This window comes from Protomyctophum parallelum (genome assembly GCF_964188405.1).
Source record: "Protomyctophum parallelum genome assembly, chromosome: 8".
Taxonomy (NCBI): domain Eukaryota; kingdom Metazoa; phylum Chordata; class Actinopteri; order Myctophiformes; family Myctophidae; genus Protomyctophum; species Protomyctophum parallelum.
The window spans coordinates 32773971-32846059 of NC_139703.1; the positions used below are offsets into that span (position 1 = coordinate 32773971).

The following is a 72089-nucleotide window of genomic DNA, read 5'->3' on the forward strand; positions in this document are numbered from 1 at the left end:
GGCTGCACAGTAAGGCTGCAGTAACCTAGTCTGGGCTTGTTGCTGCACTGGCTTGCTCAGCTCGCATTCTGAGCTGGCTGGCTTGCCAGAAAGGCTGGTTCTGTTGCTGCAAGGCAGGGCGGGGCAGACCGGGCCAGGCAGACAGAGAGCCAGGCCTCGAGAGAGGCCTGGCTGAGCTGACTGAGCAAGGCTGGCATGGCTGCAGTGGCTGACTGCAAGGGCTGATATGCTCTGGCTTGGCAGCCTGACTTTCTACACTGGCTGACTGGCGGAGCTGACTGGCTGCGTTCGCTGACTGGGCAGGCTTGCTGGCTAGCTGGCTTGCTGGGCTCCCTGAGGGAAGCTTTGGGATGGATCTCTAGGGGCATCGGCTTGTGTTGAGCCTTCCAACGGCGTCTACCTTGATCTCCGTCCTAAGAAAGAAAGACAGAAAAAGAAAGACACACACAAACCCAACTATGCAGCTTCCACCTGAGGAACCGAGACGCGAAAAAAGAACTGAGCGTCACTTGGGATGGTCACAAACTCTCCAACCATACCCACCCCATGTATCTTGGAGTTACACTGGACAGGACACTCTTCTTCAAAAAACACCTGGAGAACACAAAAGCCACGGTCAACACCCACAATAACATCCTGTGAAAACTAGTGAACTCCAAGAGGGGCGCAGACCCACAAACAATCTGTGCAACTGCCATGGCCCTGTCTTTCTCTACAGCAGAGTATGCCTGCTCAAGCTGGAGCCGATCACGTCACACCAAATTGGTCGACACAGCCCTAAATGACACCTGTCGCATCAACACGGGATGCGTCAAGACAACACCTGTCCCGTGCCTTTATGCGCTAGCCGGCACCTCCCCCCGCACATCAGACGACTGTGTATCGCTCAAGATGAATGGAGAACACAGGAGATAGACAGTGAAGTTGGGAATGAACGAAGGAAAGTCTGGAATGAAATGATAGAGAACACCTCACACACACATAGTTTCCTTTTGTGGCTGTTTACATTCGAGGGTCGCCGGTCCTCTCGAACGGAACAGTTTAACGTCATGCCCAGGACGAAAAGATATAGAGAACACCAACATGACAAATAACAGCAGGAAGGCATGGGCCACAATCCACCGTCTTGGCAAAGACCACACCACCCATAATTCACAACGGTCACAGCAAACTCTATTGCGTCACAACTGGTGTAGTTATTGGATGGAGATGAAGAATCGCGCACTATAGCGCGCCGCTCAATGACCTGAGACCATGGACCAATGAATGAAATACAACACATTGAGCAGGGCACTGCAGGGAGTTGAACCCCGTTCCGGTAAACCAGAAGTCCGACACCAGCGCCTTAGTTTTTGTGTTGTTGTTCATTTAAAGGTCCATGTGTGCATGTGTGTGTGCACGCTTCAATGGCCACTGTTGGACCCCATGGGGATCAAGGACCTCAGGGAGCCACCCATAATTCACAACGGTCACAGCGAACTCTGTTGCATCACAACTGGTGGCCACCAGTTGTGACCAAGACCGCCAACGATCAACAGGAGAATACCATCACACAGTGGTATCAGACCAACCTCAATCAGCCAGCCCTCAAACCAAACCCTTCGACCTAGAAGAACTCGAAACTGCAATGGGAAAGTTGAAACCCGGAAAAGCAGCAGGGATTGATGACATACTGGCAGAAATGATACAGCACCTGGGACCTAGCACAAAGACCTGGCTCGTGGGGATACTGAATAAATGCATGGCACAGAAAACCATCCCTTCTGTCTGGAGAAAGGCCAAAGTGGTTGCAATCCCCAAACCTGGCAAAGACCCATCATCCTCAAAGAGCTACCGACACATTTCCCTCCTCTGCATCACCTACAAGAGAGGCTGCTACTCCAACGCCTCATACCACTCATAGACACCAAGCTGACTAAAGACCAAGCTGGTTTCCGTCCAGGCCGCTCCTGTGCTGGACAGAGCTCAACCTCACCCAACACATTGAGGATGGGTTTGAGGGAAAACAAATAACTGGAGCAGCATTCAGAGATCTCTCTGCTGCCTACGACACTGTCCAACACCGCACAATGGTCAGGAAAAGCCTCCTCAACAACAGGCGCTTCTATGTCCAGTTAAATGACCAGAGGAGTAAATGGAAAGCCCAAAAGAACGGCCTACCACAAGGTAGCCTGCTCGCCCCCTCCTTTTCAATATCTACACAAATGTCCAGCCACTACCCAAAGTAGTAGTACTGGAATGAAATGATAGAGAACACCTCACACACACACATAGTTTCCTTTCGTGGCTGTTTACATTCGAGGGTCGCCGGTCCTCTCGAACGGAACAGTTTAACGTCATGCCCAGGACGAAAAGATATAGAGAACACCAACATGACAAATAACAGCAGGAAGGCATGAGCCACAATCCACCGTCTTGGCAAAGACCACACCACCCATAATTCACAACAGTCACAGCAAACTCTGTTGCATCACAACTGGTGTAGGTATTGGATGGAGCCCGCACATCACAGGTATAAAAAAAAACGTTCTGTATTGAAATACTGACAACGTTTCGATCTATTTGATCTTCATCATGTCATGTGTACACAAAACATACACTTTTATACTAAGGGAGTGCCCCCATCAACCAATCAAAACACCACATTTTGGTGCCCCTCCCATCACTGCAGGTGTGACACGTCAACCCTGAGTGAGTAGGTGGGGACCCAGACATATTGATGTAAATATAGTCTGTTCAGAAATGTTAGTGCCTCTCATAGAGCTTGTAGGTGATGCAGGAGGGAAATGGGTCGGTAGCTCTTCGGGGATAATGGGTCTTTGCCAGGTTTAGGGATTGCAACCACTTCGGCCTTTTTCCAAACAGAAGGGATGGTTTTCTGTGCTATGCATGTGTTCAGCATCCCCACAAGCCAGGTCCTTGCGTTAGGTCCCAGGTGCTGTATCATTTCTGCCAGTATGCCATCAATCCCTGCTGCTTTTCCGGGTTTCAACTTTCCCATTGCAGTTTCATGTTCTTCTAAGTCGAAGGGTTTGGTTTGAGGGCTGGCTGATTGTGGTTGGTCTGATACCACTGTGCGATGGTATTCTATGTGAGTCGGTGGCGGTGTTGGTTACAACTGTTGGCCACCAGTTGTGACCAAGACCGCCACCGACCCACAGGAGAATACCATCGCACAGTGGTATCAGACCAACCACAATCAGCCAGCCCTCAAACCAAACCCTTCGACCTAGAAGAACTTGAAACTGCAATGGGAAAGTTGAAACCCGGAAAAGCAGCAGGGATTGATGACCTACTGGCAGAAATGTTACAGCACCTGGGACCCAACGCAAAGACCTGGCTTGTGGGGATGCTGAACACATGCATAGCACAGAAAACCATCCCTTCTGTCTGGGAAAAGGCCAAAGTGGTTGCAATCCTTAAACCTGGCAAAGACCCATTATCCACAAAGAGCTACCAACCCATTTCCCTCTGCATCACCTACAAGGCTATATGAGAAGCTGCTACTCCAACGCCTCGTTGCCACTCATAGACACCAAGCTGACTAAAGACCAAGCTGGTTTCCGTCCTGGCCGCTCCTGTGCTGGACAGAGCTCAACCTCACCCAACACATTGAGGATGGGTTTGAGGGAAAACAAATAACTGGAGCAGCATTCAGAGATCTCTCTGCTGCCTACGACACTGTCCAACACCGCACAATGGTCAGGAAAAGCCTCCTCAACAACAGGCGCTTCTATGTCCAGTTAAATGACCAGAGGAGTAAATGGAAAGCCCAAAAGAACGGCCTACCACAAGGTAGCCTGCTCGCCCCCTCCTTTTCAATATCTACACAAACGACCAGCCACTACCCAATGCCTAATGCCAGCATTTCATCTACGCCGACAACCTCTGCATTACGACCCAACAAGCAGACTTCCAGAAGATTGAGTCTGTCCTTGAAAGTGCCCTCCAAGAAATGTCAAGCTACTACAATACAACCACCTGAAACCCAACCCATAGAGAACACCTCACACACACATAATTTCCTTTCGTGGCTGTTTACATTCGAGGGTCGCTGGTACTCTCGAACGGAACAGTTTAACGTCATGCCCAGGACGAAAAGATATAGAGAACACCAACATGACAAATAACAGCAGGAAGGCATGAGCCCCAATCCACCGTCTTGGCAAAAACCACACCACCCATAATTCACAACGGTCACAGCAAACTCTGTTGCATCACAACTGGTGTAGGTATTGGATGGAGCCCGCACTTCACAGGTATAAAAAAAACGTTCTGTATTGAAATACTGACAACGTTTCGATCTATTTGATCTTCATCAGGTCATGTGTACACAAAACATACACTTTTATACTAAGGGAGTGCCCCCATCAACCAATCAAAACACCACATTTTGGTGCCCCTCCCATCACTGCAGGTGTGACACGTCAACCCTGAGTGAGTAGGTGGGGACCCAGACATATTGATGTAAATATAGTCTGTTCAGAAATGTTAGTGCCTCTCATAGAGCTTGTAGGTGATGCAGGAGGGAAATGGGTCGGTAGCTCTTCGGGGATAATGGGTCTTTGCCAGGTTTAGGGATTGCAACCACTTCGGCCTTTTTCCAAACAGAAGGGATGGTTTTCTGTGCTATGCATGTGTTCAGCATCCCCACAAGCCAGGTCCTTGCGTTAGGTCCCAGGTGCTGTATCATTTCTGCCAGTATGCCATCAATCCCTGCTGCTTTTCCGGGTTTCAACTTTCCCATTGCAGTTTCACGTTCTTCTAAGTCGAAGGGTTTGGTTTGAGGGCTGGCTGATTGTGGTTGGTCTGATACCACTGTGCGATGGTATTCTATGTGAGTCGGTGGCGGTGTTGGTTACAACTGTTGGCCACCAGTTGTGACCAAGACCGCCACCGACCCACAGGAGAATACCATTGCACAGTGGTATCAGACCAAGCACAATCAGCCAGCCCTCAAACCAAACCCTTCGACCTAGAAGAACTTGAAACTGCAATGGGAAAGTTGAAACCCGGAAAAGCAGCAGAGATTGATGACCTACTGGCAGAAATGTTACAGCACCTGGGACCCAACACAAAGACCTGGCTTGTGGGGATGCTGAACACATGCATAGCACAGAAAGCCATCCCTTCTGTCTGGGAAAAGGCCAAAGTGGTTGCAATCCTTAAACCTGGCAAAGACCCATTATCCACAAAGAGCTACCGACCCATTTCCCTCTGCATCACCTACAAGGCTATATGAGAAGCTGCTACTCCAACGCCTCGTTGCCACTCATAGATACCAAGCTGACTAAAGACCAAGCTGGTTTCCGTCCCAGCCGCTCCTGTGCTGGACAGAGCTCAACCTCACCCAACACATTGAGGATGGGTTTGAGGGGAAACAAATAACTGGAGCAGCATTCAGAGATCTCTCTGCTGCCTACGACACTGTCCAACACCGCACAATGGTCAGGAAAAGCCTCCTCAACAACAGGCGCTTCTATGTCCAGTTAAATGACCAGAGGAGTAAATGGAAAGCCCAAAAGAACGGCCTCCCACAAGGTAGTGTGCTCGCCCCCCTCCTTTTCAATATCTACACAAACGACCAGCCACTACCCAATGCCTAATGCCAGCATTTCATCTACGCCGACAACCTCTGCATTACGACCCAACAAGCAGACTTCCAGAAGATTGAGTCTGTCCTTGAAAGTGCCCTCCAAGAAATGTCAAGCTACTACAATACAACCACCTGAAACCCAACCCATAGAGAACACCTCACACACACATAATTTCCTTTCGTGGCCGTTTACATTCGAGGGTCGCTGGTACTCTCGAACGGAACAGTTTAACGTCATGCCCAGGACGAAAAGATATAGAGAACACCAACATGACAAATAACAGCAGGAAGGCATGAGCCACAATCCACCGTCTTGGCAAAAACCACACCACCCATAATTCACAACGGTCACAGCAAACTCTGTTGCATCACAACTGGTGTAGGTATTGGATGGAGCCCGCACTTCACAGGTATAAAAAAAACGTTCTGTATTGAAATACTGACAACGTTTCGATCTATTTGATCTTCATCAGGTCATGTGTACACAAAACATACACTTTTATACTAAGGGAGTGCCCCCATCAACCAATCAAAACACCACATTTTGGTACCCCTCCCATCACTGCAGGTGTGACACGTCAACCCTGAGTGAGTAGGTGGGGACCCAGACATATTGATGTAAATATAGTCTGTTCAGAAATGTTAGTGCCTCTCATAGAGCTTGTAGGTGATGCAGGAGGGAAATGGGTCGGTAGCTCTTCGGGGATAATGGGTCTTTGCCAGGTTTAGGGATTGCAACCACTTCGGCCTTTTTCCAAACAGAAGGGATGGTTTTCTGTGCTATGCATGTGTTCAGCATCCCCACAAGCCAGGTCCTTGCGTTAGGTCCCAGGTGCTGTATCATTTCTGCCAGTATGCCATCAATCCCTGCTGCTTTTCCGGGTTTCAACTTTCCCATTGCAGTTTCACGTTCTTCTAAGTCGAAGGGTTTGGTTTGAGGGCTGGCTGATTGTGGTTGGTCTGATACCACTGTGCGATGGTATTCTATGTGAGTCGGTGGCGGTGTTGGTTACAACTGTTGGCCACCAGTTGTGACCAAGACCGCCACCGACCCACAGGAGAATACCATTGCACAGTGGTATCAGACCAAGCACAATCAGCCAGCCCTCAAACCAAACCCTTCGACCTAGAAGAACTTGAAACTGCAATGGGAAAGTTGAAACCCGGAAAAGCAGCAGAGATTGATGACCTACTGGCAGAAATGTTACAGCACCTGGGACCCAACACAAAGACCTGGCTTGTGGGGATGCTGAACACATGCATAGCACAGAAAGCCATCCCTTCTGTCTGGGAAAAGGCCAAAGTGGTTGCAATCCTTAAACCTGGCAAAGACCCATTATCCACAAAGAGCTACCGACCCATTTCCCTCTGCATCACCTACAAGGCTATATGAGAAGCTGCTACTCCAACGCCTCGTTGCCACTCATAGATACCAAGCTGACTAAAGACCAAGCTGGTTTCCGTCCCAGCCGCTCCTGTGCTGGACAGAGCTCAACCTCACCCAACACATTGAGGATGGGTTTGAGGGGAAACAAATAACTGGAGCAGCATTCAGAGATCTCTCTGCTGCCTACGACACTGTCCAACACCGCACAATGGTCAGGAAAAGCCTCCTCAACAACAGGCGCTTCTATGTCCAGTTAAATGACCAGAGGAGTAAATGGAAAGCCCAAAAGAACGGCCTCCCACAAGGTAGTGTGCTCGCCCCCCTCCTTTTCAATATCTACACAAACGACCAGCCACTACCCAATGCCTAATGCCAGCATTTCATCTACGCCGACAACCTCTGCATTACGACCCAACAAGCAGACTTCCAGAAGATTGAGTCTGTCCTTGAAAGTGCCCTCCAAGAAATGTCAAGCTACTACAATACAACCACCTGAAACCCAACCCATAGAGAACACCTCACACACACATAATTTCCTTTCGTGGCCGTTTACATTCGAGGGTCGCTGGTACTCTCGAACGGAACAGTTTAACGTCATGCCCAGGACGAAAAGATATAGAGAACACCAACATGACAAATAACAGCAGGAAGGCATGAGCCACAATCCACCGTCTTGGCAAAAACCACACCACCCATAATTCACAACGGTCACAGCAAACTCTGTTGCATCACAACTGGTGTAGGTATTGGATGGAGCCCGCACTTCACAGGTATAAAAAAAACGTTCTGTATTGAAATACTGACAACGTTTCGATCTATTTGATCTTCATCAGGTCATGTGTACACAAAACATACACTTTTATACTAAGGGAGTGCCCCCATCAACCAATCAAAACACCACATTTTGGTACCCCTCCCATCACTGCAGGTGTGACACGTCAACCCTGAGTGAGTAGGTGGGGACCCAGACATATTGATGTAAATATAGTCTGTTCAGAAATGTTAGTGCCTCTCATAGAGCTTGTAGGTGATGCAGGAGGGAAATGGGTCGGTAGCTCTTCGGGGATAATGGGTCTTTGCCAGGTTTAGGGATTGCAACCACTTCGGCCTTTTTCCAAACAGAAGGGATGGTTTTCTGTGCTATGCATGTGTTCAGCATCCCCACAAGCCAGGTCCTTGCGTTAGGTCCCAGGTGCTGTATCATTTCTGCCAGTATGCCATCAATCCCTGCTGCTTTTCCGGGTTTCAACTTTCCCATTGCAGTTTCACGTTCTTCTAAGTCGAAGGGTTTGGTTTGAGGGCTGGCTGATTGTGGTTGGTCTGATACCACTGTGCGATGGTATTCTATGTGAGTCGGTGGCGGTGTTGGTTACAACTGTTGGCCACCAGTTGTGACCAAGACCGCCACCGACCCACAGGAGAATACCATTGCGCAGTGGTATCAGACCAAGCACAATCAGCCAGCCCTCAAACCAAACCCTTCGACCTAGAAGAACTTGAAACTGCAATGGGAAAGTTGAAACCCGGAAAAGCAGCAGGGATTGATGACCTACTGGCAGAAATGTTACAGCACCTGGGACCCAACGCAAAGACCTGGCTTGTGGGGATGCTGAACACATGCATAGCACAGAAAACCATCCCTTCTGTCTGGGAAAAGGCCAAAGTGGTTGCAATCCTTAAACCTGGCAAAGACCCATTATCCACAAAGAGCTACCGACCCATTTCCCTCCTCTGCATCACCTAGAAGAGAGGCTGCTACTCCAACGCCTCTTGCCACTCATAGACACCAAGCTGACTAAAGACCAAGGTGGTTTCCGTCCTGGCCGCTCCTGTGCTGGACAGAGCTCAACCTCAACCAACACATTGAGGATGGGTTTGAGGGAAAACAAATAACTGGAGCAGCATTCAGAGATCTCTCTGCTGCCTACGACACTGTCCAACACCGCACAATGGTCAGGAAAAGCCTCCTCAACAACAGGCGCTTCTATGTCCAGTTAAATGACCAGAGGAGTAAATGGAAAGCCCAAAAGAACGGCCTACCACAAGGTAGCCTGCTCGCCCCCTCCTTTTCAATATCTACACAAACGTCCAGCCACTACCCAAAGTAGTAGTACTGGAATGAAATGATAGAGAACACCTCACACACACATAGTTTCCTTTCGTGGCTGTTTACATTCGAGGGTCGCCGGTCCTCTCGAACGGAACAGTTTAACGTCATGCCCAGGACGAAAAGATATAGAGAACACCAACATGACAAATAACAGCAGGAAGGCATGGGCCACAATCCACCGTCTTGGGGAAAAAATAGCTGATCAATAAGCCCCAAACGCGTTGCACTGCGACGCGTTTTGAGCTTGTACATCGGCTATTTTTGCTACAACAGTAATATGCAACGTGGCCCTCTGGAGTGAGAGTGGAAATATAGTGGACTGTGGAAATATAGTCTCTATCGTCAAAGTTGCCCACCCCCATTCTAAACACTACAACATGCAGAGGAGAAGTCATAACAGAACCATCTAAACACTACAGCATGCAGAGGAGAAGTCATAACAGAACCATCTAAACACTACAACATGCAGAGGAGAAGTCATAACAGAACCATCTAAACACTACAACATGCAGAGGAGAAGTCATAACAGAACCATCTAAACACTACAGCATGCAGAGGAGAAGTCATAACAGAACCATCTAAACACTACAGCATGCAGAGGAGAAGTCATAACAGAACCATCTAAACACTACAACATGCAGAGGAGAAGTCATAGCAGAACCATCTAAACACTACAGCATGCAGAGGAGAAGTCATAACAGAACCATCTAAACACTACAGCATGCAGAGGAGAAGTCATAACAGAACCATCTAAATACTACAACATGCAGAGAAGTCATAACAGAACCATCTAAATACTACAGCATGCAGAGGAGAAGTCATAACAGAACCATCTAAACACTACAGCATGCAGAGGGGAAGTCATAACAGAACCATCTAAATACTACAGCATGCAGAGGAGAAGTCATAACAGAACCATCTAAATACTACAGCATGCAGAGGAGAAGTCATAACAGAACCATCTAAACACTACAACATGCAGAGGGGAAGTCATAACAGAACCATCTAAATACTACGACATGCAGTCATAACAGAACCATCTAAACACTACAGCATGCAGAGGAGAAGTCATAACAGAACCATCTAAACACTACAACATGCAGAGGGGAAGTCATAACAGAACCATCTAAATACTACAACATTCAGTCATAACAGAACCATCTAAACACTACAGCATGCAGTCATAACAGAACCATCTAAATACTACAGCATGCAGAGGAGAAGTCATAACAGAACCATCTAAATACTACAGCATGCAGAGGAGAAGTCATAACAGAACCATCTAAATACTACAACATGCAGAGGGGAAGTCATAACAGAACCATCTAAATAGTAATACTACGACATGCAGTCATAACAGAACCATCTAAACACTACAGCATGCAGAGGAGAAGTCATAACAGAACCATCTAAACACTACAACATGCAGAGGGGAAGTCATAACAGAACCATCTAAATACTACAACATTCAGTCATAACAGAACCATCTAAACACTACAGCATGCAGTCATAACAGAACCATCTAAACACTACTCTGTTCACCTCTAGTCGATTATTTATTCAGCCACGGACCACCATTGTGAGCATAGAGTATATTATGAATAGAGAAGGCACCCAGAGGAAACCCTGAGGCGAAATGGACATAGTGGCCGAATGAAGGTATTGCAGCCTGGCCCCAAACACATGAACGCGCTGGTCCGTTGACTATCATTGTGCACGTTCACGACGGCAGCACGCTAGCTAGCTAACGAACTAGCGTGCATCCCAGAATGCTTTGTTCCTACTGTGTTGTGTTCATATATGTTACTACTACTACTTTATAAAACCATGATCCAGTAGCCGAATGGTTAAGCCGATGGTATGTAAACATCCGGGCCCGGGTTCACTTCCCAGTCGATGACCGAGTTTATTTTCTTCTTAATAAACACAACACTGTTTGTTTGCATCAAGTCGAGGTCCTTTATTCATTCCGTATCTGAGCCACGGGACCACCATTTTTAGGCTCAAATACTGAATGAATAATGGACATCGACGAGAAAAGCTAAAACAATTGTGCTAGTTTGGTAAGAATGAAGCTAACTCTCAGTCCTCGATGGGGACTCGAACCCGGGCCCTGTTGTCTACTAGGCGCCGAGAGTAACCACTCGGCTACTGGAACACGGTTTTACAGAGTGGCACGAACATAATATATAAACATCACAACAAGTTAACAAAGTGATCACAGATTGAACAGTTTGAACAACAACAACGTTAAGTATTAAATAACATTGAACGTACCTGCTTGCTGCGGACACGACGACGACCGACATGGTGACGTGGCAAAACAACACTGAGCAAAACCCCCTCCACGCGTCTCTTCCGTATTTGAGGGGGGGCGGCACTTCCTTCCGGGTATGACGTGAGGCCACGCCCGCGAGGACGTGGAGCTTTCTTGATTTGAGGGGGGGCGGCACTTCCTTCCGGGTATGACGTGAGGCCACGCCCGCGAGGACGTGGAGCTTTCTTGATTTGAGGGGGGGCGGCACTTCCTTCCGGGTATGACGTGAGGCCACGCCCGCGAGGACGTGGAGCTTTCTTGAGTAAGACCCGGAAGCGGGTTACGTCACGGCTTATAAATAGTCAATACAGACATGAGTCCCCTTCCTGGCAGCGTCCTCAGTGGTCTAGCGGTTTAGACACCCGACTTTGAATTAAACTTTATATAACTTCACGGGTTCAAACCCCTCTGATGTTTTTCTCAATCATTGATTCACAATACCAGAATGCACGTTTAATCATAGTACATAAAGCAGACAGCCCTGTGATTAAACCTTCAGCATTACATTACACTGCAACCCCACTGTGGCTATACCTTTTTATTCACAATGCAAAGTTATTGTACTCCTAATAATATATCATGGTGTAGTCTAGCTCTGGTTTGATTGATTGATTTAAATATTTTATTAATAGTTTGTAGAATTACAGTACATTTCAAGCACAAACTCAATACAAAGACTGTTAACTGTGAGTGGACGACCCAATTAAGCATTACACTTGTTTTAGAGGGTCCACATTGTTCAATTCATCAAAAGTCCACATTGTTCAATTCATCAAAAAACAACATTATTACAAACCTACATTATGTGGGATCCTTTAGCTTACAAACGGAGTGACATTTCTGGCCACAACGTGGGTGTCGCTGGGCTGTGGCGCTGCCAACTGACTTTTGTGTTTCCCTCTGCTTCATGATCACCTTTTAGTTCCTTTATTACAGCGAATCAAAGGTGTGTGAAATACTTCTGTAATTAATGACTTGCTGACTATCTCGCGATTTTAGCCTGGATTTAGTGTTCACGCCACATAGGCTATACATTGAAGACCACATAGGCTATAGCCTACATGAAGACCCGACTCCAGCAGCAGAACTGACAGGTAGGCTACAGTACAAAAAAAAAGCCCTATCTTGACCACAGAAACGCCCCTAAAAGACACGGTATCCTACCGTCGGTATACGTGTAACATAGTGTGTATAAATTGGCAGATTTTATTTTTTATTTTGCACGTCACTTTCTGACTTTCCAAAGGAAACGTTTTAATGCCTTATTGCTGTGTTGTTGGTGATTTGTGGATTCGTTTTAGATCAATCAGGGATCTGTTAATAACGTAATACTGTACTGCAGTCTGCAGTTGTTCCCAAATCCACATTTGTTGAGCCCCCATTAGACCCCCATTAGACACTACTTGATATGTATCAAACAAATTTGGCTAATAATAAATTAATTAACATAATTTCAAACATTAAACCATTTAAACTTCTTCACCTGAACTGACCAGCTCGGTGAAATAACTCAGTACTCAAAACATGTTAATTTATATCAATTTTATTTATAACTGCCAATGTCATGTAAATGTACAACGCACAAAATGTATGTCACCATAACCAAACATGTATTTCTACTTGATAAACCTTATTTATTGGAAGATGGAGCACTTGCAGCATGTATAGATTTTGAGTCTATAATTTTGTTCTAAATAGGCCTACCTGCAAATTGACAAATTGTACATAACTCCTGTACTGGACGCTTTATCGTATAAAGTAAAGAAAATAAAGAACCAGACCACGTGATTAGACAAAAAAAAAACAGTTTCTTACCCAAACTTACAAGTGAAACTTCAGTAGTATTTAACCCATTCTGACCTGAGATCAGATTCATACGAGGTTTCCACATGGACACACACTGGTCTGATTAACCCATTCTGACCTGAGATCAGATTCATACGAGGTTTCCACATGGACACACACTGGTCTGATTAACACGGTTCTGAATGTGAAAATCTGACATAACATTTCTATGTTCCGCATCTAGAGCCATACTGTAAAATAGATTCCAGCCTCACAAGAACTATGCATACATTTCACCTGGGCTGGTGGTGATTCACATTAAATGCCAGCAAAGCCATCCATCCTTTAATCACTTGAAACATGTGAAATTATCCTTTACAAATGTTCAAAAACAGCCTCACAATGCTGTGTTGTGAGTTTGTAGATCAGCCATTTTTACAATTGAACATTGTTGTGCGACTAAGTGTATATATTATGTAGGACTTAAGAGGTTAATTACAAAATGATGTAACAATAACTGAACGACTTCTACAAACATCTGTCAAAGGCATCACAAATTTAAAAAAATTGCAGAGTGTGGTTGCCGCAGTGGCTTACATATGCCCCTCCCACTAGTATTGCCAGCCAATTACAATTTCAAGTCACGCCTTAGATCATGCGTAAGTAATTCGGAGGGGATTTAACCCCCGAAATTCATGTTTTTGCGACAAACGGTTACATTTCTCGCATTTGTGGCGCCCCCTATGGATGAAAATGGAATTGCTTTGACATGTGATTGAAATGTGGGATGGATTGGACATTCCGTTCGTGATTTATGGCATTTTTTGTGATATAGGCCCCTCCTACTAACTTCGGAAGACGATTACGGCCGAACGATACGCACTTTCAAAATTCTGCAGTTCAGTTTTAATTGGATGGGTCCAGAGATCACGTGTGCCGATTTCTGTGAGATTTGGACAAAATCTGTAGGAGGAAAAGCAAAAAGTGTGTTTTGGACAAAATTCAAAATGGCGGAAAATCTATCATGGCGGAAATGGTAATGGAAATGGGAAAACGTGGCCTATATGGGGAGATGCGTCATGACCCAAGGAATCCAGGGAAAAAATATTTTTTATTTTACGACCTATGGTTCAAGAGTTATAAGCCAAAAGGTAAAGTGGGCTGTTATAGCGCCACCATGAGGCCGACCGATAAAATTTGAAGGTTAAATAATTTTAGGGATAATGTGGAATTATCCCTAAAAGTTTTGTAACTATAGTGATTACAGTCTCCGAGGAACAAATACTTGAATGTGAATTTTTGCCTTTTCCCATTCATGTCAATGGGGAAATTTAATTCACTAATAAATTCATATCAATTAAACTATACAACATTTCTCTTAACAAAATACAAGCACACGATTCCCGATTTTTCCGGTCAATTTGACATATGGCTCAAGTGCGTACAGCGTACAGTGTGGGAGGTATAAAGCGTCAAAATAAAGACTACTCCAGTGAAATAATAAAGTGTCACAGTTACAAGAGTCTGGTTGCCCATTCGGGCAACCACACTAATAAAGTGTCACAGTTACAAGAGTCTGGTTGCCCATTCGGGCAACCACACTAAATATCTAAAACCACATATTACACACATAAATACCCCCAGGAAAGTGATCTAAAGCTTCTAAACGTCATTAACATATATTTTTTTGCAAAAAGGGTGAAGTGTCCCTTTAAGAGGGTTTAAGGTTTTGGGAGTATTTTTGCTATGCTCCATTCCATTTATTTATTCCAAGGCTTCTGTACTGTGTTCATCCCACATGCTGAGGGAGAGTACTCTATTGTCTGCCTCAAGCGTGACAGATGGGTCCTGTGCGAACCATGACCTCCCTGTCACCCCTGACCCCCATGACAGTAGGTGACAACCAGTTGTATGTAGATTTCTCCCTGACTGAAGTATTTATGTTTTCAATCATGTTTTCAAGTGCCTGTTTACCAACGTATCAAATCAGTCATAAATGTGTGCTGCATGTGTGTGTGTGTGTGTGTGTGCGTGCATGCACGTGTGCTTGAGTGCATGCATGTGTTGAGGTCTGGAATGAGATTGGGGTGTGACAGATGGATGTGTTCAGTTCCATTAGAATTTTCTACAAAAAAAAACAATGAATATAACGTGGGTTTTGAAACAAGCGGCCCCATTTACGCACATTACAAGGGATTAGCAGGCTCTGCTCAACCACAACACACATTAACACACTGATCCTAAAAACTCATAAGTACGTCGGCTGCAAATTATGTAATGTGTGGTGTAGGATTTCTGTGGCTGCAATTTGTATAGAATTAGCAGCTAAATGTTAAAGTAGGCTAAATGCCATTGTGTTACAGGGTTACATGCAGGTCACTATGCTAGGAGGACTGACATTTGATAATGACTCTCTCATCTAATACTGTATGCTGTTTGTTTTACTGTCTGAGCAGGTCTCTGAAAGCTAGAAAGATACAACCTTATCCATATTTGCTTGAACTAACCTCTGAGTTGCTCGCAAAACATTTCCCCCATTCTTCCCAAAAAAAATCATAGTAATTTTGAAACTTTGTAATAGGGAAACATGTAGCATCGATTCTCGCCATGTCATAATAGGCGAACATTTGGCAAAAATAGAACATTCTGTGAACACCTAGATCATCTATTTTTGCTATTTGATATTTTTGACGTTTTTAGGGTTAATTAGCACTTAAACCCTATGGGGCCCTATTTCTGTCAGTGCTAAACCTCATATCCCTTAAACTTCTTTGCGTTTTTTATTCTTTTGGAAAACATTTTTGAAATGGAATGGAATTGAATAGTTCAAATAGCTCATCTACAAGCTAACGTGTTGATGTAGATTGGCAAGTTTTAATGTTTTTCAAAATAGTAAAAAAAAAAAAAGTAAAGAAGTTTAGGGATAAGGGGTTTAGCACTGACGAAAATAGGGCCCTACGTGTTTCATTGATCGTTTTACGAGCCCCCCTCCCTTTTTCCCTTGCCGCCACATCTCTTCACCAAGATAGCCATTATGACATGCCCAGAATAGGGACGCTATAGCCTAGGGTTCATGTGCTTAAGTGGTTAATGACTCCCAAGTATTCCACAATAAATCTAATAGTGTCTCCCTGCACCCAGTGTGATGTTATGTTGCTTTCCTCTCTGTGTATCTTGCTAGAGCGTGGCATGTGTGCAATCTACTGTACCATTGGTGGCTGGCTTTGAGCCCAGTTTGGGCAAAGCATCCACTATCACAGTACAGCACTGTCTCAGAGAACGGTGTTAAAAATACATCACTGCTGCTTTTATTCTACAGCCATAAATCAGGATGGCACTATAATACTCTTCTAAGTGAGCCAATCATTTGGAAAGAAAAATGGATGTAAATCTTTGGCAGATATTCATATACTTGCAAGGGCTTATGTGTTCTACTAATAGATGCTAACGATTGTGCTCCTTTAAAAAAGTTGTCTGTGGATATTTTTCTTTGAGATCCCAGTCCCCTGTCTCGAAACCTATTGTGACAAATGAGAAATTCAAACTTATTCCTGTGCGGGTGAAACGGGTTCAGCTTTGATGGAAAATGCAAGGCACTGAAGGTCTCACCCTCCTTCACGCACACACACACACACGCGCACGTGCGCGCGCACACACACACACACACACACACACACACACACACACACACACACACACACACACACACACACACACACAGTTTGGCTGCAGTGATTACATGAAACAGAGAACGCAAGGGAGAGCCATTTGTTTTGGGCCAGTCGTTTCCAGGAGATATATCCCACCTGAAATACTGCACAACCTTGCGAGGTCAGCATTGGAGATAGAGACCACACATATTTTAACGGGCCCTGTCTCTGCTGCCCTATCTGCCCATAAATAAAACCATAGGCTGTAGTTTACAGGACTGCAAACTGAAGGCTTGATGACCATATAACCCTTGCGTTTCAGTGTCTTGCCATGATACCACAGTATATGGAAAGGATCTGTCACTGAGCTTTTTAAACAGAACAGAACAGAATGTTGTCTCTGATGGATGCTTCTGATATGGATGAGCCCCATAATACAAATGTATACAATACACACACCTTGTTCTGTGCCTGTGTAAAATGTGAGAGCAGTGTGCCTGCATGTTTTGCATCTTGTTGAAGGTGTACTTAAGTTATTTGTTGAAAACAAAATGATACATTTACCTCACCTCACCTATCCCGTCGTTGGGGCACCACAGACGATCTGTTGACCAGCTCTCTCGGGATGGACAGATACATTTACAGATACATTTACACTGAAAATTAAATAGGAATTAGGTGATGAGCTATCACCGTTGTTCATTGAAAACCTCACTAACAACCATGATTAACACAGTCACTGGAAACCATTAAAACTATCGTTTCACTTAGATGTATTTGCATCAATATCAAAACCTCAACCTAGTTTTTCCTCACTACATTTGTTTAGTGGAGGTTGGGAAATATACAGTAGCACCCATTTTAAGATGTTCACTTTAATGTAAGAGTGGTTTGCATTTTAAATACATTAAAAATACACAAAAATAAGGTTTATCTTGGTAAATGTTTAATCATGAAAGTAATGAAGCTGAAAAACACAATATAGACAAAGAGTCCTGTTTAAGAAAAGTATAAATTAAACATAAAAAAGAAAGTCAAATCCAGGTCAACATTTTTGTTTAATTGCTGAGCGATTGCTTTTTAAAGAAAAGTATAAGGTTACAGATAAAAAATACATTCAAACAATTAAAACATATTTGTATTTACAGTATAGGACTCCAGACGTGGGTCAAATAATAATAGAAATATTCTACCTTATCCTTGGAGTACCAGATAGGTGGAGTTTTCCCCCCATGTAGGCTACAATCTATTATATCAGTGAGTCTAGACAATGACGCCACAGTTTAGTACATCTTCCTGTGGAACGTCGGGCTGTCCCATGCAGTGAGACCCCACCCATCTGGGACACCAAGGATGTTAGAAAAGGCTCACAATGCAAATACTATTTCACCTGTGTCTGCAGAAAAGAGACAATCAGACAGAGTCTTTGCACGTTTCTTGTTTGGACGCGCATATACTGAATGAATGAATGAATGAATGAATGAATGGATGGATGAATGGATGGATGGATGGATTGGGTGCTTAAAAAGATGGTCTCTCTGTGGCATTTTGCACTCCCAGCCTACCCCACATGTGGAATCTGGGCAAAAAGAGTCATCTGAATGTTCTGTATTGAAGTGTTTCTTTATGAAATTTATTTTAGTGTTGATTTAAGAGTTATTTGTTCACTCATAGGACTTCTATGGCTGAAGGACTGGCTTCAACCAAGTTTGGCTAAAAGAATAGCCTAGTTAATTTGACCGGTATTAACCTTTATGAACATTATACCTCCATTGCGTTCAGTTGTTTTACACTGTCCAGGTTCAATGAACACAGAATGGTGTTGTGTTACATTTGTATGCTTTGCACTATTGAGATGAAACAATGGTCCACCATCAGTGTTATGCTGCGTCCTGCTGTCTGTTCAGCAGTAGTCAAGGGCTCTTTTTTCTCCTATTCCTCCACCTTTATCGCCTTCAAATTTCCCCGTCCTTGTCTTCTTCAGATAGTGATGAAGGCTCCCTGCTCGCTGTTGACAGACTCTGGCACCACGCAGCGACCCCTCCTCCTGGTCACGCGTCGCTTCCGGTGGAATTTGGCATAACATCGGAATCCTGGGAGGGAAATATACAGTAGCGCCCATTAATTGTAGTCATACATAGCCAGATAATCGGAGATCTCCGCCTACTGATAGTCCAGAGACATCTAAATTCAGTGCAGTTGCTGGAATAGTGGCGAGAATGGCAGCTAGCCTACTGCATTGAAAACAAATCATATCAATCACGGTCCCAAAATGAAGGACCACACCACAGTAAAGTCTTTGCATTGGTTTTGGAATGCAGTTTATTCTTTTAAAAATCTCTGCATTCTTTCCGCCCAGTTTTAGCAGCTACAATTAATGTAGATGCCACCAGACGTATCGGTAGGCGGTGATCTCGATCTTCGAGAGACTAATATGTTCCATGCAACAGGGTGGATGATTTAAAGTGTACAGTAACATCCTCTGTGTTTATTGAACACTGAGAGTGTAAAAATAGACCCTAAGGGACCCTTACTCGTTCATACATATGTCCATACATACATACGTCCATACTAATAAAAGTTCAAGATAAATGAATGATTAAGATATTTACTGTGTGAGTATCGATGCATGATAGCTGCTTCATATCGTGTCTTTGCATCATTTCATCTTCCGTCTGAACACACCATAAGATCGCGGACATAGATACTGTACGTCAGAGACGACTGACTCATCATAGATGAATGATTTCACAGGCTGGCAACATGAATCTTGAGATGCACATTGGACCGGTGCGAGTGTCATTATGTTGGTACGACTTATTAACCCCATCCCTAACACATATCTAACCTTAACCCTAACGACACGCAAAGTCACGTAGTCAGAGTAATGGAATGTCGGAGTTATGGGCAGTCCCCACTGGACCCACGTCTTTCTCATGTGATCCTTTCAATTCAATGAATACATAAGAGAGCTAAAACTCCAACAGCCACCAAGATCGCCTAGTGTACTCTGGGTAGTTACCGCTGACCACTACCTTGATGTTGTTGGTGAAAGTGGACCTCGAGGGCAGGTAATATTAGTGGTTGTCTGCATGCTGCTCCTGAACCGAGATGCCCTACTGAAGTGGAATACTGCCTTGAGCAATGACCCAATGTTAGCTTGAGTCATCATTTAAAGTGAGTCATATTTATATGGTAACGGTGCAGTAGATTGGTGTGAACTTGCACTCCCCCCACTTACCCTCCTCACACATGCAGTCATCGTAACACTTGTTGTTGAGGCCTCGGTTGTGTGGTTTACACTCATGTTGTCTCAGGTCACAGCAGGAGCCTAATGATAATCAGGATAGTAAACATTATTCTTCAAAAACAAGGCTCAAAAAGGTGCAAATAATCAATCAAATATGCGTAGCTTACGAAGTTACAGTAGTGTATGAACAGGCTAAATGATAAAAAGCTCATCTAAAGGTTGTATGTTTTAGAGAATGGTCCAGTAAGAAGATAGACAAGAAAGGTGTGGTTGCACTGTTTTCCTGAAGAAACAGTGTGGGACTGTGGACTCCAGTAGCACGCTGTGCAGTATGATAATGTATGATGATGATGATGATGTATTGACCCACATGACGTCACAGGGGGCGGAATAATAACGGCAATACCTTTTTGGGGTTACAATTACAATTACTATAGTCAATTAGAACCTGCTGCAGAGTTTAGCAGGACAGGTTGTTCCAGAGGGTTATTGGAGCCCCAACTATAGCTCTAAAATGTTATACATTGGATAAATGGAACAAGGATCATCTGTATAATAGCCTACTACTACTACTACTACTACTACTACTACTACTAATAAGAAAACAAAAACATCAGTGTTTAACCCATTTTGGGCGGGAACCCCTTTTGGTGTTTTAAACATTATGTTATAATTTAGCTATTGAAAAATAGCAGATCTACAAGCTCATAGTGCGCCAGCGAGTGGTGCGCTACGAGCTTGTAGGTCTGCTATTTCTTTTAATAGTGAAAATGTGCCTCAAATCTTTGAATGTATATTCTTCAAATCTTTGCTTCTGGAGGGTCCCTGGAACAACATATTTTCAGTTGGGGGTCGGCGGCATATTGCAATCTTTGGGGTCCTTGACATGAAATATTGAGAACCACTGATATAGAAACATGAGGTTTTTCAGAAGAAAAGATTTTTTTTTAATTTCGATGTCAGGCCTAAATGGCATGAAGTGAAATACAACAGCAACCGACCTGGGACACAGTCTAGGTGGTGGTCACATGGCTCCATGGGACCTGGGAGACAGTCTAGGTGGTGGTCACATGGCTCCATGACATCAGTGTCCACGGTCACATTCCCACTGCTCAGGTTCTTACTGCGCCGCTTGTCTGCAACAGGCAGAAAAATAAACACAAGATTGATATTAAAGGTCACTGATGTGATCAATACTGTGAAGACCTGCACAAACGCATGGATTACTGATGAGATGCTTAATGTCACTCACTGACAAATAGCACATAAACATGGATGGTGTGTGGTGTCATTGATATCAGTATATTATACTGCCGACAGACATCTTTTGTTTAAAGTGGGAAATTTGGTATATAGTTTTTTTTTAATGGCCTAAAATATTGTCTATATACACGATAAATATTTATCCAATTTTGTAACCCATTTTTTCACCCAGTGTCAATTATCTAATGTAATCCTGGGCGGTACACTTCCTCTGCCAACCTGGGGGGTCAGCGGACTGACCTCATGCCTCCTTCATACGCATGAGGAGTCCAAGCTGCTTCTTTTCACCTGACAGGGGAGAGTTTTCCTGGTTGGACGTAAGCGTGTGGAAGGAACACGTTATTCCAACCAGTTTCTTTCCCCTCCATCAGGTGTCCCGGCTGGCCAGCGGGAGGTTATCTACAGTATATACAGTATACATTCATGAATCCACTTGCTGACTGGCTGTCGGTATTGAGCATTTGGTATAGGGGGATATATGTGACCATACCATTGACAACCTATATACAAATTTTCATTATGCTTTATGTAGCATGTGACATAGGGGGGTTTTCATGATTCTGAATCCATTCCAAGCATTAGTTTTGCACTCAAAAAACACTCCTTGGGCTATACATAGCCGTCATCACAAAAGTCAGCTACTTTTTGGCACATTTGGGCAAGTCCTCAAATCATGCATTAAAGTGAGGAACTTCACATTGGCACAGTTAAAATGATGACAAACGTGCACTAATTGGTTTTCAAATACTTCTTTTTAACAGCTCAATTTATAATTGTGTCTCTCTCTGGTACTTCATGCTAATGATTACTTACTTATCTGATCACATTTGACCCAAGTCTGGATTAGATTAATGGTTACGATATAGACTAGAACAACATAGTTTTTTTAAAGATATGTTTGTGAGCACATTACAGAACATACAATACATTTAGACAGAAGAAATATCAATCTCAGCAGACAACTTAATAATGTTTAAGTATAGTAGCTGAAATTAGAAGGTGGGAGGGAGACCTTAGTCCCACAAGGGAAATTCAGTACCATCTTATGGCTGCTCAGATGGTTATGATGAGCGCTTGGGAGGGTTAGAGAGAGAGAGAGAGAATCTGATCAGATGTCATTCCAGTCATTGTAGTTTGAGGTGTGAGTTTCGATGACCATGTTCACACATCCACCCCTTCAGGGCGTAAATAGGCCTATAAGAGAAAAATGGCCCACATATGAGAATGGTCAATTTTTTGTCCTGATACTCTGTGTGGCCTGTGGTAAAGATTTGTCATTGTCACCACTATGACAAATGATTCCGCATGTGTAGTTTGGCAATACACCACACACAATGCACTGAATGTCTTCCATCAGATGTGATGTTTTTCTGTTGTCTTTCTGTGTTTTGTTGTGAAAAATTAATACATTTTAAGTTGGAAAAAAAGATTCTTCCATCGAGCACAAGTCACATGATCTGCCAGATCCAATATCCAAACATCACCATCACACATTAAGGTCGGCACTGTGTTCAATGATGGAAGGATTATTGATAGCTGACCTTTCTTCTTCGAGGGCGGCCAGGAGTCGACAGGCTTCATATCTTCATAGTCCGTCCAGTCAAAGAGATTCATGTCCAAAGTCGGCATTACGTCTCCATGGCCCTTTCCTCTGCCAACCTTCTGACAAAAGGGAGAACACCTTACAGTTACACCGAATGACTTATCAATGACTTCTAATCGCATCTATCATTGAATCAAATGGAAGTAATGAGTAAAGAGCCATAATGCCATATACTCGACTCGTATCATAAGATATGGCACACCGATGGCAGTTTGATACAAACAGTTGATGGGTAAGGGGATGATGATACTGTGATTGCTAGAAACTCCCAAGAAATTGTTTTTCTATGTGTCGGTCCACCTGCCAAGATGTTTGCCAAGGCATCTTTGAAGTGTCTGTAGCGACACTCCCTTATAGACAAAAGGGTTATCAGAAGAATATTGATTTGGGACTGGGCCGCAGTCCAGGCACCTTGGCTGGTAATCCAGTCTGGCAGTGTGCCGCGGGTTCAACTCCTGATCCCGACGGCCTTTACTGCATGTCAACCCCCCATCGGTGGATGTCTTCCAACCACCTCAAGCTGAACCCAGACAAGACTGAGCTGCTCTTCTTCCCAGCTAAGTCCTGCCCTATGCGGGAGCTAACTATTTCCGTAGACAACGCCCTGGTAACGTCTGTCCCAACAGCCAGGAACCTTGGTGTTGTCCTGGACAGTCAGCTCTCGTTCAAAACACACATCACAGCTGTCACTCGATCCTGTAGGTTCACACTCTATAACATACAACGAATTAGACCGTTCCTCACCCAGGAGTCAGCCCAGCTCCTAATCCAGACAACAGTCTTGTCAAAACTTGACTATTGTAACTCCCTCCTTACTGGCCTGCCGGCATGTGCACAGCTTGCATGGTCTTCAACCAGCCAAAATTCTCACATGTCGCCCCTTCTCCGCTCCCTCCACTGGCTCCCAGTCGCTGCCCGCACAGAATACAAAACTCTGATGCTGGCATTCAAAGCAACCAAAGGTATGGCACTCCCATATCTTGCAAGTATGATCGAACCCTACAAACACTCCTGTGCACTCAGATCAGCCAACGCAGGGAAGCTGGAAGTACCCTCACTAAAAATGCCGGGACAACGCTCCACACGTCCCAAACTCTTCTCCCTTCTGGCTACAAAACTATGGAATGCACTTTACAATCATTACACTATTACAATCAGAACTGCAGCCTCACTCCCAATCTTCCGCCATAGTCTGAAAACCCACCTTTTCAGACTCCACCATGGCCCGTAGCACTTACCCTACCCCCTTAGATAGCACTTTTTGTAGACTTAGATAGCATTTGATACAGACTTATAGCATGTTGTGTAGACAGCACTATAATTGCATTGTATGTAGTCATAGCACTTCATAGCACATATGTATAGCATAGTATAGTATATATGTATAGTTTATAGTTTCATAGATATTCCACTGTTACGTTCTTAGCTTACGTATGTTTCATGATAACTACTTTTTATGTATGATGATGTATTGCCATGCTTTTTGTTCTTGCTTAATGTAAATCGCTCTGGATTAAGAGCGTCTGCTAAATGCCTAAATTGTAAATTGTAAATCTCTCTCCCCATTTCCTGTCAGTCTACTCTCTATCTCTCTATAAAATAAATATATATAAAATAAAGGCGAAAGGCACAAAAAACATAAAAAAGGAAGAATATTGATTTGTACTTTTTATTCATAGTTTTTATCACGTTGTTAGTATATTATGTTATAATAATAGCCACACCAGGACAAGCTAGTACTCGTAATGGTAACATTCTATGTTTGAAACATGCTCTAGTAATAGGCTCTCTTATAAGATATACTTCCTGACTTTCCTGTCTGTTTTTACTGTCCTATCCTAAATAATAGTCATAAATTAGTCCAAAAAGCCAATCTTCTAATATACAGGTACATATTGTACAGCAAAAAGTGACATTGTCTAAACAAACAGTGACATTTATGGATTGCCAGGACAGCTATTGTCAGAAGCTGACTGTTCAGGAATTCATTCAAATTCATGAGTGTCAAAGAATGTAAATCTTCCACCAAGGCAGAAAAGTGCTTTAATTCCTGTCATTTCCATGGAGTCCGGATGCCATCGCAGTACAAGACAGCTGCACTGTGAATTGTTCTAGCTAAAAATGCCATAAAACTCCAATAAAACTATAAAAGTGTCACTCCTCTTCAAATCAAGTAAGAAAAATAATCACGTTGGCAGGCCTCCTAGAGGCGCCCCCGGGGGGGGGGGGGGGGGGGAATGTGGGAGGCGGGGTCATTGAAAGAATGATCTATCAAAACATAAGGATCTACGGCAAGCCCTTCACGCGCCTATCGATCCATACTCATTTCCTCTCACCCTCAGGAAGTGTATGCGTCAATTAGATTAATTGCGATGTACTACTAGTGCTCGACTGCTCATTTAGCCATCAACATGGGATCGAACATTAATTAAGAAGTCTTGCAGTGTCATTGAGCGCAGGTCCAGGGGAGGTGGGCGCGATGACTTGTTTTTCCACTGTGGGCAACAGTAATATCTGACTGCTCGCAGAATAAAGACATGCTCAGTCTACTCGGTAGCATAAACAGCATACCAAGCAGCCTAACAGTTCAGACATCAAACACTCAACACAAGGCCAGCAAAGCCACGCACATAATGTACACCATAACTCATAGTGATGAGTCCACTTATCCGGATAAGAGTGTTGGCTAAAATGCTTGAAATGTAGCAATTGCAATGTCCAATTCCACAAGTTGACTTTCCTTAGTGTTAAACATTTCTAGTCAGTTCAATGGAGAAAGGAGATAAGTTTTTGCTCTCTCTCTCTCTGGCTCATCGGTCCCAGTGTCCCTGAGAAAGATATAAACCCCTGATGAGGCTGGTACCTTGCAAGGTGGCCTCTACTGTCACTTTGTGAATGGGTGAATGCAACACACACATAGTAAAGTGCTATGGATAAAGGTGCAATAGAAATGCTGACCATTTACTAGTCTATTTGTAGCTGGGAGAATTCTCAACTCTGCCTCAGAAAAAAAGTTACAAGCATCATCAATGCAGAGGATCAGAAACTATTAGCCTATAATTTACTGTGGTTAACGATGTCTTAAAGGTTTTATCGCACACGATTGGTGATTATGTGCGCGTGTGCGCCTGCATGCGTGCAGTCATGCTTGCACGACGCGTGAGTGTGTGTGCGTAGTACGTGTGCTAATGTGTGTGTGGGTTTATAAGCAAGCATGCCTGCGTCTCCATTAACCTAGAGAGAGAGCTACACCTCACCAGAAACATATTTGAATTGTATTCATGAAAAGTGTTCCACACAGAATGCCTACTGCACATGCACAGACAGACAGACAGACAGACAGACAGACAGACAGACAGACAGACAGACAGACAGACAGACAGACAGACAGACAGACAGACAGACAGACAGACAGACAGACAGACAGACAGACAGACAGACAGACAGACAGACAGACAGTGTAAGTATTAATATTAGAGCATGCCTCCTGGTGGAGATTTGTCACAATCATTTTTTTTAAACATATAGTTCATGACAAAGCCATATGAAAATAAATAAATAAATACATTAAATACGGTATATGTATGGGTCAATTAATGTACACTTTCGGAGCAAAATTAACACAGATTTTACAGTGTGTAGAAGAGGAGATCTGATTGAGTGCAGACAAGGGGGCATATGACACTGAAATCATTCAATGGGAATTTTCAGCCAGACACATGCAACCCAGGCAGTATATTATGTAGACATATTTGTTCTGCCAACGTACAGTGTGTAATAAAGAGACTAGGGGTGACAGTTATGGAGTGAGGGCTACTCGACCCAGCGGCACCATTGTGACCCGGGGGGCCTGCATGCTATTATGCATGGCCATATCCGTCATATATACCGTGACCAAAAACCACTGAGCCTGGCTCACTGGCTGATATTTCTCACAGCTGCCACTGCCACCGGTGGCTTCCTGTGAAGGCAGCGTCACTTTCCAAAATGAAATATGTGAGCTTTATTGTAATATCACGTCTGTTGAGGAAGAACGAGGAAGGAGGGTGGGTGGGCAGCCTTATTCGCTCTATTTCCCTTGCACATTGGGAGTCACACAACAGATGCACCCCCCCCCCCCTTTAACGAGCACTACTTGGGTTTCCAATAGAGGGTACCTGTGGTTTGGTGGAGGCTGGGGGCAGTGTTGGGGGATGCTCGTTCATCACCGTGGCAACCATGGACGAGCCGGAGCCAACAGCGGTGGCAATGGGGGGAGGAGGTTCACTGGGCGGGGTCACGCTGAGAGAGGGGGAGGCGTCGGAGGAGGAGGAGGGAGGCTCCTCAAACAGATCCCTGTCCTTTAGAAGAGTGCTGAGCTCAGGGTCTGGGAGAAACCCTGGACAAAAGCACAGGTGGGGGAGGAGAGGAGAGATTGATTATTCACAAACCAAACAAACCAACTCTAACTTCACACCTGATTCTTTGGGTGTGTTTTAACTGGCTTTGAGTGGCAAATAGGCTGTTTTTGCCATATACGGTACATTACAGTCAAGGAAATATATTATATTAATATTCTACTTTGTCAGGAAGCTTCACATCTCTGGCATTGACATTGTGAGCTATTCGTAAATAGTATTGTTTAGTGTACATTAAGTACACCAAGAATGACTCACATACTGTATACTACAAAAGTAGTAGTGACTACAGTTCCATGTAGTAAATGGAATCACTGGCCCAGACTCCCTCACCCGCTCCACTCTTGATGGCTCCATTGTCACCCCCCTCCACCCAAGTCTGCCACCTTGGTGTCATCCTGGACCCCACCCTCTCCTCCAGTCCCATGTCAACCAGATCACTAAAACTGCCTTTTTCCACCTTTGCAACATTGCTCGCCTTCGTCCCTTGGACATGCGCTGCTCCCGTGCTTGCGTTTAGGGTTAAGTTAGGGTTTGAGTTTGAGTTAGGTTGTCGATCTAATGATGGTCGGACCAATAGTATGTCTAAACTAAAGCCTATACCCGGTGGTGACACCGTATAGGAGGCTATGACAGTACACTCACACATCCAGACTCCACTACTGCCATAGCCTCCTATACGGTTCCAAGGTTCTCAAGAAATTGCAGTAGGTACACCAGAACACCAGAACAGAGCCCGATCCAGGGACCACAACACATCAGTCATCTATGACCTTGGCTGGCTCCCAGTCAAATAAAGAATAGATTTCAAGATACTGATCAGCACCTACCTGTATAAAACAACCAGGCTCCCCGCTACCTCTCTGAATTCCTCCAACGTCACGCCCATCCAGAGTAAAAAGAGAATGTTGTAGTCTATTGTAACTCTCCCCCAAGGAACACACAAGGCCCAGAATTTAATTTAGGAGCAAAAGGAAGCGATTTGGAAGATAATGTGTGAAAAGCAACTGAAAATAGCCAATTTTGTCTCAGCCTACATGAGAAGCACTAGCCTTTTCTGGTTGTCTTGGTCGAACAAATTTATTTTATTTTCGTCAATAATGCTTTAGAACCCTCTTTGAAGATATATGTGTCTGTCTGTCTGCTTCTCTCTGTTTGTCTATCTATCTAATTTATGTAGAGAGTAGATGTTATTATCTACCTTCAATCTTACCTTTTCCATGCCGACCTTTATCACGTCGACTCCCCTTTTTCCTATGGTCAAAATGGTGCCCATGGCCATGGCCTCCGTGGCCCCTGCCCTTGCGCGGCCCTAGTGGGTGGTTATCGTGCGCCGGGGACAGACTCTTGAAGCTGGCACGGACCCTGTCTCTCTCCCGGCCAGGGCCCATCTCCAACCTCACAGGACTCAGGCCCTCCAGACCGGTTCCATCATCCTCAGGCCTGGCCAATGGGTGAACTGGCCTCCGGGAGAGCAACCCGGCACCGCCTTTGGCGAACCGAGACCCCTGGCTGCCGTGCCCCCCATGTTCCCTGCCGTGGTTGTGGCTCTGTGAGCCTGGGCCAGGGTACTGCAGGGCATTGCTGCTACTGCCACCTGCTGAAATCTGTGCCAGTCTCCTCTTGCTGCCATGAGCGGTGGCTCCAGGCTCAGCGCTGCGTGAAACCGCCAGGGTGGCTAGAAGGAACGCCAAGATCACACTCCAGGAGACGGCCATTGTCTGTAAACACAGCACCACCTGCTGGGGGGAGGGGGAAAAGCAAACATTGTCTCGGTTGACTGAATGATTTGAGTGGTGATATGAAAAGTGGATGTTTATGCAGTGAGCTATTTTTTAAGGTCTAACTACTACACCCACAACCTGACAGGTATCCCTGCAGATATCATGCACTCTTTGAAATGGACAGGTTAAGGAATACAAAAAAGTGATTTTGATTAAGCACTTTACACGCTCGATAATCTCTTCACATTGTTACTTGGTTATTACTTATGCCAAGTTTTTGAGTGGTGCAACCACTCCTACAACCAGCAATGTCCGTGCATACCTATGTGGCCACCTATGTGGCCATGAGCACGAGTATATGACTATTAGTACCAGTAGGGGCGCTGTTTGCCAGAAACAGAGAGAGATAGTATTAGTGCTGCCTGTTGCCTGCTAATGAGAGAGAGAGAGAGAGAGAGAGAGAGAGGAGAGGTGGGGGGGAGAGAGGGGAGTTGCACCGCTCAGTGCACACGGGTGTGATTTTTACTTGTTACTTGCGCAAGCAGAGCGTGCGCAAGTACTTGTTGTTTTCGGCTGCGTGTGTCGGAGACACCCTCGGCCAATCAGGGCGCTGCGTGTGTACATCGGTGCGTCGCTCGGCCAATCACAGCGCGAGTTGGCAGTTTGCTGCGTATGTCGGTGGTCCCTTTGGATCGCCTCCTTGTGTTGGTGGCGTTGCTCGGCCAATCAGGGATTGGCTGATGACGTAACTATGTGTGTTTATGTAAATGTAATGTTTATGTTTGAAAGAAGGTGGATGACGTAACCAATTTAAGTTTATAGTATATATTAACTATATATGTCAGATTGGGGTCTGCTTATAGCGCAGTAGGTGGAGAGCCGGGGCGCCAAACAGAATGCAAGTTGCACACTCTGCTTGCACACAAGTAGGCCATTCATGCCATGGCCAACTTGTGTGCAAAGTGCAAGTTGGCAGCTCGACAGAGTGCATTTCTAGTGTTATACCTGTTATTATGTCTTGCTTTGGTATATTGTTAGCACAGTCTGAGTCTGAGGAGCATCTCACACCAACCATCTCATCACTGCACATGAGTGAGCGATGAACAAATCTTCTTGTTAAGACAAGCAGCCAGCGCTATGGGTACGCTTCAGATGGTGTTGCCAATGTAGAATCTAGCACAATTGATTTGACTTTATAACCCACAAGTCTGAATAATCCCAGAAGAGATTTTACCAGCAGGTTTTTCTCTTCAGTAATTTTTCAATAGATAGTTACAGGGATACTACTAAACTAACAATAGCAGGGTGTGAAGTGAAAGCAGTTTTTAGGGACTAGGCAGACCTTTTCTGCCTAGGGGGGGCCACATGGCTAAAATATGGTGAAAATGAAAGGACGCATTAAACCAACTACCACAGCGTCCACAGTACGCATACAACATTATCCTGCTACGTTATGGGGGGGGGGGGGGGGACCTATTATATTGAAAACTTACTTCCATCACTGTACATCTATATGCATTTATGATCTAAATTAACCAAATTAGGTGTGCGCAAAAAAGTTATTAGAATGCATTGCAATGCATAGTATAGTGCAATTTGTTCCAGAATAGACACAAGGATGGTAGTAGTAGCACACATTCACTACCTGCCTCTCAAGCTGGCTAGGCTATCTCACAAGCTTTATCAGTAGAAGGACAGTGCTTGTCGTGTAACAGATGACTCCCATGCATGGAGCACCACACTCAGACTGCACTGCGCACACGTCGTCCATCACTGCCTGTTCACTGAGCCCTCCACCCCTCACTTCCATTTCCAAAGTCTATGAGGTGAAACTCAACTGAAATGTTTGCTGAAAACCACTCCATGGAGGCATTATTGTATGATACTAATGACAAAATACTGCTTCTATGTGACAGCTGTGTGGCCCATTTTAAACGTATCCAGAAGCTGCAGAATGTGGTTGCCTAGATTTGCAATGTCTGTAATCCAACATTGAAAAATATCATGCGTTATGCATGGAGCATACAAGTTATACATGTACTAAATGTGTTTTGAGTGCATGAGGAAAGCTTGGTTTCCAATCTGCAAGCCTAAACCAAAAATCAATACTGTTATAACCCATGACTGAGTCACTAAGAAAGATCACCAATGGAGTCTTTAATAATGCAAACTGTTCTTGGAAACCATGTATCTTAGAGCAGAGGGGCAACACCTTCGCACCAACCATTAACTGATGCAATAATAGTCCCAACTCATGAAATAAACTGTGCTAAAGAATGACAGTTTCAGAGGTCCTTCCTGAATATGGGGTGTTTTTTGTTGTCCACTTTGACATGCAGGGATATAGGGAGGAACACAGAACACTTGGTGGGCTGTGGCGAGCGAGTCCTTTGTGTTAAAGGACAGGTGGTGGTGCAGGCCGTACAGAAAATCAATATGGGAGTAAGTATTGAGCTGTTGGTGCTGGTATGTGATTGTGTGTGCGTGGGTGTGTGCACTCTCTCTCTGTGTGTGAGGGTGTGTGTGTGTGTGTGTGTGTGTGTTTGTAAATGCACTTTCTTGTGTGTGCCTGCCCTGCATATATGGCACAGTATAGCCTGTGTGCGCGGCCGTGTTTGTACAGAAATGTTTGTGCGGCGTGTCTGTGCAAAATCTGCAAACACACCATTCTGTGTGTGTGTGTGTGTGACACCACGATGAAGGACGGGAGAGACCTTATCGACCACTACAAGGTGGGTGAAGGGGAGCAAGCTAACTGTACCTGTGTATGTGTATGTCCTGTGTATTTGTACTGTATGTTATGTTGCACCTATGTGTAAAATAAAATAAATGGTAAATGGTGCATTTATATAGCGCCTTTATCCAAGGCGCTTTACAGAGATTGTGCATTACATTCACCCATTCATACACCGATGGCAGCGGAAACCATGCAAGGCACCAACTAGCACATCGGGAGCAATTAGGGGTTCATTGTCTTGCTCAAGGACACTTCGACAGTAACTCTGGGGGAGCCCGGGTTCGAACTGGCAACCTTACGGTTACCATCCAGGCACTCTACCCCTGAGCCACCACCGCCCCTATGTGTCTTTAGTACTGCTGTAATGTTGTAGTTGTATGTATAGGACCCCCTCTAAAACGAGATGCTGCATCTCAGGATGGCCATCCTCTCAATAAATTCTGACAAATACACAGTCACACACACACACACACACACACACACACACACACACACACACACACACAGACTACAGGGAGGCTGGGTGCTCAGGGTTCTGGTGTCGTGGGGGCACGCTGTGCTCCTGCATGGCACTGCTGCCCTGCAGGGATTAGATGGCTGGCTGCTCCAGCTCGCCTCTGGGACTTCAAGCAGCTGTGCTGTTTGCAAACAACAGCACTGTGATGCTGCTGACTGCCAAGGTGAGACCTTTTGTGGGGGAAAAGCATTACATAAAGCATTACACTTGTTTACAAGAGGGTCCACCTTGTTCAATTCATCAAAACATTTAGAGATGCTGTAATCTGTTGTCGACCCTAAGCCATTCCAGCCTGTCAAAGTGGACAGGGGTGAGGTGGGTTCGGGGGGTGAGGTCAAGTAGGAGCCTGACCAGTTTGTTTTGGGAAGTCTGGAGTCTTGTTTTAAGGGCCTTTGAGGTGCTGTGGTACCAAGAGGTGCATGCATAGTCGACCAGTGAGGAGATCCTGTAAAGGAATCTTGTTCTTAATCTTTGGTTGACTTTTTTGATTACGTTGGTGGCCATTTTATCACCGGAAAGATTAGCCTCCAGGATGGAACCTAGGGAGGTAATTTAATGTGAGAGACTCGCTGAGTGTATGGTGAACTGGATATTTTGGAAGGGGCCTTAATACGTAGGCAAAGGGCCTCACTCAAAATTAAGAATGGATGTCATAATCATATTTATCCAAATAAACCATTCTGGTGTTGAATGGCAAAGTAAACACAGATCAAAACAAGACTACCTCTCAGAATCTATTAAATCTGACACAGAATGAGAGACTGCCATAGCTGTCAGAGCTGCATCACAATTTAAGATGTTTCCACCTCCTCTAGACTCTCACACAAAAGAGAGTTAAGTGATAGAGACCGAAAGGACTCTCATTCAACAAGTAAGGCTTGAATAGACCTGTCAAGGCAGGGCAGTGGTGATGGAAGTTTCCCCCCCAGAACCATGGCCCCCCAACCCATTGCCTTCCTTTCTGAGACATTAATCTATCCGCAAACCCATGGTCCTTAGTCCGCAAGTGCTAATGGGACACGGTGGGTAGCATTCCGTGTCTTAAGCATGGTCTCTCTGGTGTCTTGTGTGGTACATTGATTGATTGATTGAAATATGTATTAACAGTTTGTAGAATTACAGTACATTTCAAGCACAAACTCAATACAAAGACTGATAACTGTGAGTGGACGACCCAATTAAGCATTACACTTGTTTACAACAGGGTCCACATTGTTCAATTCATCAAAACATTTAGAGACATACAAATAGTCACTTCTATGTAGCTAAAGAACAGAACAGGAATTCATCATATAGGAAGCAAAAAGGGAAAAGATACATATACAGTGAGGGGAAATGGGGGAGGGGGCAGTGGGGGGATTCAGATTTTACAGAGGCCAGTTTCGAATTGCAGCCATCCGTAGGTGCCCTTTGAGAGCGGTTTTGAAGGAGTCAAGGGATTCACATGTCTTAATGACTGTTGGTAGACTACACACTACACTACACACCGTGCGAGAACACCACCACCACAGCCCCTCCACCCGCCATGAAGCGTCTGTATTATAAATCACTGTGATGATGGTAGAGCACAGCGGGCAAGCATCTGCTGCTAAGTCTCTTGGAGACCACGCTGGTACAACGAGAGGGACAGCGGATCAAAGTGTGAAAGACGTGTGGAAAGGGTGTATGGAGTATGAAGACCAGGTCATGTGGTGGTATCTAAGTGAGTACTTAGTCTCAGACCCAGGGGTGAGGGGCTGCTGTGGAGGAGGGTGTGTATCTGATATACCCCCGCTGTTCCCAGGCTGAAGTCCTCTCTCTAAACCCCATTTTCAGTAATCAAGAGGTGGGGATTTCTTTAAAATGCAAGTTACAGTAAAGTAGTATTAGAGCGCGAGGGCTTATCCAATGTATCAATAATTAAAGATCTATTAAGATTTTAAATTAATGTAAATTAAACTCAACGATTGCCAACCCTTCTGCGAACACTGGTCAATATTTATGAAGAAATACAGGAAGTACTGTATAAACACTCAAATGGTCTGATCTAGTGTCCGTTGACCTATACTAGATTTGACCATGGATTCATATGAAATATCAGTGAGCTAACACGCCAATGTAGGTCAAATTAACTACAGTTACTACACACCATAAAACCGGCATAGTACCGTCCACCACCCACCCAAGGCGTTGGCTACAGTGCGTATGTGTGCCCTAACTTTGATGGTGCATAACTTCATCAGTCAGTGGTGTGAAAGCTTTGTGTTATCTATAGAGGTTTGGTCATGCCAGTTTAATACTAATAAAATCGTCCAGGCTGACTAAGCCCAAGGGTCAGAGATATGTACTGAGTCAACCATGGGAAGTAGCATCAGCAGAGTCAAATGACAATTTGGTTGGCTGGCTGGTTATTAGGATAAACTACATCCCATAGCCTGTTTGGATGATTGCTCTGCGATTGGCTATTTCGTTGTTAGACCAACCAGCTGACAAATGTAACTTCATCAGTCACAGACATTTGCATTTATAGGGCCAGCCAGAAATGTGGTGATGGACTTTATATAAAACTACAGTTAACAGCTAGTGGGCCAAAGCACCACACCACAACGTCTAGAAGGAATTAGGTGGGTGAGGGGCTAAAAGCAGTGAGGCGGAAGCCAAAGGCATCCCTGTCAGGAGTAGGGCTTGCTGTTCTGTGTGCATCTTTAACTTCACCTGCTGGGACACCAAACCTCCAAGAGCCATCTGTTCCTGTTCTATTATCTGCCATAGCAACCATCCTGAACATAAGGACACACCAAACAAAGGAACCACAGAAAAAACAAAACAGACAACCAGGCATGCAGACTCAGGCCACCTTGAGTGTGTGTGTGTGTGTGTGTGTGTGTGTGTGTGTGTGTGTGTGTGTGTGTGTGTGTGTGTGTGTGTGTGTGTGTGTGCATGTGTGCGTGCATGCGTGTTTGTTTGTTTTTTCACAGAAAGAGACTAGAAATAAAGTGCTCTCCTTTCTGTTGATAGCAGCCAAATTGCACAAACAGCCTGGTTGAGTTTCCCTATCAACCACATTTTCCATCGATCTCTCTCACTCTCCCTCTCTCTCTCTTTCACCTGAAGAACAGTTTTTTGCATTAAGACTTTCTCTGAAAATATGCCTGATAGTGATTCGATTGCTGTAGCCTATATAAAAATAAATAGCGTATGAGGGATATACTGTAGACATGGTGCATAACATAATGTGTCTTATTTCCTGCACAGACTGAGACAAATTCCTGACAATCTTTTAACTGAAATTACAACGTTGAATCTTAAATTGAATACTAAATCCTCTGCTTATAATACTAACACATACTAGCAAAGTTAGCAAACCAAAAATAATGTGTTTCCTTTAACTTATTATTAGGCTATTTCAACCAACCTGAAGTGCTACTTTCACAGCAGATAACGGCAGAAGACTTCCTCTTTATCATAAGTAATGATGTTAAATATTTGATGCTGGAGTATTTACTTTCATATCTCTCTGCCGAGGGGGGGAAATAGGCTTAGTTCGCTCACATCGAATTATCATAAATATCAGCTCCATAACAAGAAGCCAAATTATAGCCCAAGTTAACGCCTGTGCATAATAAAACAACTCTGCCGAGCTGCAGTGAGCACAATAAAATAAAAGTTAATTTCCTCAAGGGCCAATACCACTTTCTTCAGCAAAATAAAATGCTTCCTCTCCCAAAAGCCTCCACAAACAATATTGGCGGATTTCACACAATGACTGGGAGCTTTTGCAGCCTTAGGTGAGCATTGGTTGGGGAGATCCCTGGAAGCGACATGGGGTGATAAAAAATAGCCATAAGGACGGTCCATCTGTCAGCAAGTGAGGCAATGCAGTGACAGAGAGACACACCCACCCACCCACCCACAATGATTCTGTGCTAATCTAATTGCAGGTACAGCAGATGTTTGGGCACAGATCAGAACACTGTTGCGGTCCTCAAATGGTGGAAAGAGCACCTGGTGGCTCAAAATGCTAAAAATATATATATATCATGGTGTGCACTGCAGATTTGTTATTCATCTAATTGTGTCCTCAAATTGTGGGTCACACACACACACACACACACACACACACACACACACACACACACACACACACACACACACACACACACGCTGCACATGTTCCCACCATCATAATCAAGCTTGCAATCACTCTTTCCTCTCACACGCACACACGAGCGCACTCCCACCCACCCACCCACCACACACACACACACACACACACACACACACACACACACACACACACACACACACACACACACACACACACACACACACACACACACACACACACACACACACACACACACACACACACACACACACACACAGCGGGGGTAACCACCCCCAGACACCCACATAGTTCCAAAAATTCTGTGAGACGCAATCAGAAGCACAGCAAGACATCCCACTGAGCAACAGAAGAATGAGACAAACAAAAGACATGCAGCGAGACTGAGACCAAAGGAGTGAATAAGACATAATACTACTGTGTGAGAGGGAGGGATGTGCGCAGCGAGAGAGAGAGAGAGAGAGAGAGAGAGAGAGAGAGAGAGAGAGAGAGAGAGAGTGAGAGAGAGAGGGAGAGAGGGAGAGAGGGAGAGAGAGAGAGGGAGAGAGGGAGGGAGGGAGGGAGGGGAATGAGGGAGAGAGAATGCCAAAGAGGAAGGGGGAATCTATCCTGTGTTAATTAGAACAAAGACATGATGACATCTATTGATTAGTGGCAGATAAGGACACCAGCTGAATACAACTTTCCACAAACACACTTTCAAGATTCTAAAAAAGGCCTACTTCATAAAATTCATAAAATTACATGAAAATAAAATAAAAACAACAATATCCATAAAGCTGCATTAAAAAGCAGTGGGATGAAAGAGTTTTTGGAGTTCTCTTTTTGACCAGAGGTGCTCTGAAGTGGCAGCCCGGTGGGAGTTTACGCGTGTGTGTGTGTGTGTGTGTGTGTGTGTGTGTGTGTGTGTAGCCGAGCGGGTCCTGAGTAGAGTCAGCCTTTCTCTTTACTTTCGGGACTGTAAAGGTCTGGAATTTTGGTCTGAGTGGTACTGGTCATTCTGGTTGTGTTGATAATTCTTGTGAGTTTATTTCTTGCTTTTCTCCGTTGAGGAAGGATTAATTAAAAACCTACAACCTCCTCAGGACAAACACGTGCTGTTGGGCCTTTTTGCATGAAGGACAGGTGGTGGTCCATCTCAGTGCCCCCAGGTGTAGGTAGATCCCTACACCACCTGCCCCTCCAGCCTGAGTGGTCAAGAGAGAGGACTATACTCTGGCTACTGAAATCAAAACAACATGAGAACTTCGTCTTAGCACACAATTTTCTAGTGAAAGGGAATTTGACATTTTCAATTACTGTAAGACAGTAAGACTCAAGATAGCTTTAAAGTAAAACAGACATGAGGCCATTCATTATTTTTTAAATATGCTTAGATGACACATACAACTGTGTCGTCGCTCACTGGAAAATAACTTTTAAGTTGCTCCAATTGGTACAAACAAACTTTGTCCATCTGCCAGTGCTGAGTGGATATTGCAAGTGCAAATGCACTTGCAACTAGAAAAAGTGCCCTTCTGGGAAGGTCTCCACCAGGATAGGAATGTAGGACATTGCAGCTTGCCTTCATCTGGTGGTTGGATAAAAGGCCAACAAAAGTAAATTAGAGGTAACTAGAAAAAGTGCCCTTCTGGGCACAGGTCTCCACCAGGTTATCCACAGATCCGTGCAGTTAGAGGTAAAAACACTTTTGGGCCAGTTATAGCGCCACCTTGAGGCTGAGTTGAAATTGTTCATGTGGCATTTCGTCCTGGGCCTAGTGGGAATGTGCGTGCACAATTTCAGGGAAATCACGCGATGTGTTCATGATTTGCAGCATTTTGTTTGAAACTGAGCACTCCTGTGAACTTTGGAAGCCAATCTTAACCAATCAGGATGGAGTCTGAGAAATCTGAAAGACCCGTTTCGTTGAATGGCTCTAGAGAGACTGTGTACTAATTTGCGTGATGTTTGGACAAAATCTGTAGGTGTACTGTGAAAAAACTTGTTTTGCACAAAGCGGCCTCCTGGTGGCGCTATAACAGGCCGTTCTGGAAAGTTTGGGGCAGAGGTTCATGGTTGGCATCCAGGGAGTGTGTGTGCAAAATGTGGCATCGACCGGGTTAACGGTGGCTGAGATTAGCTGGTCACGGACGGACGGACACACGGACACACGGACACACGGACGGACGGACGGAGTGCAAAACATACTCTCCCCATGCCTTCGGCTGGTGGAGACAAAAACACTTTTCGGCCAGTTATAGCGTCACCTTGAGGCTGAGTTGAAATTGTTCATGTGGCATTTCTTCCTCGGCCTAGTGGGAATGTGCGCGCACAATTTCACGGAAATCACGCGATGTGTTCATGATTTGCAGCATTTTGTTTGAAACTGAGCACTCCTGTGAACTTTGGAAGCCAATCTTAACCAATCAGGATGGAGTCTGAGAAATCTGAAAGACCCGTTTCGTTGAATGGCTCTAGAGAGACTAGCTGTGTACCAATTTGCGCGATGTTTGGACAAAATCTGTAGGTGTACTGTGCAAAAACTTGTTTTGCACAAAGCGGCCTCCTGGTGGCGCTATAACAGGCCGTTGTGGAAATTTTGGGGCAGAGGTTCATCGTTGGCATCCAGGGAGTGTGTGTGCAAAATTTGGCATCGACCGGGTTGTTTTGCACAAAGCGGCCTCCTGGTGGCGCTATAACAGGCCGTTCTGGAAAGTTTGGGGCAGAGGTTCATCGTTGGCATCCAGGGAGTGTGTGTGCAAAATCTGGCATCGACCGGGTTAACGGTGGCCGAGATTAGCTGCTCACGGACACACGGACGGACGGACACACACACACACGGACGGACGGAGTGCAAAACATACTCTCCCCCCATGCCTTCGGCCTGGTGGAGACAATAACAAGCACAGCAGCCTGGTGGAGAGTGTGCATTTTATAACTATCATCCAGTGTATTGCAGTGAATGAATACTGCAGCAGGGGGAACTAACAAAGTAAGTGTTTTTCAATTTTGTGAACTTATTACATACATTCTATTCTGTTAAAAAAAAGAAAAAAAAGGTGCAATCACTCAGGTGTTACTTTAGCTCAAACTGTAGTAGTGGTAGTCAAATACAAACATCTTCAATTGCAAATTAGCCTATAGGGCATCTGTGATTTTGCACCTAGAATAAAATGTTCACAATGAGGTGCCCTTAATTGGTTTATCGTGTAGGTCTATTCTTTTTAAAATATGTCATCCTTAATTAGTGAGATTACGATGGCTTTGTTTTCCTTGCCTGGTGCAGCCTCAAATAGGCGTAGGCCCTGCACTTCATCTCAAATGCGTGTCTTTCTGACTGACTTTAATGAACATGTCTTGTCCACAAGATAAGACGCCTCACCTGCTCTACGGTCGGTGTGTACACTTTAAATTTCAGTCTCACACTGAGGCCCCTCAGTTTAATCAACCCTCCTAGTTCCTGTCTCTCTCCAGTTCGCACAAACAAATTAATGGAAATAATTGGAAAAATATTGCTCTGTGCGTGAGCCTCAGATTGATATTAACTTAAGCAGTGACATAATCGATTCAGCAGTACTAGGCTACAACTTTAAGACAAATAAACAACTGGCAAATCAGCCACAATTACAAAGCCTACTCCAAAAAGTATAGGCACGCCCGTCGCCTTTTATTGTGTAAATACTTACATTTTGGTGCAACATAATTGCAAATCAAAGTATCTATGGTAGGATTAAATCTCTACCCATGCATTTATAAGTTAACTTTCACTCAATTATATTGCCCATAGGTCTGGCTTTAATTGGACATCAATCCATTCCGTTTAAATAAACACAGATGCTGATCACACATTTCAGCCGGGCACGTCTACACGTTGGTTAATTAACAATTAATAGAACATGGCTTACCGGCGTTTTCCCTCTTTGCGATGTATTAGATTTGCCAAAGTATCTCGGTCATAAATTATGGTTGCGGCTTGACAGCGCACTGGACCAAAATAACGTCTGTAGTCCTGTCCGCTCACCGGGAGGATGTGTGCGCTGTGATGTGCTGTGCGTCTGCTTTATCAGATAGTAGGCTACCAACTCCGAGAGCGCGACTGTGTGCGCCGGTGTGCACGCTGCGTTACGCCGAAACAGGTTATATGTTGACGTTTGTGACGGCAGAGGTCACTGTTTTGCAATCGACTAACAAGACTGAGCGAGCTGATTGATAGATAATACTCGCTTACATTAACGAGTTTACGATAAAAACACTGAACAAACAAACACATTATTTCAAAATGACCTCCAACCCACCCCACCACCATCTCTAGGTCACCACGTCTTCCCAACCACATGAAATTTGTCGAAATAGCAAAACAGCGACCTCCGTCGTCAGCGACATGATGGGTCGACCATTTCGGTGTAACCCAACCCTTACCCGTCCCATGCAGCCAGGGGAACGCTATTTTATATTTTAATAAAGAAAATAAAAACGCATTGCTTATCTCGCTGTTTAACCTCGCAATTTTACGCAGTGAAATTGTAAAATAGCCTATGTCGTCATAGGGAAATAGTTTAAAACCAGTTAAGAACTGTGACAGACACTGAATTAAGTGTCTGAATGATTTTGTATTTATTTTATTTTATTATAAATGAATCCCAATTTCTTCAGAGCTGTCAGAGCAATTCTGATAGCCCTGTTCAAAAGATAGAGACCGTAGACCGTGTCCAAGTTTAAAAACCCAAGGGTTCGTTCAAATAATTTCGTAGCTACTGGATCAACAAAATACGTTGACTATAGGGAGCACAAATAAGCCGAATTGTAAATTCACAAACACACTGTAGCCTGCTGCCTAATGCCTATTGTGTTTTGATTCCTCAAAGGGATAGTTTGACATTTAGACATTGCATGTTATTTTCTTTGTTCTTCCGCATAAAACATTTACAATGTCACCAAATTGGCATGAAGCTGCTTGACTTAACAATTAAAGCTGTGCAACAGTGCATAGTTAATTGAACGTCCACCCAATAGCCTACAACTACATTGATTGATTGATTGAAATATTTATTAACAGTTTTCAGAATTACAGTACATTTCAAGCACAAACTCAATACAAAGACTGTTAACTGTGAGTGGAAGACCCAATAAAGCATTACACTTGTTTACAAGAGGGTCCACCTTGTTCAATTCATCAAAACATTTAGAGACGTACAAATGGGGGTGGGGATTCAGAATTTACGGGGGCCAGTTTCGAATTGCAGCCGTCCGTAGGTGCCCTTTGAGAGTGGTTTTGAAGGAGTCAAGGGATTTGCATGTCTTAATGACTGTTGGTAGGGCGTTCCACATTTTGGTGGCATAGGAGCGAAAATAATTTAGTCCCTGGTTTGTGCCGAATCTGGGTTGCACATGGTTCGTTGCACAGCACTCCCTCTGGTGTTCTGTGCTTCGTTAACATTAAGGAAGTATTTAGACAGGTACATGGGTATCTTGGTGGTCTATCGAATCGTGTGGACCAGACCCATTACAAGATGCTGTACTCTGTCGTCGACCCGAAGGCATTCCAGTCCGTCAAAGTGCACAGTTATTTTTAAATGCTTTGAGATTGAGAACTGTTCAACTGTATCAGTTTGTGGAGATTTCTTTAATCTTTTTGAGGACAGCTCAGTTATTCATTTCAGTGTTCACCGAGAGGGAGGGAGATGTCTGTACATGTGAAAGACTTGAGTAAACATTGGAATGGATCATATATAAAATATGCTTTCTATGTACTTGCCCTGTATCCCCCATGTTGAGATTTCTACCTATTGCTTCATGCTCTGCTGTAGCCTGTGCGAATAGGGCCTTTGCAGGGGTGGGCAGCATTTTCTTTCCAGACTTTAATACATAAAGTTTCAAACCTAGGCTAAACCTAGGGGGCGGCAGTGGTTCAGAGGTACAGTGGCCAGTAGAGCAGCCGGATGGGAACCACGAGGTTCCCAGTTCGATCCCAGGATCCCCCAGAGTTACGTGTCAGTGTCCTTGAGCATGACTCGGAACCCCTAATTGCTCCGACCAAATGTGCAGGTTGGTGGCTGGTGTCTTACATGAATGGGTGAATGTAATACACAATCTATGTAAAGCACTTTGGATTAAAGCACTATATAAATGCACCATTATCCTTTTAGGCTATTCGTGAGGTCAAAAGAGTTTAACTGGCCGAAGAGTCTAGGCTTGCTCCCTTGAACTGTTGTTGAATGAATTTGAGTATGTGAATGTGCAGGTTCTATTCTTTTTCTATCTACTCCTCCATGAAACAAAAGGACATACATTTTCAATGTGGTTTTCTTTTTTGCCCAGTGATTACAGATGAAATGACCTCATTAGCTTGCTTTGTGGAAACAAATGTAAAAAAAAAAAAGAAAAAGAAAAAGGGAATGCATTTTGAGATAATTGAACAAAAACTAGTTTGTTTACACACACCACTCACTTGAAACTTTCCCTGACATGACAAATTACTGCTATTGCTACTCAAATGTCAACAAAAGGTTAATACAGCGGTTTACTATGCTAGAGTAATTAATGTTATGGCAGTATTTGTAGTCACCACCACTGTCAATTTCCCAAGGCCTGGAACAAAACAGGACTTTATGGGGTTTTCCTACGACTTAAGATCAATTACAAAGCCACAATTCTGTATAAGGAGGCTAATCCTATTGCAGTTTAAATGAGGCTATTGAAACCGTCTCTGTGTGTTTCCATGTTAAGTGCATACATAATCATATCAACATGTGAAAAAACATCATGCTATGGTTATGTTTACATCGGACAAATCTACAGTAGGCTATAGGCTACCAAATCCCAAACATAGATGGGTGGGTTGTTCTGTTACTATGCTATTTTGTGTAGTTTACTATGACTACAAAAAGAGGTAAGAAAACGACATAACATCTGGGCATTTTAAAGGCCTCAATTAAAGCATATTTCAAAACCTGGACATCTTGTGCTCAGGTTAAAGGAGAATTATGCAAATAGCACTTGATACCGGTAGTTAGTGATGATTTTAGTGAAAAACAGACTCCAAAAAGAACATTTTAAATAACAGATTAAAAGTAGCAGACTTTTCCGACAGATTATCGTCACACACAGTAGGCACCAAACACAATGGCAACGGAGCTAGTGAGGGAGAAGGGTAGCAGGGGTTTTGGAAGACCCCCTGCCGGGCACCTTCATACATTATAAGCCTGCAGCTCCCCAGCAAGTGTGCACGCACAGCGGGCATCCACTACCACAAACTGAGTTGCCTAGCTTCCGGGGTAGTTTAAAAGCTTTAAATATGGGTGCATGTGCCACTTCACAGCTCTTTTAATCTCTTCCTAGTTCATTAAGTTCCTTGAAATTCCCTCGCTGAAGAAACACGCCAACTGAAATGAATAAAATATAAGTGTTCACCTTTTAATTAAAACTGATTGTCTGGAGAATATAATACACAGTTGTGCGTTGTCAGCATATATGGAGTAATGCAAATGAATTATATACACACACAAAACAGTATTATATATATCACATATATGTACAAATGACAATGCAATTATCGCAAAAGTGAGTCCACTTGACACAAATATAGCTTTGGGAATCATTTTTGACAGCAAGGCAGGACAAAATCTTATCCATCACCTTAAAGTGAATTTGTGAAATCACAAACACATTAGTGAGTCACCTTCCAATCTCATAGTGTGGCTTTTTTCTTTTTTACTAAATGAAGTGGTGTTATTTCAAAAATGTTAAAAAAGAAATCTACTGTATACTGTAGGAGTATTTATTTAATCATGCCAATATCATTTTGATAGTAATTCATCTGTGCCAATTAGTACCTTAAGACCAGCAGGTCCATTGGTTCAATAACATCATAACACATATAGCTTTTTCATGGTGTTTTGATGACAGAAATGCAACAAAAGCATAAATATGCAGTGTTGACTCTGACATCAGGCAGGCACCTTCAGGAAAAACAAAAAACTTACTTCACAGTTGAATACTGCCACCTTGTGGAATAACAAAGCCAAATCAGACCAAACAAGCCCTGTAAGATAAAGTGCTTCTACTCTCATCCCTAAATCATCATTACCAGCTACTTGCAGTGCTGTGAAAAACTAAGTGTAACCCAGGAAATCCTATCTTTATATTTTTCTACTTTGTTTAATGGAAGCCTAATAATATGGACACATACATTGCAACCACATGATATACAATATTTACCGTAATTGTTTTGTCCATAACAATTTACAGTAAGTCATTATAAAACAGTGAAAATAGCCAATATACAAGCTCAAGGTGTGACGCGTTGTGAGCATTTCAGATCACCAGAAATCTCTCTAGTTCAGGCTGTCAGATGAAGTCTGACAGCCTCCAAGAGCCTCAGGGCAAAGTCAAGGGATCTACAGTACGCAGTCGATGGCAAAATGCTTGAGTCAAGCATCAGAAAGACACTACAAATATTTGATCGACATGAGAGGTCAGGAAGGAAGATGACTCATTCCACGAACATTCCTCCGAGTTGATTTAAAACAAACAAATCTATAAGTTATCTGCCAAAAGGGTGTACTTAATGTATTTTTTTTTCTAACTTCTTTCCAACTATGAAAAGGGTTTTCATGGGGCAACTTATGTTCTCACAACACTGTGTATAATAGTAATATACAACACTTAACTATTTGATAACCTCAATTCAACCATTGGCAGTAATTGGATGAGAATGGGGGGGGGGGGGGGGGGAAATGATTCAGTATAAATGACTGAAATTGCTTTAAAAAATAATTATGCAACCTGCAACAGGAATAAAAAAGCTGGTTGCATTTGCAGTGAATGACACTTTGATCACCTTAGCCTCAAGGCACATTAGCCACACATTCTTATTTTTGCTAAATAAAAGCTTTACAACTGAAAGCTAATTACCCTGATGGTGTGCAGACCAAAGCATCTTCATTGTGCGAGCATGGCGCTGGTATGGCAACAAGCGCATATATATATATATATATATATATATATATATATATATATATATATATATATATATAATTATTTTCCCCAAACAGGGTACCCAGATTAATCAAAGACAATTTCCCATCCAATGACAGCGGTCCTCAAGTCATGGAATGAGGGCAGTGGGTAGCAGAGATGGTGGCAACTACTTGAACAGCCGTTAAGCAGAGACATCAAACAAATCAAACCCAATGTCCACTCAATAAAAGACAAAATGGAGCAAGAATGTAAAAGAAAAATCTACATAACACCTCCCTGATCAGGATTACCTTCAAAAACCTGTTAAATTACACACCATCAGTCATTCACCAAGTGGCAGTAATATCATCACCATTACATCCTGATATCCGGCGCTCATCCTCTGTCAAGGTTCAGGCCCTTGTGCTAATGAACCTCGATGTGCATCGGCTCACGAGGGCGTCGGTGGCGCCACGGGGTCCTTGCTTTGGTGCTTGCCGGGCGGTACCTCATATTTGAAGACCACGCTGAAGAGCTTGCCACCCAGCCGGTCAGCCAGCCAAGAATTCTTGATGACGGCCATTTTGAGACTCTCACAGCTGAGCATGGCGTAGTAGTTGGTATGTATGGCCCGGCCCATGCCTTCAATGACCACCAGGTCGGTCTTCCGCTCCCGCACCACCTGTGCAAGCACCTTGTCCAAACGGCTGAGGTGGGAGTTGGGGTTTGGGTAGTGTAGGAAGGGAGACAGAGGATGGAACATGGTTAGGTACTCACAGGAATACATGTACACATTTTACAGTATGGAATTGTAGACATGGAAGCAGTTTCACATGGTCTCAATTGGGGGTGATATTGGTCATTAATTACTCATTACATGTCTACAGGCTGGGGCGGCACCTGTCAGCAGGGAGTTTTGGGCGGTAGGAGTAGGACAAAGGCCCTACATCCTCCCGGTGGGGGCTCCTCACTGGCAGGTGAGTCAGTAGGATGTGTGTCAATAGGAATAACGACTAAATTCAGAAGAAAAAGGGGTAAAACAATCTATTACTCTTAAAAAAAAAAGGTATAACAAATTGTCCTATAGCTGCCATCTTGGAAATATGCTAATTCAGGGTCCACCCAATCATAAAGCCTTTAAGCCTTACAACATGTTGCCCAGATAAAGTCAGATCAATTGTACATATCAAGTTTGCATTTGTAGATCATTTGGTTCAAACTTTAGAGTCAAAACCGTTTATAGGTGGTGGTGGCCATATTGGATTTGGTCGCTGTGGCAACCCCGAAGGTCGCAGACTTGGGTGCCCTAGCTAAATCATTAGAGCATGCCCTGGGCTACATCTGGGAATAATTTGGTGCGTTTAAACTGATTAACGTGAAATAATTCACCAATAAATGTAATTTTTCACAATAGAGTTTAAGCAGTTTCCTCACACTTTCTTTCAAATCAGAATATTTAATTGGATTCCCTGTATATGAAAACCTAAAAGAAAAAACAAATCTACCTGGTTTGGTAAAAAATATGCTATGTAATAATTCCAGTATAGTGGTGGCCGCCATCTTTAAATGTTCCATTTTGAGGGCTTAGCTGCCATTTTTTTGTTTTACATACAGCAGATTTGGATTCTGCCCGACAACAACAATATTATATGAGCGGTGTTCTGTGACTAACCTCAAATCCAGGCATGGAGAGCTGGAGCCACTCTGTACTAATGTCAGTCTGTCCTCCTTCAATCCCAACCTGCACAACGATGACATCAACACATTTACACTTTCCTGCTCTGCACAACGATGACATCAACACATTTACACTTTCAGGCTCTGTGAGCCGCAGGGAATTCCAATGAGCAATTAGGCAGTGGCTCAGGGGCTTTAGGGTGAAACATTCAATTAAAAAAAGAAGTTTAAAAACATTTAACAAAATGATCCAAAAACGTATGTTATTGGGATGACCCTAAGGACCATAAAAAACCTTGAATGATTTACTATTGCAATTTATTTTGGGTCAAACCTTAGATTGACTGGCCCATTATGTTGATCTTCCTTTTCCAGCAGGACTACTAGTAACTGGTGTACTGGCATTGCTATTACTGTGCTTAACTGACCAGCCAACTGGCCTGACCTGAACCCCACAGAGAATCTAGGTTGTATTGTCAAGAGGAAGGTGTGAGACATGAGACTCAATACAAATTAATTTATGGCTGTTATCAAAGAAAACCTGGGCTTCCATAACACCTCAACAGTGACAACGGCTGATCACCTCCATGCCACGCCCCATTGATGATATTATTTGTTCAAAAGTAGCCCAGACCAAGTATTGACTGCATACATTAATATACTTTTCAGATGGTCGACATTTCTTGATTAGCTTTTTTTAGTGGTCTCGTTCTAATCTTTTGAGATGGGATTTTTGGATTTTCATGAGCTGTATGCCATAATCATCAAGATTAAAACCAAAAAAGGTTTTAATACTACTAATAGTAGTATACTTCATAAGGAGAAGAGACTGGAGCAGCACGGACATTTAGAGCCTTTTATTTAAAATAAAAATAAAATCTAAATAAAAGGCTCTAAATGTCCGTGCTGCTCCAGTCTCTTCTCCTTATGCAACTTTGATGTCCCTGCACCTGTGAAGCACCGGATCAGCCGTTTCAGGCTTGAGGCGCGTTGGTAGACTCCCTTTCTACCAGTAGTATACTTCACTTTTTGAAGTATACTACAATGAATTGAGAAGGAGCTGTATACGTATATAGCAACATAGAACATTGGTTCAGAACAGTGGTTCTCAAAAACATCAGTTATAGAAGCTCACATTGCATCACTTCGTGCTGCGCTGCAAGCTTATACATCTGCTATCCGCAGCCCAAAACAGTTTGACAACTACTGATTTAAAAGGCATTTGTAGAATCGACCTCAATTCTTAATGGCTTAATGCACAACCGTGCATCGTAATTGGGAAAGCTCTTGAGCTGTGTAATTAAGACTGTAATTAAGACCAGATGCACTATGTATCGTAGTAGAATGTATTGAATGTATTGCTGGATGAGACAGAGAGTGCCATTACATTATTGTTTATCTTAAATGCGTAGTCTGTATCGCAGTTAGACAATTATTAAACTTTGCATTGTTTTTTTTAAAGCATTTCCAATACTCACTGAATCACAGGATCCATTTCAGCTATTCGTCCTGTCAATATCTGCAGCTCACCATTTGTCACATCATTTAGAGCTGGACCTGAGTTGCTGGCCAGCACAACCTATGAAGAAAACCAAGAGATGGGGCATAAGTGATTAACCACATGAATGTCATAATAGGCAAATATTTGGTGAACATTCTGTGAAACCAACTGAACTACAAGTTCCACGTTGTGTGCTTAGAGCACAGAATCTTTCAGCGAAGAGATTCGGTGATGAGTGGAAAAAAGGTGGGGGCCATGTATAGACCATGGTTAACAACTTTAACCGCATCATCCATATTCAGAGGAAACATCACACAAACACACAAAATAGCTGATCTGGCTATTTTTGGCAAAGAGATTTGCTGTAGAGTGGGAAAGCACAGAGCCAACTCACGTCCGTTTAACTAAGTCTAGTGCAGCAAAGTATAATAGTGTTTACAACTACACAATAAAATCTCCTTTTACAGTCACAGTTAAATTAACATTTTAGTGTGTAAAAGTGTCATTAGGGTGAGATAAAACGTTAAGATTCCTAATGGGTATTTTAGTCAAATCAGTCATCAGTAGTAAATTAGGGGTGTCTCCTTACCTCTGTTCCACGACAAAGAAGCTCTCTAACAAAGGGCATCACCCCTAGAATAATGTCCATTCCACTATTATCTACGAAAAACAAGGCACACTTGTGAGGAGGACCCTGTAAGAGAAAACCAGGATGGACTATGTTCAAATTATATTTTGCATTTCCAGCAAGATAGACATTACACATTGTAATGTAAAGTATGTAAATAAAAACCAAAGTGTGCTAAATTAACACGATGGTATAAATGCAGTGAAATAGACAAAAATATGTAGTGAAATAGACAAAAGGTGAGCAAAAGTCAGACCTTCATTCTTTCAAGCCACTGGTCATAGGCATCAACAAGCCATGGCCGTTCTGAGGAAACATGCATGTAGAGATGAGCTAAATCAATAGGCCAGTGCGATTAAGGTAATACAATATATTGTATAAAAAACGTTTCGATATTACTAATAGCTTAAAGGAACTTTTACAATTTTAAAAATATATCGATCCTCATTAATGCCAGCTATTGGTTGATAGAAAATAGTCTTTCTATAGCACCTTTCTCCAAAGTGCTTCTCATCCACTATGTACAATGTGTATTACATTCACTCATATTTCACACATACTGACAGCAGAGGCAACCATGCAAGGCACCGGCCTACGTATCTGGGACAGTTAGCGGTTATAGTGAAGACCAATACATGAAGAAAAACTAGATGTGTTGAAACAGTATCAGTCCATACACATACTGTAGTAATACAATACAAATGGGGATGAAAAGGAGAGTAGCTTCCATACCTTCCAGCTGCCGTTTAGCCTCCTCAAAGCCAAACTCTGGATCAGATTCTAGAACACTGCGTAAATGAACAACAGTGAACAGTGTGCACCAGTTAATTTGGGAATTGAAACAGCTTTGTACATACAGTGGAGCAAAACATAAAACAAAACAAACCATAAAGCCTTGTTATACAGACTTCATTAACTGCAGCTTAATTACGAATTCTGTCTTTTTATATAATGAGGGGACAGTCATTTTGAAAAAAGAATTAAGTGACATTAAGTTCAGTTGTCCTGGCAACAAACTAATCAAGATGTAAAGCAATGGTTCCCAATGTGGGGTCTGAGGAACCCTGCGGTAGTGGGTTCTGGGGGTCCCCAGCCAAATGATTGATACTTAAGAACCAAATGGAGTTTTACAGTCTGAAACTCAAGAACCAAATGGAGTTTTACTGTCTGAAAGTGTGACAACTACTGATTTAGAAGACATTCATAGAACTGGCCTTGGGTCTTAATGGGTTAATGCATATAAAACTGTGGTTCCTTGAATCAAAACGGTTGCGAATCACTGACTTAGAGGTCCAGTTATGGCTTGCAAACATGGCAGAAGGACTGATTTAAACTACTAAAGCATGTAGTTTAAGAAAAGAAATGACGAGTCATAACTGCCAGGTGCAGAAAACTAGTTTATGAACATCTAGAGTATAATCAGTTTGTGCTCACAAAGCTCACGGTTCAGAGTATGGGTTTATGCCGTTCTATGGGTTTAATGGGCAAATCTTCCATTGGCTTAGAAGCAGCCTAGAGACGAGGCAGCCAATCATGAAGTGTCTACTAGTTCGCTACTAGAGGTAGTAGTGAATGTAGGCCAGGATGCTTTTCAAGCACCTGGCAAAAAACAACAAAACACACTGAAACCATGAAATGTACCCACTCAGACACAGCCTTGGCCCCCCAGTCAAAGACATTCCCAGCCAGGACACCTCTGACCAGAGCAAACTGCTTCTCCTCCCAGCTCAGTAGCTCCAGGGCCTTTACGATAGTCTGGTAGTACTTGAGAGCCATGTCATTCTCCTTCTGTTTGATCTGGAACAGAGCACAGACAAACTGTATGAGATGCAGCTTCTATTTCCCCACTGAAAACAATTAAATAATTGTTACTTGGGTTTAAAATTATAAACCAAATACCACAAAAATGCTGAAATTTACTGAGGCCAATATAAAAAGTTAAAGGCTACTTGTCATCTATTAATTTCCCATTGTCTTACAACTCCAGATTTGAGGTTAAAAAATAAACAGAAACTTGTAAAATATTTGTTAGACCACAGCAGTCAGTGGCAACCCGACATAAGAGCAGTTGTAGTACAAGAAACAGATGAACTACAAAGAGCAGTGGAAACATGGAAAAAAGAGAGAGAGAGAGTGAATGAGAGAGATCGATAGATTTCACTCAGACCTTAGAGAATGGATCAGGAAAGTTGAACTCGTTTAAACAGTGTTCCCTCGTGTCTAACAGACTTCTGACAGTGAGGGATCCATAAGCACTAGGTGAGAAGAGAAGCACTCTACATTAGCAAGAGAGAAAATATACGTGTATATACACAAAACACACAACTACTAGGATGACAGGAAGGCAGCTCTAATGTCGGAGGAAGAGCAGTTTGGGTGGTGTTCAGGTTTTGGCTAATTGAGTATCATGACCTATAAAAAGCAAGGACTTTTCATGATTCTAAAAATGACCGATTTTCAGGCTATTTAGAGTGCAACAACAGCACCTGTACATTCCTGAATAGTTTGACATTTAGGGGAGACTTGTTATATCTTAGACTTGACATGCTTTAACCGTTACCTTTCGACTAGTGCAATGTCCTGATAAAGCAGCGACCATGGCATCACATGTATATCAGTATTCTTAGGTAGATCAGAATGGCTCAGTACATGTACAAGTCAAACAAATAATGGTTAAGCAGGCCAAGCATAAGATATACCAACATATTCATAATTGGATATTATTATTTAATACTATTTTCCAAATGTTATGCTTAATGCCTTTCCAAATGTAATGTGTCCAATGCTTAGAGCTTTGGTTGTAATGGAAAATGCACAATGCCAAACATTTCTTTAAAGATATATATATATATATATATATATATATATATATATATATATATATATATATATATATATATATATACAGGACTTTAGTCAAATGGCAGTAGCTGTGTGAGCAATGAAATTAAGAAATCCCTGGCCACACTAATAGTATGTCTACACTAAATATAATTAAATGGTACAGTATAACAGTAACTGACATTTCAAAAGTATGCAAGACGTAACTGCTTCTATTTATTTTTGTGGCATTTAAAAAGAATATAAGAAATTACTGCTCTTTATATTTGTGTGGCAATGAAGTCAAAGGTTTAAAAGCAATCATTTGTGGGACATTTGACATGAAAGAAACGAGAGAACCCTTACAATGGCTGATGGCGGAGGGTCTGCAGCTTGTGTCTGTATTTCTGACGGAACTTCTCAGCTCGCTCAGTAGCCTCAGGGATGTCCGGTTGGCTCGCCAAAGCTCTCTTCACCACCTGTTCAAAGACACAAAGCTCCAATTAATCAGCCATGCTGGGAGTGGATGGACAGACAGACACACGAGAATAAATGCCCCGACACACCAAGCTGACATCAGGCTGTGTTTTAGCGTATGTGGTCGAAAATAGTCATAGTTTTTGCGGTGTCTCAGAAAATCTCTATATGGTGTTCACAAATATGCAGTAATACGTTCCTACATGTTAATGTAATTTATTGACGAGACTATTAGAAGTCAACTATAGCCACATGGTGAATTCTGCCTGGAACTTAGCAATCATTTTCAGAACCAACCAATTAAACTAAAATCCTAGTTTTGGGGAAAATCTCATCCAAATAAGGGGTGTAAAGGAGGAATGACGTAAGAGCAAATTATGACCACGGTTTGAATATTGTGAATTTTGGCAGTAGTACAAAGAGACACAGACACTGACAAAACAAACACTATCATCATCACACCCCGTCTAGCGCTTCCTCGAAGCAGAAGAGCCAGTATTCTCGAGCGAGGGCGTCCTCTGTGAGGTCCACTGTGTCTGGGATGTACGAGGACGGATCTTGGAGCAGAGGCAGGTTCACAAGCTTCCTCTCCAGACGATCCATCTCCAACATGTCAAACTATAGGCAAAGGTGAGATGACAACATGAAGCCTTGTTCACATTCTCTCAGACAGTAGATGCCATGGCGCATTGACCAGCCACCCCATTGATTTTCTGTTTCAGGTACATTTAATATATTTTCAAAGCTGGTTTGTCAGTTTAGTTATTATTTTGTGAAAATGCTTACATTTGTGTTTAGTTTTTATTAGTCATTAGTAATTTGGGCTATTTTTGGCTGAGATAAAAAAAAAGGTCAGAAAAAGTATTGTGTACCGGTAATAATAATTAAAAAAAACATACAATTTAGGATCCACTATTAAAACTGGCAAAGATAAACAAATGGAAGATAAGATTTCATATACAACCAAAATACTAGGCTTATATATGGAGTAAATGGACAAAACGAAGGGTGTTTTCACAAAGTGATTATTTGTAAAGCCTCATTTTGATTTTAGTTAAAGCTACACTTTGTAACTTTCCTCTTCTACCCTAGATTTGCAAGTGCTGACATTTTTACCATTGAGCTAATGGAGCCCACATGCTTGCTCAGGGGATAAATTGAATCTTGACCATCAGGTCAAAGTTTTTGTCAGATCTTGTGTCTAGGTGAGACATACCTTTGACACGATCTAAATGCCTCAACAGAAGAGCAGACAGACAAAATACAACCATCTCAATTTAATATTGTATTAACATACTTTACCATACAGATTGGACAAAATTACACCAATCAAAAATGGACTTCTGGGTAGCTGCATTTTGCAACTCTAGATTTTTTCATAATGGGATGAATCTAGAGTTAAACTTGACAGAACACGACTCGCTCACTCACTGTATAACAAAATTAAGTAAAAACTTCTATAGACTGAGACTTAGGTAAACATTTTCCTTTTATTTTATCATGCTCATAAAGTGCTCTGTGCTCAAAGTGTCATTAAAAAGCAAACGACCTTCGTCAGTGCTATATAGCACTGACGAAGGTCTTAGGACTGAAATGTTTGCTTTTTAATTGCACTTTGAGCACAGAGAACTTTATGAGCATGATAAAATAAAAGGAAAAATGTTTCCCTAAGTCTCAGTCTATAGAAGTTTTTACTTCATTTTGTTGTTGTCATGTTGATACAGTGAGCGAGTCGTGTTCGGTCAAGTTTTCCTCTATGTTTGAGACCACCACTCCTGTAGTTAAGTTTGAAAAAAAGGACGAAGAACAGTTTTCTCAGTGCTTCCATGAATCTAGAGTTGCAATACCCTCGATTGACTCCCCATTCACTCAATTTGCGTTTGCGATCTGCTTGTATTAAAACGTTAAACTCACCAACATTGCAGCTCTAGGCCAAGCTTGTATTATCCTCTTTCACATCTTATGAGCTACTTTGTCAAGATATTCTGTGCAATGATTCTGCAAGAGTTTGGAAGCACTCGTCGAAGTCACTGAACGGCCCTGCGTACCACCCGTTTCGAATTTGCACATAATGCAGGAGGCAGCCGCACGACCCATTAATAAAAACGAGTGCTTCCAAACTCCAACAAAAAGAATCACCTGCACAGAATTTCTGGACAGAAAGTAGCTCATAACATGTCTTCGGTGGATTTTTATGAAACAAAAGCTCGGCAGATTGAAAGAGGATAATTCAAGCTTTGCCTAGAGCTGCAATGTTGGTGAGTTTAACATTTAATTTAACAGTTTAATACAAGCAGATCGCAAACGCAAATTGGATGAATGGGGAGTTAATGGAGGGTATTGCAACTCTAGATTCATCCCATAATAAAATCTAGAGTTGCAAATTGCGGCTAGACTTCTGGGTAGAGTCTAGATAACGCCAGCAGTGTCACATTGGAACAGTATTATTTCACTTCTTTTTTTTTTTACCTTAAATTTTTATCCCACGATTTTGTAACCCAGTTCTCTTTTTTCACCCAGTGCCAATTATCTAATGTAATCCTGGGCGCTACACTTCCTCTGCCAACCTGGGGGGGGCAGCGGACTGACCTCATGCCTCCTTCTATGCATGAAGAGTTCAAGCTGCTTCTTTTCACCTGACAGAGGGGAATTTCCCCGGGCCGGACGTAGCGCGTGGAAGGGACACGTTATTCCGACCAGTTCCTTTCCCCTCCATCGGGGGAGGTCGTTTTAGAGACCAGGATTACGGCATGTTTTTGTGAGGGTATCTACCCTAGGGGACACGGGGAGAACATGCAAACTCCACACAGAAAGGCCCTATCGCCAATCCCCGCCTCGGGTATGGGCACTGATGACGCGGAGGAGGGAACACGCCGCCAGTGCCCACAGCGTCCCCAGCGGGAATTGAACCCAGGACCTTCTAGCTGTGAGGCGACAGCACTACCAACTGTGCCACCGTGCCCAGCATTATTTCAGGACACTTGACATATTGTTATTGACCCGTAGAAATGTATTACTTTGTCAACCTGTGGCTATCTATAACAAACAATTAGATATAGTTAATTGGACACTACCGTATATTTTATATTGTATATATATATATATATATATATATATATATATATCTACATTTGACCCTGAAATACCAGTTTGTTCACAAACATTGTGATCTGGTCTATATTAACCTTGCGTCACAGCCATATTGGCAAGGGCAACTTTCCACAACTCCACTGCAAGAAATATGTCTGAGGTACATGGCTAGGTATTGGGGCCCAGCAATGCCAAGCGCATTGTGAAAAGACTTCCTTGCCCTGGCTGATACAGACAACAAGCCTCTCTGATTCAAACAACAATCCTATATCATAATAACTACACTCTGACACTTGTAACAAACCAAACCGCTTGAAAGTTACCGTTAGTGTCAACCACTGCACAGTGCACACACACTAATAGAATTCTCACATTATCTTAGATTTCAACAAAACATTATTTTAAAGGGCAGGTAAAATCAAGCGATCACTACAGCATCTGCAGCTGAGAAACGTTACAAAGCAAGTTTGGAGAAAAAAAAAAAAAGAGACCTCAATTTATGAATAAATCAGGATTAAAACAGTTCCTAACATGACCAAATATACTAGCCAAGCCTGCACAGCTAGAAAGCAATGTACTGAGCATGTGACACCCATCAAACTAGCACACACACAAAGCATGAGGAAGTACTTACAGGGAACTGAAGGAAAGGGTTACAACACAGACAGGTATGAAGAGGTGTGTAGAAGAAATGAAAAGAGGACAGTCAGACAGATTATTTCAAGAGGGCTGTGGATTCGAAAATTCAATATTCAATTAAGTCAATTCAATGAAGTCAAGGCTTAATAGGATGAAGCCATTTAAAGGAGATTTCCGGACTAGCAGATTCCTTACCTTAATCTGTTATTATATCCTTGAACAAGTGGTACAGGAGAGACATTTCATAACTCCATCCAGAGTCCACCGCAGCTCCGAGCATGCAGGGTCTTATGCTAGTTTTTACGGCAGCACATTTAGTACACTTAAAAATGGTGGAGCTTATCTTGTCATTATGAAAGACAGATGTGTAGTGATCGAGTGATCAAAATAAGCTAATTAGCGCGAGACCCAACGTGCCCAATTGGAGCTGCGGGTGTGCTCCGAATGGAGTTTTGTAAATTTTCACCTGTACCACTCGTTCTAGGATATAATGAATACCCTTTCTGACATGTCGGGGTGAGATGTCTGTACTTTCCGTGGGGGTGAGTTGAAACTTGATAAAGGGAAGAGACGGACAGCTCGCCCAAGAGACGCAGACAGCTCACCTCAATGATTTACCGACAACACATGAGAGTATAAGACATTGTAAAATAAGCTGTTATTGCCTCTTTCTGTAGAATGTTCATTAGGGGAGTTATATTGTTGAAATAACAAACGTAATTCATGTTGATGATGTCACTAAAGGGGCAGTTCATTATTGTTATGGACGGGAGAATGACTTGTGTAATGGGGATGAGTGCAACTGGGGGACAGAGATATATGAATTATTTTTTAAGGATTAATCATCCATTTATTTACAAACTAAAAAGAGACTACTCTATTCTACTGCCATCTAGTGTTCACCCCCTCTTGCTCTCTCTCTGCTTTTGAGTGTTGCAATCACACCTAGAACCAGCATCCAGCAATGTCCGTCCGTCCCTATGTCTGTCTGTATGATACAGACACAAGTAGAGACATCTCATCGACATGACCGTGAGTTATCTGGACTTTCGGGGTGAGATGTCCGCACTTTTGACTCTGAGGTGGAAAAAGAGTGAGCTGTCCTGTTACCGTATGAAGAACATTACATCAGATTATGGTAAGAAAACAGCTACCGGTAGTCCTGAATTTTAACAGTGGTCATCATTGGATGTGTACTCACCGTTCCGCTGCGTGCACGCTGCATGGGATTCATGTCAGGAGAGACACTCATGAGTCCGGAACTCCCAGCATAATTCTCCCCCCAACTGTACTGGTTGGGATCTAAATAAAGACGAGGGACAGTTTGGGCTTTTACAACTCTTTCAAAAATATATATTTTTAGGTTTATTAAAGTCACTCAGAGTGGAGGTTTTGGATTTTGTTCAGTTGTTTTTGTTCCATTTTAGTGATGATTAAATAATTTCTGATTAATCTCTTGAATTTTTAATCATTCAGATCTCTGGATATTTCACAATAGTAATCATGAAGTGAATCTCAGATACTTCTCTTTCGTAGTACAACATCCAACAATCTTTTTTTCCCCAAAATGGTCATGTTCCCAAAACAATTAAAAGGTTATTATTTTAATATCAAGGACTGAAAGAAGTACAAAGGAGCCCCGTTAATCATAAGTAGATAGGCCATACTTTCACCCCTTAAAGTCCGAGATGATATGCATACTTGATCTCGGGAAATTGAAAGTTGATTTATTTTTGTAATAGTTTCCCAACCGTTTTCCCGTTTCGCTGTAAGTGAGGGAGAGGTTTGCATGGAGTGGGCAAGAACTGAGGTGGCAAGAACTGAGGTGGAACAGTAGAGAAATAGGAACGAGTTAGAAAATCTCTCTGATAATACAGTTTCAGGCTTGCTAAATATTCCAGAACTTACACTAACAGAATTATTTGAATCTGTATGGGACAATTTCTCTCAGTAAAGTTCTGTTAATAAACAAATGTCAATTTCATTTAAAATTGGAGAAATAACAATGCATTTGTCAAACTTTTGCAGCATCATTTTCCAAAAGATTTTTGGCATTAACTCTACTAAATCATGTTGGTTGGGAAATTGTGTTCTGTGAGGGCTTTTCCCCTTACTGTCTTCCTCGGCTCCTTTGAGAAAAGCTCCAATGGCACCGAGATAGCCTTCATGTCTCAGGAACAGAGCTTGAACTTCACCCTGCAACACAAAAAATGTGAAATAGCAATTAGCAATAAAACTGTTAGCAGGCCTAAACTGGATTTAACAAATTTGTTCACATTGGCTTAACATGACAATGAGGAAAGTCCAGGTGGGCAAAAAGATAGCTTATCATCTTGATAATAGGGCTTGGATGAATCACTTACGATCAATTCAATCAATTCAATTAATTATATTGCCCTTCTGCGATTCAACAATTACCAAATACCAATAAAAAATTAAATTGTGGCATTAAAAATCACAATATTTGAGTGAATCATTTTTTTGCCCACCCCCATTTGATAACATATTCACTTCTGGACTAGACAGTTCCCAACATGGTTAAAGCACTTGGGGTAAATACAGAAGAGGAGTCCTTGCCTTGGTGAAGAAGTTGATACTGTAAGTAATAGTGTGCATTGTTACAGGATGACCTCTAATGAAGAAGCCTCCAAAGTAGACTCTGGAGAGGTTGTGGAGCTTGGCGTACAGGCAGGCCAGCTGCCCGATGTCATTACTGATCATGTGGAGTAAGCTCTTGGCCATATCTTCTTTGGAGAATTCTATGGATCGATATTAGACATACAGAAACAGAAGAACGATAAATGTTAAAAGTTAATGCGAGTTTTTAAATCATTTTACATTAATGCTTATCAAACCTAACCGTTCACCCATTTCACAATAATCAGGGAGTGTGTCTATCTTGGCTCAATGCCATGTCCACATTTCTCAACAGTAACACAACTAGGCTGCACTGTCTACAACAAGGCCTAAGGTCGGTTAAGCCAGTTATTCCCACCAGTTCCTATGAGTGGGAATTGCAAGTATGCGTTATCACGAGAAGAGATGCAATCTGTCTTCCCTGAGAGAAATAAGTCCTTGACTTTGTCCCATTTGCACACCCTTTCTTTTCAAAATCTTTTTTTAGGTTTTATAACAGAAGCCCAGGGGCAAGTATGAATGTCTTCAAGTCACAGATTCTTGGAAAAAATAAATCAGATTTTACACAAGAGTACAGCCTTCAGTGGTCAAGTGTAGTCAGTTACATATAAGGAATAATAATAATAATAAAACTTTATTTGTATAGCACCTTTCATGACATGAAATGCAGCCTAAAGTGCTTTACAAAGCAATGGAGAAAAAAAAAGAAAAGCAAGGCAACGACATTAAAAAACAAGCAGTAATGCAGTACAGTGAGGACATGAATAACAAAAAAGAAAAGATCAATTAAAAGCAATGTTGTAGAAGTGGGTCTTGAGCTGTGCTTTAAAAATGTCTACAGAGGCTACAGAATAGGTTAGACCACACTTAAGTATCAGTGACTCAGAGGTAAACGGACATAATAAAATGTAAAAATAAAACTCAATCCCCTATCCCACCCACAATCCCAAGGACAGTTGGAAAACCCATTTGCACACACAGTTACAATTGTACATCTGAAGGGGGAAAGGAGGGGTCCGGGACCCTATTTTCCCTATTTCCTTATCCCCAAACTTCTTTGCCTTTTTTTTTTTTTACCATTTTTGAAAAACATTTTAGTTCAAATAGTTGATCTACAAGCTCACAACATGTCGATCGTCTAGTTAGTTGAACAATTTGAAAATGTTTTTCAAAATAGTAGGGACCCCGGACAACAAACCACAGTATGTAATGCATAAGTGGTTAACACTGAGGAATTTTTACTGTGCACGCTAAAGAACATCAGAAAAATGTCTAACCTGGAAATGTTACACAGTAATAGAGTATGCTGTGACTTTTTGACATTTCAAGTTTTCATGTTTGCAAGTAAAATAAAGTGTCCTTGCATCACCTGTGTCTGCAGTAGCAGACTTCCCAAAGCTGCTGGCAATAAGATCTCCAGTCAAGCCCAAGCATCCATACGATCCTCCGTAGATATCTTTGACAAGCATATCAACACTTGTGTGCTGCCCTTTTGAGGCCAACTGTAGTAATTCATCAAATCTCTAAGAGACAACAAAAGTTCAATCAAAGTTCAATTGGCTTGTCCTGAATAAATATCACACTTTGTACCGTGTCCCCGTCCCCCCCGTCCCCTTTTTTTGTGAGGGGTTAAAAAAAGAACAAAATGTATATGCCTGATTTAATACAGTTTAATCTATTTCTGCTCGGTATACTGAATTGTCTTGTGTATGTGTTCCATTCTCTGTCAATATTTTTTGTATCCCATGTCTATTTTATTTTTTTGTTGTACAGCACTTTGACCAATGTCTGTTTTAAATATGCAGTATATGACATGCACTTACTTACATGATGTGAACAAATAATAAAGATTGTTGAGTCACTTTTAAGAGATGGTAATAACCAATTGTCTGACACCAAGCATACAGTTATGGGCTAAGACTAGAGAGATACCTTTGTCTTGGTGAGCAATGCTCCAAGGCCCCAGAATGTTCCTCCACCTATTGAACTCCCTCCAATGCGTTCAAATTTGTCCTCTGATTCAACCTATTTAAAGGGAGAAGACATGGAAATGATATGAATCTCAATGACAACAGAAGAGATGAGTGTTTACTAACTGTGGTGGAAAATGTGGATTGACAGTGACACCTGACAAAATGTCATTCACAATATTGTCTATTTAGGGGAATTTAGTTATTGTATGATCTTATCTATTGCATAGCTCTTCTGAAAGTAATGTATTAAACCCATCTAACCCCCTGCTTAGCAACTGTCTCTGCTGTTATCCATGATTCTCTTTAATACAATTTCAAGATGCCAAGAGCATTGTCTGGCTGCTATGGCTCTGACCTTTGTAATTTATGTACAGTACTATTGTTCGTAATCTCAGTGGTTTCAGAAACCATAGCAGACTGTCGAACAATACAGTCTGCTGTACATCACTCTAAATCTAGGCTGTAAATCTAATGGACAGTATGTAGAGTAGATTCCTGCAGGGAGTTTCACTCCCTGCAGGAATTAGCAGGTAAAGGACTGTAACCGATTGTAAAGTCATACTCAGGGGTGCACACAAGCGGTGCGCCAGTGTGCATGCGCCGTCAAAACGTTTGGTGCGCGGTAGATCAAAGGCATGGAGGCGCATTTGCGCACCAGCTGAGAGACAGGGATTTAGAGAATGCTGACAGGCATTCAAAAGGAACTCAAATGAGATGTTAACGTCCTGTAAGAAGACATAGAAATAAAACTAGTGTTGACTAATCATTATAAGTGGCTCTTATGTGCTAAACTACATGGGCAGGTGCTCCTTTGAGTACTAGCCCAAAATAATAGTGCATACTGGTCATGCAGTACCACACTATGTAAAAACAACCGATGACATTCATTAAAAAGGGAGTCTGAATAAGTACCTGAAAGGCTGAAACATAATTTGGCATATGTGTGGAGGTAATGCCTTGTCTAGTCTACTATATCAAAAAAATATACTGTATATCCTTTAACAATTCAAAAAGTATATATTTTTTGTTTCTGACCCTTTAAGAGTCATCAGTCTACCTTTCTCAAACCAACACACCACTACAGCAGCACAGTAAGCACCTTACCATAATCACCTTCTCTAGTCTAGAGGGTTTAAGTGATTAGAGTCTAGAGTCGGACTAGACTTAGTAAACTCAACCTGAGTAGGCTCTGTACTTGGACCACTTTCCCCCTCGTCTCCACCAAGTCACTACATCTACAGAGATAAATGGTCAAAAAGCTTGCAGATACCAATCTAAGTGCCCTTATTTTATTATACTGTATTTATATATGTATGTAATGTATTGTATGTTTTTGTTTTGTTTTTTGTTTGATTTTCATTTTAAGTAATTGTATTGTCTGTATTATGTATTGTTTTGTTGTATTGTCTGTTTGTCAAAAAAAAAAAAAATGCAATAAATATATTGTTAAAAAAAAAAAAAAAAAGCTTGCAGATCTGCTATTTGGGCTAATGTTCCCCCCAAAATGTTAGGTTTTAAGTGGTTAAAATAAAATAAAATCTTGGCTCAACTGCTCAAGATATCATTACCTTCACAATGGATACCCCAGAGCCGATGTTGACCAGTAGGTAAGGGAAGATGTCTGGGTGGGTGTTCTGGAAGCGGAACTCTGAGTCGGCGTGCTTGGCATAGACAAAGGCCTCATGGGGGATGTTCCTCAGCACAAAGTTACAGCCCTTGATTAGGCAAGTCATCTCATCCTCCTTGTCCACTCTAGCATAACTCAAAACATTACAGGCCTATTAGCAAAGTATTTTGGATTGTAAACTACTTGTTTTATCCTATGGTTATATCGGCTGGAGACATGCTAATGTATACCTGCCACTTTTACCGTTTTACTAGCCAATAATTATTTTTTAGCTCATTCTGATTCCAGCCACTGCAAAATATTTTTTTAATCAGAATTTGCCTGGTAGGTTGTGCCAATTCCCAACCTTGTTAATAAGCTTTGTTCTTTTTCATGCATAGAATATATCAGGGTAAAAAGCAGTCTAATAACAACTAGTGGTGGGTATCTCCTACAACCTTACGATAGATATGTATCACGATACGATATATATCAATTATACGTCGATTCCAAAAAATTACCAATTTAGGGCTGGGTATTGCCAATAACCACACGATCGATACGTATCACGATACAGAGTCATAGACCACAATGTTGTTTTGACAAATATATTGGCAGACAGAGACATTCAAGTTTCCAAATCAATTTGAAAAATGTAGTGGATAACATTTCAACAAAAAGCCACATCACACACTGCATTTCCTGACATATCGATATGGTACGATATGATTATAGAGGGTATGCGCATGCTTAAAGTGAATGGCACATAGAGTGGCAAATCGAGTGGCAAAGCAAAAGGCAAAGTGAGTTTAACATTGTTTAATGTTGTTTAGCAATCAGATAGGACTTTTCTGTTTGGAATGCATGGGCTGTCAAGGCCAGAAAGTATTTTTTTTGCCACTCAGTAGGTGTTCCTGCATAACTTCCGGGTTTGATGATGATGTCACGTGCATACACTATTGCCATATTGATTAATTTAACTCGCCCCTAATAACAGAGCATAGAGACTTCTTTTTGTGGCTGTTTAATCAAAGTTCACTGGGACACTCACCTGAGTCCAAGTTTCTTCTCAATGAGGTCTTTGAACTTGTGTGCTCCTCCACCTGTGGCTTTGATCACTTTGGTGTCAGTGTTGACCAGGTGGTCTCTGATGAAATCCAAACAGGTTTCAATGTAGGCATTTTCAAATTTGATAAAGTGCAGGCGAGCAGTGATCTCTTCCTGCTCGGATATTTCGTAAAGCTTGTCTTCTGCAGAATCCTAGACAAAAATATACATATAAATAAAACACAAGTATGAGAGATTGAACAACTTTTACACCACAAGGAAGTAACAGTGTTTTGATAGTGTTGAGTAAAGAAATAAGAAAAAAACATGCAATTGTGATTTTAAAAAGGTCCATGTGAGGTCACACACATACAGTACCTTTGCAGAGTGGTCAAATGACCGCACTTTTGCCACTTTGTGTTGAACAGTGGAGTAATAGGCGAGCTTTGTTAGGGATCCACCTGCATAAAGAAATGCAGCATTTATTGCAGCGAGGACTGTAGTTGACACTTGACAGGCAGGCTAGTTAACAGCTAGAAAACAGACCTTTGGTCATTATGAGGTTCATTGAGAAAGGGCGTAAAATATCGTAGCGTTAAGGTAGGCAACTGGTGGCTGCTTTGGCTGTTTTTAGACTTGACTTCCCACATGCTAATGTTGCTAGCTAAACGGCCATTGTACTTCTTAAAAGTTGATCGTGTGTACGACTTCAGCCACAGAGATAAACATGATGCACGCAGTCAAGGTGAGCCGCGTTTGTGCCAGGTAGTTAATACGATCACTATAATCTAAAGCCCAGTCTTGTTTATTTCCAATATAATGGCGTGTGTTGTCATTGTATCACACCTGGAACCAGGAGGACCAAAAACATTGAACCCGCGTCGTCGTTGTGTGAAATGATAAAACATACCTATATCTATCGCGAAGCACTTTGCGTTTTCCAGGTTTCGGAATATTTCGTCCGGTGGCAGAGTTATGCTTTTATCCATGCTGTGACTACTACTGCTCCTGTCAACTCGATCACGTTCCGCCATGGTGGCACACACACACACACACACACTGAAGCCAGTGTTGCCAGATTCACTGTGCGAGGTAAATAAGCAGCCAGGTCTACGAAAACAAGCCCAAAAGAAGCCACTCCACAAATATGAAATTTTAATCTAATAGAATTCATCAGCTATAAAACGGCCGATCTACAAGCTCACAAGCATCGAGATGCGACACGTTGTGACCTGGCATCGAAGAATATTGGGAAAATGTTTTTATATTAATATTATCATTCATTAAATAACTAACGCCCAAATCCATATACTTGGGTCATGATACTGGTTGCAGAGGAAGACGTATGATCAAAATAACTGTCACTGATGTCCAAAAGTGTCCGTTGAGTAAATTATATTTATTAGCTGCTCAAAGTCCTATACTTTGTCATACAAAATAAACACAACATAAATCATCAAACGCACAGGATACAGATCACCAGCCAGCCCTCATGAACACAGTCAAAAAACTGGTTTACCTCTGCCACTGCACCTGAGCCTGATTAGGGCCAGGGTTAAATACCCTCTATCCCTGTAACCATGGCAACCTTGATTGTCAAATTGACAATGAAACCTAGAAACAATATGGTGGCTCAAATGGCTCTTACAATAACTATAGCGGCAGCAAGTTGGAAATGCATTACAATTGTGTCCCTTTTATGCCCATGCCATATATGGAGTTCTTTGTCAGGCATGCCCAAATATGGAGTCTATGCAAATGTCAGAACACATTGTGATGTCCGTACAGGCCAGTTCCATATCCAGAGCCTGGGCAGAGGCCTTTTGTGGTGGGTCTGGGCGTGGGTCAGACGGGTCAGACGGACTCACTCAAGGCCGGGCACTGCACTCCCTGTGGTGGTGGTGTGGTGTGTCGGTGAAGCCGGTGGGGCGAACGGATCTCGGGTTGCGTGGATTACAGATGTACAGAGACTCAGACTTGGTGCATTTATAAAATAGATTTATAAGGTAGATAATAATAAAACACAAATCCGGTGGGGTCCTTGGCACAACATAGTCAGATGGGGGTTCGTGTAGGCCATGAAAACATTAGGAAACTACCACTTTAGAAAAAAGCCTCCAAAAACCGCAACCTGCAACTACTATTTATTTTACAATTACAAGTAACTTCACAGAAAAACAAGCCAAAAGTCGCTCATAATAAACGGATATGGCAACACTGACGACGACCTGACGTCACCGCCGTTCGTTCTCAACGACCAATCACCGCACACGCACATTAGTGGGCGTTGTCTTTTAGTGTAGGAGATAGGAGGAGTGTGTTTATGTTTGTTTCTTTTCAATCTGGGATTTGTTTTTTTCTTAGTTGAACCTGTCTGAGATTAGAGGGCTCTGGGTTTAGGCAGAGCCATAGAGTAAAACAGAGTTATGACAACTCCGTGGGCTGATCGGTTTGTTTTGTAAGTATCCTTCAGTCTTGGCATTTGATAGTTACTTTTAGGATTTAGGATATTGGTTTCCTTTTGATAGGAGAAATCAGTTGAATCTTGTATCCAATCATATGTATTTTTTATCTTTACAGCACTGGTCGCCGAAGACTTTAAAAAGTTCCTCCTGGGAACGAGGGACAAGAGTAAGGGGGAACGAAAATCGAGGGACAATGCCGTCCAACGGGCGAACCACGCCGCCGTCCTGTGCAAGGCCATGGGGTGTGAGGGGGCGTCCCACCTGAAGGGCCTCCTTGAGTTCGATAAGCTGAGAGAGTAGGTGGAGTCTACAGTACAGAGTTGCTGATAAAGACTGAGTCCTGATGCGTTCTTTTAACTCATATCTTCTTTTCACAGTTGGCTAGAGAGCAAGAGGGGAATCTTTACGCCGACCACCCTCAAAGCGTACCTCCTGGACCTCTTAAAGTACGTTGACCACCTGGAGGTCTCAGGATTGATGCCCCAGTCTAGGCTCACCGGACCGGACCTGGCGAGGATACGATACTCAAACACTTCCGAAAGGAATTCTCGAACAAGGTTAAAAGACACCGGTTCGAGAATCTACGAACCAAAACGAGTGAGTATACTTTCTGACCCTTAAGCAAGAATATATTGTCTTGGAAAACAAATATATCAAAAACAATGCCGCAGCACACACTAAGACTTCTATCTCAATCTAATTGTATGTATATAAGGTAAGGAACTGGACCCTCAAAGCGAGCTGCGCTTTCTGGATCTGGCCCGCGAGGGGATCCCGGGTCTCTTGAGTAAGTGAACATGTGAAAAAAAAAAGTTACGTACAAGAAGGGACATTCAACAGCCTTTCATACTTTTAAAAACAAAAGTTTAAGCTTGTCTCCTGTCTTTTTAGCTCAGCTTGACAACGTGTTTGAGCGCGTCATGCTCAAGAGGATACAGGGCCTGCTGGTCGGTTATTTTTGCATAATCAGCGGGCACAGGTCAGGGGTCTTCCGCAACCTGCGGCAGGAGGAGCTGCAGAAGGCGCAGAATATTGATGGGGAACACCACGTGGTCTATGTAAATCAATACTTTAATTCTCAATGCTATTGTCTAAGTCTCTTCCTATGGAATCTTGGTAGACATTTTGGGGTTCCTTGAGACACTCCTAAGAGGTTTCTGCTTTTTTGGTGAGAGTCTTCACACAATTTGTTCCATCTGTTGTAGGTCACCGAACACAAGACATTTAATGCCAGCGGGGCGGTGGGACTAGTGCTCTCCACTCAGGAGCTGGAGTGGCTCCGGGCCCTCTGCCGTTGCCTGGCGAAGGCGGGGCTCGAGAGTGAATTTGTCTTCTTTTCCAAGACGGGCAATGAGTGCAGGGACCTGCAGCAAAGCTTTTGCTTTTGTCACAAATTGGACAAACATGCTTGTCCAATTTGTGATTCCTAACAAACGTAGACAAGGTAAGCCACGTTAGTGTAGAAAGTGTCTGCTTATTACACCATTAAACAATAATCATATTTTCATTTAACAATGATGCTCCTGGAGTCGACTTTACCTGCCGTTGGCATAGTCCTGAACGAGGAGCCTCTCCTCATCCTGCAGGTGGTGTCTATTCTGGAGGTGTGACTTCAGATAAAACTCCCCAAAGCAGATTGGGCATTCCGCCTTTGACTGAGGTGGCCTGCGCTTTGCCTTGTCCTAAAACAAAAGTTAATTGGGATTAGTAAAGGTACTGGCGAGGTCAGACAGTGCCCCCGCAGTGTCCCCCCCAGTTAGGGTTAGTTAGGGTCCGTTTCAGATATTGGGCGAGAAATATCAATATGTCTAACCCACATTTTCAAACAATTCCCCTCCCCCAGTGAAGTTTTCCTATCAACTCCTATGTTAAAACGCCCAATTGACCACAACTAACCCTAACCCTTATTTGGGTGTTAGGGTCAATTAACCTCAATACATTTTTAATGTTTTCCAACCCTTCTCAAACCCAGATTATCCTACCAACTCCTATGTTAAAACGCCCCATTAACCACAGGTGTCCCTAACCCACATTTTCAATGTATTGTACTGTATGTATTTGTATGTTTAGTTTACTACCATTTTAAGAGGGGACTACAGGTGTAAACTAGAAAAAGTGCCCTTCCGGGCACAGGTCTCCACCAGGTTATCCACAGATCCGTGCAGTTAGAGGTAAAAACACTTTTCGGCCAGTTATAGCGCCACCTTGAGGCTGAGTTGAAATTGTTCATGTGGCATTTCGTCCTCGGCCTAGTGGGAATGTGGGTGCACAATTTCACGGAAATCACGCGATGTGTTCATGATTTGCAGCATTTTGTTTGAAACTGAGCACTCCTGTGAACTTTGGAAGCCAATCTTAACCAATCAGGATGGAGTCTGATAAATCTGAAAGACCCGTTTCGTTGAATGGCTCTAGAGAGACTGTGTACCAATTTGCGTGATGTTTGGACAAAATCTGTAGGTGTACTGTGCAAAAACTTGTTTTGCACAAAGCGGCCTCCTGGTGGCGCTATAACAGGCCGTTCTGGAAAGTTTGGGGCAGAGGTTCATGGTTGGCATCCAGGGAGTGTGTGTGCAAAATATGGCATCGACCGGGTTAACGGTGGCCGAGATTAGCTGTTCACGGACACACACACGGACACACAAACGGACACACAAACGGACGGACGGACACGCGGACGGACGGAGTGCAAAACATACTCTCCCCACATGCCTTCGGCCTGGTGGAGACAATTAGCTTTTGGCTAACTCAGTGAAAACTGAAATGTAGTTAGTATTGCTAGTACTCACAGCCATGTTGACAGGGATCAGCCTTCTGGGTTGATTTGTAGGGTTCTTCTGTGTAGCTTCTGTGTAGCTTGCTGCTGCTGCTGCTGATCTCTGGGTGTGTAAAGATTCTCAGTCACTGGTAGAACATTGATGCATTCTGGCTGCTTTAGGGTTCACCTGTGGTTACAGGTGTACAATCAGTCCTGACGAGTCAGGGGAGTGTCATAATTTTGAAAGGTTATTGGGTCGTATTATGTTTTTTGGGTGAGAAACCCTAACCTAACCCTAATTAACCCTTAAAGGGCCACTTCACCCCTGACACAACCTGATCTTATTTTAATGTTAATGGTATTTGTAATAGATAACAGTAGCACAATTTCTACAGACAACAAATACACATAAAAGTGAGCCAGTGTTGCCATGTCAACATATACTTCAACTCCCTGCACATTCACACTAGCAATGGATCCCCTATAGACAGAGTCACTGAATATAAATATCTAGGTATCCGGCTCGATGAAAAATTAATCGGTTTTCTTTACAGAAATAAAGCTAACTTCCCAATGGTCTGTAGAAAAGGGGTTGTTGATGCTGTTTTTATGTCAGTTCTGAACTACGGTGATGTCATCTATAGAAATGCTACCCTTACCACTCTTCTACCCCTAGATACAGTTTATCACTCAGCATTAAGGTTCATCACAGGTGAAAATTACAGCACTCACCATTGCACCCTTTATAATAAAGTAGGTTGGTCTTCCCTCTCTGAAAGGAGAACCATGCACTGGCAACAATTCATTTTTAAAGCCATTGATGGAAAGCTACCATCATACATCACGTTATTATTAAAATGGAAAATAAATACTCACCAGACCCGTTCAAGTGAATGGCTTAAACTAGATGTCCCATCCATACAAACCGAACTAGGAAAGTCAGCTTTTTGCTTCGATGCCCCAACCACATGGAACAATTTACAGCAAACATTGAAAATTAATACCCCAATATCCTATGGTCAATTTAACAACCTGCTTCTGAACCTCCCTACCTCAATATGTAACTGTTTTTAATTTATGTTTGTCTCATTGTCTATATAATATGTCTTTGCCTGACAAGAATAATTGTTTGTATTATATAACCTGCTTTTCTTTAAATTGTGTTATATATGTAATCTCGTCAGCATTGAAAATGAGGGAGAACCTCAATTGCTCTTTCGAGAATAAATAAAGGTTTCAAATAATCAATGTCTGCTTATTATAAGCAACTTTGGGATTGTTTTTGTTACTTGTAAATATTGGTGGCTCACTGGTTGATGTTTTGGCTCGTTTCTAAAATGTAGTTGATATTTGGGCTTACTTCCAAATGTTTTTTACACCAGTGGTTCTCCATTCTCCATGGGGCCAGTCCAATGGTGGCTCTTTTACATAGACTTCTATAGGCGAATAGGAATTGCAATTGCAATGCAATTACAATGCATTCCGTAAACTTCCCACCAGAAGTTTACAGAATGCATTGGAGTCTATGGGCTTGTGCGAGTACATGAACCACGTGACCGGGAAACTCTCTATGGCTCTGGGTTTATGTCTGCATATGGTACAGGGCCATGCCAAACTGTGAGGATGCGAAGCCCACAAGTTACAACCATTGGCTAAAGGGTGGCGCTATTATAGCACTCAATTGAAAATGCAAACTTTGACCACACATAGCTCATGAACCGTTTGACCGTCAGCAATGAATCTTTGATACACACATGCGTCTCCTCATGCCGAACAAGTATCGTGATCTTACATTTGACCTCTGACCTCTAGATCACCCACCATTTTGAATGATATGAAAATCAATTAAAATGCATCTCCTCCCAGGATCTTTGATCAAAATGCACGAAAGGTTCGACTTTGGACCTATACGGACATGGGAAAGTATAGTAGCCTACAAAGAAATGGGAGGGAAAAAAGGGAGGTGAGTTTAGCAGAGTGGCTCAGAGCCTCTGCCTGATTAGCCTGGTTAATAAACCAGACCGAATCAGCCGCGGTCCGTGCGATATTAGTACTGATGGCCTCAAAAGTCTAATATCTCCCTCGGTCGCCGGCTACTTTCTAATTTTTTGATAATTCACGCGACAGATGTATACTGACGGTATAGAGTTTCATGTGACGAGCTTAAAATAGTGCATTTAAGAAGAAGATGATCAGGTAATTTGTGAAAATAATAATAAAATGATTGAAATATAGAACTAGTGTATTGTCTGCTAGCTTGCTGCTTGCTTATTTTATGGATATAGATACTGTTGACTTTTACTACTTTGTCATCAGTAATTCAACAAAAAATATGCACAAATAAATTGCATTAAACAGTGCTGCAGGGCTGGTCTTTGCGCTGCCACGCTGCGGCATTGAGATATAGGCCACAGAACCACTGTTTTAAAACAGTGGTTCAAATAGGTCTATGTCAAAGTGAAGCTGGAATCTTGATCACACCCGTGTGAACTGAGCAGTGCAAGCTGCATGCTCAACAACACCGCTGGCAGGTTAAACCTAACCTTAACCCAACAAAACCCCCAAAAGGAGGGTGTCACTACTCGTCAGGTTTTCAAACTGCATTTTTCAAACTGCTCAAAATGGTGGAAAATCTGAGGGCGGAGCTTACTGGTCAAAGTAACAGATGTATTCCACATGAGTCAAGGTGTAACGAGATCCATTGCTTTTTGCCAAATGAGGCACGAGTTATGCCTGTTCAAAGTTTTCATTTTCAAACGATTGCTATAGCACCCCCCTTTGGCCAATATGAGTAAGACTGGTTTCTGTGCTATTTGGCATGATGATCCTCTACCATACTGTAAAGTTTCTTGTGTATTTGGGGAAGAACAAAAGGGGTTACTACCTGTGAGTGGGGAATGTTGGCTGATGAATGAATATCAACATCCTGATACATCCTGATACTGGGGGGTCAAATTATGACGGGCAATTCCTGCTGTCAAAATAGTCAAAAAAGAAAAAAAACTTTGTTTGAAATAGACACTCAGTGTTGGCTGGGAGGAGGAGTAGGACTAAGGGCCGATTCATACTCCTATTTTAGAGCCGAATAAAAGTCGGTTCGGCACTGTAGAGCCTACAATTTGACGTCATTTGAGGTTCGGGGGGGCGGGTACCGTCCTAAAGTCGGCTCTTCGGTGCTACTGAAAATTTCTGACGAGCCGAAAACATATCGGCACTACAGCGCCGAAACAGCGGTAAAATAGTATGAATCGGTCCTAAGGCCCTATACGTCCTCTACACCTGTCAGTGGGGAGTGTTGGCTGGGAGGAGGAGTAGGAGTTGCATTGTCACAATGCAACACATTTTGTGAGCTTCTGAGCAGAGGGAGCACAAGTAGAAAAGAAAGTAAAT

General features: G+C 42.7%; 2 protein-coding genes across 6 annotated transcripts; both read right to left on the reverse strand.

Moving 5' to 3' along the window:
• Positions 1-18444: 18444 nt before the first annotated feature.
• On the reverse strand, positions 18445-40476 carry draxina (dorsal inhibitory axon guidance protein a). 4 transcript variants are annotated; one of them, XM_083772160.1, is made up of 7 exons: positions 40329-40476; positions 28572-29097; positions 27119-27339; positions 22900-23020; positions 21097-21231; positions 20087-20176; positions 18445-18938 (listed from the first exon to the last, which is right to left on the reverse strand). In XM_083772160.1, exons 2-7 carry the CDS (start codon positions 29074-29076, stop codon positions 18826-18828), a joined length of 1185 nt encoding a protein of 394 aa, XP_083628286.1. In that variant the 5' UTR covers positions 29077-29097; positions 40329-40476; the 3' UTR covers positions 18445-18825. The 4 variants fall into 4 exon arrangements, with proteins under 4 accessions (XP_083628286.1, XP_083628287.1, XP_083628288.1 ...); XM_083772161.1 differs by having other exon boundaries at positions 22900-23017; positions 28572-29100; XM_083772162.1 differs by having other exon boundaries at positions 21139-21231; positions 28572-29100.
• A 3667-nt stretch (positions 40477-44143) lies between these two features.
• Positions 44144-64511, reverse strand: pank4 (pantothenate kinase 4 (inactive)). Of its 2 annotated transcripts, none has more exons than XM_083770566.1 (19): positions 64387-64511; positions 63855-63937; positions 63481-63689; positions 62392-62575; positions 60783-60875; positions 60220-60373; positions 58791-58972; positions 58328-58409; positions 57415-57515; positions 52947-53102; positions 52374-52486; positions 51355-51442; positions 50833-50984; positions 49920-49975; positions 49444-49493; positions 49149-49253; positions 48537-48637; positions 47054-47122; positions 44144-46088 (listed from the first exon to the last, which is right to left on the reverse strand). In XM_083770566.1, exons 1-19 carry the CDS (start codon positions 64508-64510, stop codon positions 45833-45835), a joined length of 2358 nt encoding a protein of 785 aa, XP_083626692.1. In that variant the 5' UTR covers position 64511; the 3' UTR covers positions 44144-45832. The 2 variants fall into 2 exon arrangements, with proteins under 2 accessions (XP_083626692.1, XP_083626691.1); XM_083770565.1 differs by having other exon boundaries at positions 62392-62584.
• Between the last annotated feature and the right edge of the window lie 7578 nt (positions 64512-72089).

Coding starts and splice junctions, on each gene's coding strand:
- draxina (XM_083772160.1), bottom strand. CDS start 29,076: ATGGCCGTCTCCTGGAGTGTGATCTTGGCGTTCCTTCTAGCCACCCTG. Junction 20,177..21,096: donor CCACCTAGACTGTGTCCCAG/GTCGGTTGCTGT, acceptor GATTATCATTAG/GCTCCTGCTGTGACCTGAGA. Junction 18,939..20,086: donor TGACTGCATGTGTGAGGAGG/GTAAGTGGGGGG, acceptor TTTCCCTCCCAG/GATTCCGATGTTATGCCAAA.
- pank4 (XM_083770565.1), bottom strand. CDS start 64,510: ATGGCGGAACGTGATCGAGTTGACAGGAGCAGTAGTAGTCACAGCATG. Junction 49,976..50,832: donor GGGGCCAAGGCTGTGTCTGA/GTGGGTACATTT, acceptor TCATTTACGCAG/TGTTCTAGAATCTGATCCAG. Junction 49,494..49,919: donor GGCTAAACGGCAGCTGGAAG/GTATGGAAGCTA, acceptor ATGTTTCCTCAG/AACGGCCATGGCTTGTTGAT.